Raw genomic sequence first — 59,847 nt, forward strand, 5'->3', positions numbered from 1 at the left:
TAACCTATATTTATATTAAACAAAGTAACTGTGCTTGGCGAATGATAGATTAAAATGTAGTTGTAATGCTGTTATGGTTTTTCATGCAAAGCCTCCTGTTCTTTTTATATCTTTTTACCAGGCCATTTGATCTTTTCTTCACGGGTTCAGAACAATATACTCTTTTCCCTATAGACCACAAGATCAGTATAAATCCTTTAGCAAGGCTGCCACACAGGTGGCCTAGGTGAACAGTGCCCCCTGGAGTGGCCGTGCACAACCATGTGTGACCTGCTCCTTAGCTTGGCGCATTGTTGTTTCGTGATCTGAAACCTGTTCACCTCTTCAATCCATCTCTTAGTAGTTCTCCTGCCAAACTGCTGAACTGTCAATTCCTTTAGGCCAGGTCCTTCATCATCTTGTTGTCTTTATAGATTATTCTGTAAAGAAATATCTAATTACACCAGATAGACCCTGCTTTAAATGACAGCTCTTTGGTAACATCTTATTGACTCTGTCAGCCAGTTACTTGATCCCTCCTCCATTCTCTGAGAACTTTATTCAAAATTTCAACTTCCTATTTCCATGTAATCTCCCCACTATACTGAGTTTTCAGAGGGATTATGCCTTCTTCAGTTAGGCTCAGTGCACAGCAGGTTTGGTGCATAGTAGATGCTTGGTAAACACTTATTGAACCTGTTGGGGCTGGGTAAGGAGGCAGAGGGCAGTCAAGTGAGGAAAGCAGAGCAGTCTGATTCATGCTACCGCTTGTTAAGATATCCTCTCCTGCTCTTCAGCCAGCCTTTTAGATTCAGCTTCACATTCTGCAGAATGTGGACTTCAAAGACTTCTTGCTTGTGTCCCGTCTACCTCCCAAAATCTGACTTGTGGCGAGAAAAACTTCTTTTTTTTATAATTTTTTTTATTTTCCCACTGTACAGCAAGGGGGTCAGGTTATCCTTACATGTATACATTACAATTACATTTTTTCCCCCACCCTTTCTTCTGTTGCAACATGAGTATCTAGACAAAGTTCTCAATGCTATTCAGCAGGATCTCCTTGTAAATCTATTCTAAGTTGTGTCTGATAAGCCCAAGCTCCCGATCCCTCCCACTCCCTCCCCCTCCCATCAGGCAGCCACAAGTCTCTTCTCCAAGTCCATGATTTTCTTTTCTGAGGAGATGTTCATTTGTGCTGGATATTAGATTCCAGTTATAAGTGATATCATATGGTATTTGTCTTTGTCTTTCTGGCTCATTTCACTCAGTATGAGATTCTCTAGTTCCATCCATGTTGCTGCAAATGGCATTATGTCATTCTTTTTTATGGCTGAGTAGTATTCCATTGTGTATATATACCACATCTTCCGAATCCAATCATCTGTCGATGGACATTTGGATTATTTCCATGTCTTGACTATTGTGAATAGTGCTGCAATGAACATGCGGGTGCAATGTGTCTCTTTTAAGTAGAGTTTTGTCCGGATAGATGCCCAAGAGTGGGATTGCGGGGTCATATGGAAGTTCTATGTATAGATTTCTAAGGTCTCTCCAAACTGTTCTCCATAGTGGCTGCACCAGTTTACGTTCCCACCAACAATGCAGGAGGGTTCCCTGAGAAAAACTTCTGAAATGGCAAAGCAAGGGCCTTCAGAAATCCACTGTTCAGAGTTCCCTCGTGACAAGGCTTCTTAAGGATCCAGCACTGTCACTGCTGTGGCTCAGGTCACTGCTGTGGTGTGGTTTGATCCCTGGCCTGGGAACTTCCACATGCCTCAGGTGCAGCCAAAAAGAAAGAAAAAAATCACTCCTCCGAAAAAGCACTGCGAAGACTAACAAAAGATGTAAAAATACATTTTCAGAAATTAGGACACTAACCACAAATCTTGCAACAATTGTACAAGTTGAAAAGTAAAGTAAATGTTGGAACAATCTGAGCTTTTGACTAAGGAAAAGAAAATGATCTGAATCTCAGTAAGAACAAGCTCTGAGGCATCTAACTTGCCCTGCTCCTATTGCCCTCTCCCCAGCTCTGCTGTCTCCTCAAAAAGCAAAAGCCTGGCAACTGTGGCAGCTCTGAAAACCAGGCACCAAAAGCACTGGAGGGAACTCCCCAAAGGCTTGGTACTCAGACAGATGTCATTCTTTGGCCTATCTAGCAACTCCCTGGAAAGCCCCACTCTCTGGGGTTGTCTTGAGTTGACTTACTCCAAGTTCAGTCTCTGGGAACCACACTGCAAGTCATGTGTTCAAAAAAAATCAGGACAATTGTACATATATTCAGTAACCTGAGATGGCAATACCATGTCTGCTACCAAGAGGATTAAGCGGAAAAAGTGGGGAAGAGGTGTCCACTAGGTCTTCAACAAGCTCTGCAATATTCCAGGGAATCTAGAAGTCTCTGCACCTGCAAGGGCTCTGTGCATGCTCACAAGGGACCCAAGAAACATTAATCTCACCTCTGAGAGATCTTGAGGCTCTGAACAAGCAGAAATTTATGCTAAGATAGGGTGTGAACTAACTGCTAGAGTGCTGAAGGTGTAATCCAACTCACGTGCAGAGCCCTGAGAGAACTTAAGGTCCAAGGCATTTGAGGAAACTGCATTAGCTGAACACAATGCTAACAGCGGAGTATTCAGGGGCAGCACATGATACAGAACAGATGTTTTTTACAGAAATAGTCCAAGAAAGCCACTCAACAAGAAGCAACAGAAATAACAACAGTAACAATAACAGACCCAGGGTGGTTTATGATGTCCTGTTTCTACATTGTATCATTTACAGAGTCAAATTTCAACAAAAAGTTATGAACCTTGTAAAGAAATAGGAAGCCTTGGCCAACATACAGGGTAAGAAGTGTCCCTGAAAAAGCCCAGATATTGGAGTTACTAAAAAACTTCAAATGAGCAATTATTAACAAAATTTTTAATAAAGTTTAATTAAGATTTCATTTATTTCAATGTAAGATGAAGTATTTTTGTATATGTTTAAAGTGTAAAACCTAATGTTTATATTAAGTACAAAATATGAGAGATCACCAAAATGAAGCTACATAGTTTCTCCATCATCTCTCTAGCTACCCTTGTGTGTGTGTATGCTTTATATTTTTTATTAATGTATAGTTGACCTACAATGTTCATCAGTTTCTACTGATACAGCAAAGTGACTCAGTCATAGTCATATATACATATACACATACTTTTTTTTCACACTATCTTCCATCATGTTCTAACCAGAGATTGTATACTTCCCTGTGCTATACAGTAGGACCCCATTGCTTATCCACTCTAAATATAATAGCTTGCATCTACCAATCCCAAACTCCCCATCCATCACACACCCTCCTCCGCCCCCCGGCAACCACAAGTCTGCTCTCCATGTCTGTGATCTGTTTCTGTTTTGTAGATAGGATCATCTGTGCCGTATTTTAGCTTCCACATCTAAGTGATGTCATATGGTATTTGTCTTTCTCTTTCTGACTTACTTCACTTAGTGTGATAATCTCCAGTTCCATCTATGTTGCTGAAAACTGCGGTTTTTTGTTCTTTTTATGGCTGAATAGTATTCCATTTTGTATATGTACCACTTTTTAATCCATTCATCTGTTGATGGGCATTTAGGTTGTTTCCATGTCTCAGCTATTGTGAATGGTGATATGATGAACATAGGGGTGCATGTATCTTTTTGAATGAATGTTTTATCCGGATATGTGTCCAGGAGTGGGATTATTCTATCATATATTTGTTCTATATTTAGTTTTCTGAAGAACCTCCATACTCTTTTCCTTAGTGGTTGTACCAATTTACATTCCCAACACTGCAGGAGGGTTCTCTTTTCTCCACACCTTATCCAACTTTTATTGTTTATTGCCTTGTTAATGATGGCAATTCTGACCAGAGTGAGGTGGTACCTTATTGCGTTTTGATTGGCATTTCTCTAAGAATTAGTGATCTTGAGTGTTTTTACGTGTACCTACCAGCTAACCCTATGGTTTTTTTGGAGAAATATCTATTTAGGTATATGCCCCTTTTTTGATTGGATTTTTTGTTGTTGCTGTTGAGTTGTATGAGCTGTTTGTATATTTTGGCAATTAGGCTCTTGTCTGTTGCATCATTTGCAAAGGTTTTCTCCCATTCTGTGGGTTGTCTTTTCATTTTTAATGGTTTCCTTTGCTCTGCAAAACTTTTGAGTTTAATTAGGTGCCTTTAGTTTATTTTTGCCTTTATTGTTATTACTCTAGGAGGTGGATCAAACAAGAAGTTGCTGTGATTTTTGTCAAAGAAAGTTCTGCCTATGTCTTCCTCTAGGTGTTTTGCAGTATCTGGCCTTATGTTTAGGTCTTTAATCCATTTTGAGTTTGTTTTTGTGTATGGTGTAAGAGAATGTTCTAATTTCATTCCTTTACATGTAGCTGTCCGATTTTCCCAGCACCACTTATTGAAGAGACGTTCTTGCTTCCACTGTATATTCTTGCCTCCTTTGTCATAGATTAGTTTACCTGAGGTGCTTGGGTTTATTTCTGGGTTTTCTATGCTGTTTCACTGATTTATGTGTTTGTTTTTGTGTTTTGATGATTGTAGCTTTGTAGTATTGTCTGAAGCCAGGAAGCCTGATTCCTCCTGTTCCATTTTTCTTTTTCAATATTGCTTTGGTTATTTGCAGTCTTTTGTGTTTCCATCCAATTTTTTTTTAGGACCACACCCACAGCATATGGAAGTTCCCAGGCTAGGGGTCTAATCAGAGCTACAGCTGCCAGCCTACACCACAGCCACAGCAACACCAGATCCAAGCTGTGTCTGCAACCTACACCACAGTCATGGCAACACCAGATCCTTAACCCACTGAGCAAGTCCAAAGATTGAACCCACAACCTCATAGTTCCTAGTCAGATTCATTTCCACTGCACCATGACAGGAACTTCCATACAAATTTTAAAATATTTTATTCTAGTTCTGTGAATAAAGTCATTGTTAATTTGATAGGAATTGCATTGAATCTGTAGATTATTTTGAGTGGTATAGTCATTTTGATAATATTGATTCTTCCAATCCAAGAGCATCATGTATCTTTCCATCTGTTTGTACTGTCTTTGATTTCTTTGATCAGCTACTTAAAGTTTTCAGAGTACAGGTCCTTTGTGTCTTTAGGTAAGTTTATTTCCTAGGTGTTTTATTATTTTTCATACGATGGTAGGTGGGATGGTTTCCCTAATTTCCATTTCTGATGTTTTGTTGTTAGCATATAGAAATGCAATTGATTTCTGTGTATTAATTTTATATCCTGCAACTTTACCAAATTCATTCATGAGTTCTAACAGTTTTCTGGTAGTATCTTTAGGATTTTCTAGGCATAGTATCATATAATCTGCAAACAGTGATAGTTTTACTTCTTTTCCAAAGTGGATTCCTTTCATTTCTCTTTCTTCTCTGGTTGCCATTGCTAGAACTTCCAAAACTATGTTTAAAAAAATAACATTGGCAAAAGCGGACATCCTTGTCTTATTCCTGGTCTTAGCAGAAATTCTTTTAGTTTTTCACCATTGAGAATGGTATTAGCTGTGGGTTTGTCATATATGGCTTTTATTATGTTGAGGTAGTTTCCCTATATGCACAATTTCTTGAGAGTTTTTATCCTTAGCAGTATCCTGAATTTTGTTGAAAGCTTTTTCTGGGAGTTCCCATTGTGGTTCAGTGGTAATGAACCCAACTAACATCCATGAGGATGTTCAACCCCTGGCCTCGTTCAGTGGGTTAAGGATCTGGCATTGCCGTGAGCTGTGGTGTAGCTTCCAGACACAGCTCAAATTCTGCACTGCTGTGGCTGTGGCATAGGCCAGCAGTTATAGTTCTGATTTGAGCCCTAACCTGGGAAATTCCATATGATTTTCTGCATCTACTGAGGTGATCATATGGTTTTTATTTTTCAGTTTGTTGAGGTAGTGTATCACATTGATTGATTTATGGATATTGGAGAATCTTTGCATCCCTGGGATAAATCAGACTTGATCACTGTGTATGACCCTTTCAATATATATTTGGATTCTGTTTGCTAATATTTTGTTGAGTATTTTTCCATCTATGTTCATCAGTGATATTGACCTGTAACTTTCCTTTTTGTGTGTGTGGTATCCTTTTCTGGATTTGTTATAAGGGTTGTGGTGACCTGATAGAATGAGCTTGGGAGTACTCCTTCCTCTGCTATTTTTTGGAAGTGTTTCAGAAGGAAACTCTTCTCTAAATGTTTGATAGAATTCACCTAGAAGACATACAGCCCTGGACTTTTCTTTTTTTGTTGTTGTTTTTTTTTTTTTGTCTTTTTGCCTTTTCTAGGGCTACTCCCATGGCACATGGAGGTTCCCAGGTTAGAGGTCGAATCAGAGCTGTAGCCACTGGCCTACACCACAGCCACAGCAACGTGGGATCTGAGCTGCGTCTGCAACCTACACCACAGCTCACAGCAAAGCCAGATCTTTAACCCACTGAGCAAGGCCAGGGACTGAACCCACAACCTCATGGTTCCTCGTCAGATTCGTTAACCACTGTGCCACGACGGGAGCTCCCTGGACTTTTTTTTTTTTTTTTGGAAGTTTTTAAATCACAGTTTCAATTTCAGTACTTGTGATTGGTCTATTCACATTTTCTGTTTCTTCCTGGTTCAGTCTTGGTAGGTTGTAACTTTGTAAGAATCTGTCCCTTTATTCTAGGTTGCCTGTTTCATTTATTTCTGCTCTGATCTTTATGATTTCTTTCCTTCTACTAATTTTGGGCTTTGTCTGTTATCTCTACTCTAGTAGTTTTAGAAGTAAATTTAGATTGTTGATTTGAGCTTTTTTTGATTCCCTGCATAAGACTGTATAAACTTCCCTCTCATAGCTGCTTTTGCTGTGTCCCATAGGTTTTGGACTGGCATATCTTCATTGTCATTTGTCTCTTAAGTATCTTTTGATTTCCCCTTTGATTTCTGCAATGATCCATTGGTTGTTCAGTAGCATATTTTTTAGCTTCCAGTATTTTTTGTCTATTGCTGTTTTTTACTTGTAATTAATTTCTATTCTTATAGCATTGTGGTCAGAGAAAAGCTTGAAATAATCTCAAATTTTTAAAATTTACCAAGGCTTGATCTGTGGCCCAAGATGTGATCAATCCTGGAGAATATTCCATGTGCATGAGAGAAGAATATATATTCGGCTCCTTTGGGATGGAATTATTTATGTCTACCTGGTCTAGGGGGTCATTTAAGGCATATGTTTCCCTGTTGATTTCCTGTCTGGATGATCTGTCCATTGAGTAAGTAGGGGGTTAAAATCTCCCACAATTATTGTGTTGCTGTTGATTTCTCCTTTTATGTCTGCTAGCAATCACCTTATATGCTTCTATGTTGGGGGCACATATATTTACAATTGTTGTATCTTCTTCTTAGCTTCATACTTTGATCATTATGTAGTGCCCTTCTTTGTCTCTTGTGACTTTATTTTAAAGTCTATTTTGTCTGATATAAGTATTACTACTCCTGCTTTCCTTTGATTTCCATTGGCATTAATACTTTCTTCCATCCCCTCACTTTCAGTCTGTATGTTTCCTTAGGACTGAAGTGGGACTCTTGTAGACAACCTATATATGGGTCTTGTTTTTGTATCCATTAAGCCAGTCTGTGTCTTTTGGTTGGAGCATTTAATACATTTACTTTCAGTGTAACTATGAATAAGTGTGTGCTTATTTCCATTTTAATCATTTTGGATTGTAACTTTGGATCTTTTTTTCTTCTCTTCCACCTTTGTCTTCTTTTCTTATGATTTGCTGACTATCCTTAGTGTGGTGCTTGGATTGCTTTTTCTTTCTTATATGTGTGTCTGTTATAGTTTTTGATTTGTTTTTCCCATTACATTTTGATATAACCTATGTGGACAGAATTGTTTGGGAGTGATGTTTTCTTATTTTCTTATTTATTTTCTTTTTTTTCTTTTTTTCTTTCTAGGGCCACACCTGTGGCTTATGGAAGTTCATAGGCTGGTGTTTGAATTGGAGTTGCAGCTGCCTGTCTACACCACAGGAACAGCAACGCAGGACCTGAGCCATGTCTGCAAACTATACCACAGCTCACTGCTATGCTGGATCCTTAACTCACTGAGTGAGGCCAGGGATCAAACCTGCATCCTCATGGATATTAGTTGGGTTAGTAACCAACTAATGGGAACTCCCTGTTCTTTTATTTTCAAATGCATTTTCAATGTCCTCTCCACTTCTCATGTCTGCTGGTTTTGATATCATATTTGTCAATGGGCAATTTTCTACCTTATATTATTTTTGTCTTTATCAGTGAGTATTCTCATTTGTAATTTTCTTATTTATAACTGTGAATTTTTATTTTCTGCCTAGAGAAATTCCCTTAGTAGCTGTTGTAGAGCTGGTTTGGAGGTCCTTAATTCTCTTAGCTTTTGTTTGTCTGAAAAGCTTTTGATCTCTCCATCAAATCTAAATGAGAGCCATGCTGGGTAGAAATATTCTTCATTCTAGATTCTTCCCCTTCATCACTTTGAATCTATCTTGCCACTCCCTTCTAGCTTACAGAGTCTCTACTGAAAAATGCGGGTAGACTCTTACAGGGCTTCTTTATATGTTATTATGTTATTGTTGCTTTTCTCTTGTAGCTTCTAATATTTTTTCTTTGTATTTAATTTTTATCAGTTTGACTAGTATGTGTTTCTTCTTGGGTTTATCCTATATGGGATTCTCCGTGCTTCCTCATTTTTTGGGGGGATGGATGGTGCACAGGTGAGGCATATGGAAGTTCCCAGGCTAGGGGTCGAATTGGAGCTGTAGCTGCCAGCCTACACCACAGCCACAGCAATGCCAGATCTGAGACATATCTGCAACCTACTCCACAGTTCTTGGCAAAGCCAGATCCTTAACCCACTGAGCAAGACCAGAGATTGAACCTGTATCCCCATGGATGTTATTCAGGTTTGTTATTACTGAGCCACAATGGGAACTCTCATGCTTCTTCAATTTGAGTGTTTCCTTTCCCATATTAGGGAAGTTTTCTGCTATAATCTCTTCATATATTTTTTTCTGGCCCCTTCTCTCTCTCTTCTACTTCTGGAACCCCTATGTTGAAAATGTAGGTATATTTAATGTCCCAAAGATCTCTTAGACTCTCCTCAATTGTTTTCATTATTTTTTCTTTATTCTTTTCTGTGGTAGTGATTTCTACCACTCTGTCTCCCATATCATGTATTTGTTCTTCTGCCTCCATTATCTTGCTATTGATTCCTTTTTGTGTATTTTTCATTTCAGATATTGTGCTATTCATCTTAGTTTGTTTGTTCTTTAAGTCTTCTAGCTCTGTATTAAATGTTTCTTGTAACTTCTGTATCTGTGCCTCCATTCTTTTTCCAAGATCTTGGGTCATTTTTACTGTTATCACTTTGAACACTTTTTCAGGTAGATTGCCTACCTCCTTTCCATTTAGTTGTTTTTGTGTGTTTTGTTTTGTTCCTTTGTCTGAAAGCCATTTCCTTTTCATCTCACAATGTCTAACTTTCTATGTTTATCGTCACAGCAAGAATGTAGATGCAGTAGTTGGTGCCCAGTCCTACCACCCCTTCTCAGGGGTGGTAGTGGCTCAGATGTACCCAGAGCAAATGATGGGTGTAGTGATATAATGCTACCTCCCCTGGAGCTGTGTGGCTGTTAGAAACAAGATCTGTGAGAGAGGTGGCAGTTGTTCATATTCCATGGGATTTCTTTTGTGGCAGAGGGGTCAGCACTGGCTCCCTGAAACCCGTCCTGCTACCAGGTAGATCTCAGGACCATTTTCTATAGCTGGCAATGTCAGCAGCTGTTCTTGCAGCACCCCCATTTGCCAGGGAGGCTCTCAGAAGCTGCATGGACATGCACCTTTCCTTCCATAGACATTCCATTTGTTTGGCTGCTCTAAGGAATGTTCTCTATAGCCCCAAGGTCAGAGGAGAAGGCTGCTCCATAACTGTTGCCTAAAGGCTCTCTCTGTAGCTGTAGGGCCTGAGCCATTCTTGCGGTCAGTCCCTCCCTCTGCTGTGCTGATGGCAGAATTCTCCCTGTAACCACCAGGGAGCAAAACATGAACCAACGGGCCCCTCTTGGCTCCTTTGCCTAGCTGCATAACTTATGCTGGCAGGCTGTACAGGCTGCTGCTTGGGATCATTGAGCGACTACTCTGCCAGCCCACCAGGCCATTGTGACTCCTAGAGCTGTTTGTGCTCTTTCCAAACTATTTTCTTCATGCATTTCCCCATTGACAGACAATTAGGATGTTACCATATATTGGCTTTTGTGTCTAAGATATTACTTTTACATATAAGTATTACATATAAGTCTTTAATGCATTTATAGTCTATTTTTATATATGGTATGAGATAAGGGCTCTTTTTCAAGCTTCTGAATGTGGATATTCAGTTTTCCCAACAGGATTTATTAAAAAGAATATCCTTTCCCCATGTTTTTTTGACTCTCTGGTTGAAGGTCAGTTGACCATAAATGTGTAGATTTATTTCTGCCCTCTCTATTCTGTTCAGTTGGTTTACATGTCTGTTTTGATTACTACTGTAATTAGTAACATAGATTAAAAACTGCTAAATCTTTTCTGAAATTCTGGATCTTGTGTGAGGTCAGGAAGTATTCAGTTTGATTCCAAAGCATCTATTAGGCAATCCAGGGTTTTATAAAGCAGAGTAGAGTTTTATCCCTGATGGGGGATAATGTTTGGAAAGGGGCAAAAGGCAGATTTCTGGTAATATTCTATGTTCTGCTCTGTGTGCAAGTTATACAGGATATGATGTATTCATTGTGCTGTGAACTTAAAATATATGGACTTTTCTGTGTGTATGGTATAATTCAATACACAGTTTAAAATCTTTTTAGGAGTTCCCGTCGTGGCGCAGTGGTTAATGGATCCGACTAGGAACCATGAGGTTGCGGGTTCGATCCCTGCCCTTGCTCAGTGGGTCAAGGTTCCGGTGTTGCCGTGAGCTGTGGTGTGGGTCGCAGATGCGGCTCGGATCCTGTGTTGCTGTGGCTCTGGCGTAGGCTGGAGGCTACGGCTCCGATTCCACCCCTAGCCCGGGAACCTCCATGTGCCACGGGAGCAGCCCAAGAAATGGCAAAAAAAAAGACAAAAAAAAAAGCTTTTTACATCATAATCCCAGGACCACAGGGTCTACTTGTCATATGTTTGCACAGATAAGGGGTGTATTTCTACTGTGTCTTTGCTATAGAAAAAAAGATCAGTTTTTTTCTGGAATTTAAAAAAATTGAACTTTAATCAATTAGAAAGCTTTGGGTAAATTAGAGGCATCATCATGTGACTTTTGATCACTTGAACTTTAATGAATTTGAAGCTACACATTATATGCAAAAACAAGTAAAGAAAAGAAAACAAGAACAATTTACTAAGTGGTATGTAATATGGGTCCATCTCTTCACCTAACTCTGCTTTTTCTGGAGGATCTAAGGAATCATAGACTCTCAAGTTTGGAGAATTTTAAAGCACTTCTCATCCCCCATTCCTCATCATGTGCAAATTTCCTTTGTAGCAATCCTATTCTGATTTCTCTTTGCCTCCAGTGACAAACAACTCATTAGTACCCTGTTCCATAGCTGCTGTAGTCTGTTTTTGTTTAAGTTATAGTTGAAAATAATAAGCACAGGCATTTGAATAAAAAAAAAAAAAAAACCTAAGCTTCTTATTTTGACTGTGTCACTTACTCTGCCTTTGTGAGCTTTAGCAAAAACTTCATTCTGAACTTGTGGAGCATCTGTAAAGTGAGAAGGGTAATTTCACTTCATAGCAAGGGTTGTAAAAATTAAATCGGATTAAGATAAAAATTCTGAAATATTTGAGACCTACCAGGTTTTCAGTAAAAGCAGGGAATCATATCCATTCTAGTCAGCCTCCTCTGGATTTATTCCAGTGGATGTTCTTAACCACAGTTATCAGAACAGCTACTCTCTGAACGAAATATGGCATGTATTTCCCTTAATTCTCAAAAGAGTCCTTTCAGTTAAGCGTGAAGTTTTTAATTTTAACGAAGTCCAATATATTATTTTCTTTCATAGAAACTCATTTTTGTTGTATCAAAAAAAGCTATTGCCAAGCCCATGGTCATCTAGATATTTTTCTGTGTTATCTTCTAGGAATTTCATAGTTCTGAGTTTTACATTAGATATATGATCCATTTTGAAATAACTTTTGTAAAAAGTGTAAAATCTGTCTTCAGGCTCTTGTTTTACATAGGGATATCCAGTTGTTCCAGCACTACTTTGTTAAAAGACTGCCCTTTCCCCACTGAATTACTTTTGCCCTTTGTCAAAGTTCAGTTGACCATACTTGTATGTCTCTACTTCTGAGGCCTCTTTTCCTTTCTGTGGATCTGTGTCTATTCTTTCGTCAATATCACACATCTTGATTATGTAGCTTTATGATAAGTTTTGAAATCAAGTAGTGTCACTTCTGCAGCTTTGTTCTTTTCTTTCAATATTGTGTTTGCTATTCTGGGTATTTTACATTTCAATATAAATTTTAGAATCAGATAGTCAATTTTGTTTTACAAATTTACAGAAAAAAAATTAGTGGAATATAAAGAGAGTTCCCAAATACTCATTCATGACTCCCAACACATTTTCTCCTATTTTTAATATCCTTCACTTGCTACAACTGATGCAACAATATTGATACATTATTATAAAACAAAATACATATTTAACATTAGAGTTGATTCTTTGTTTTGCATAATTTAAGGATCTTTTGTCTTTTCATAATCTTTATAAGCAATTTGTCAATATATACATAAACTGCTGGGCTTTTGTTTGGAATTTCATTGTCTGTCGATCTATCTATCTCTCTATCTAACTACATCCATCTATCTACATATTTGGGAAGAATAGGTATTTTAATAATAGTGTCATCCTATCCATGACCACGGAGTATCTCTTCATTTATTTATATTTTATTCAGTTTCATTTATCACAGTTTCTTTGTTTTCTCATATTCATATTTTGTTAGAAACATAACTATTTCATTTACTTTTTCTGTTTTGCTACTAATGTAAGCGATACTGAACTTTTAATTTCAAACTCCAATTGTTCATCGCTGGTACTTAAAAAAGAAATTAACTTTTACATATTAATCCCTTTTTACTTAATACTTTTGTGGTACAATCCAAGATTGAATCATGCAACCATGTTATAATTGCTACCTAGTTTGAGGAGATTTTCAAAAAATTCTTTCAGATTGTCCATAGACAAATAGGGAATCTGTAATCTCAGTTAATTATGATGTTAGCCATAAGTTTTCTATAGATATTCTTCATGAAGTTGAGAAAGCCTCCCATCCCTCATTTGCTAAGAGATTTTTTTTTTTATCATGAATCCATGTTGGAATTTGTTTACTGCACTTTCTGTACCTATTGATATAATCATATGATTTTTACTTTTTAGACTATTGATATGATATGGTTACATTAATTGATTTTCAAATATGGAATCAACATTGCATACTTAGAAAACAATTCCATTTCATCATGGGTGTATAATGCTTTTTATATGTCTCTGGATTGGATTTTGCAATACTATTTTTTAAATTTTTATATCTGTGTTCATGAGAGATGTTGGTTTTCTTTCCCTCAAATGTTTTTAAGGTAATGCTGGCCTATTGGAAGGAATTAGGAATTATTTTCCATACTTCTATTTTGTGGAAATGATTGTAGAGAATTTTAATCATTTCTCCCTTAAAACTTTGGTGTGGAGTTCCCTGGGATCTCAGCAGATTAGGGATTCACTGTTGTTGGTGCCATGGATCTGGTTACTGTTGTGGCACAGGTTCAATGCCTGGCCTGGGAACTTCCCAGGGAACTACCCATGGCCAAATGCCATGGGTACTGTGAAAAAAAAAATATTGGGAGTAGGCTACATCTGTGAAAAGTTCTGGAATTAGTACTTTCTTATTTATTTATTTATTGCCTTTTTTTTTTTTAAGGGCCACGCATATGGAATATGGAAGTTCCCAGGCTAGGGGTCGCATCAGAGCTGTAGATGCCAGTGTATACCACAGCAACACCAGATCCTAGCCATATCTGCGACCTAAACCACAGCTCATGGCAATGCAGGATCCTTAACCCACTGAGTGAGGCCAGGGATCGATCCCGTGTCCTCATGGATACTAGTCAGTTTCATTACCACTGAGCCACAATGGGAATGCTGTTTTCTCTTTTAAAATATTATCAATTATTGATTCAGTTTCTTTAATAAGCATAGGCCCACTGAGATATCTGTTCCTCCTTGTATGAGTTTTTGTAGATTTTGTCTTTCAAATAATTGGTCCATTTCATCTAGGTTATCAAATAGAGTTTGTCATAATATTCTTTTATTAATATTTTATTATGCTTGATCAAGTTATGTTCCTTATTCACTTATGATAGTAATTTATGTCTTCACTCTTTTTTTCTCAGTCATCTTGGCTAGAGGTTTACCAATTTTATCAATCTTTTCAAAAAACAAAGTTTTTAGATTTGTTCATTTTCTCTATTTTCCTATTTACAAATTCATTGATTTCTGCTCATATTTTTATTTCTTTTTTCTTTTTTTATTTTTTTCTTTTTTTCCTTTTTTCTTTTTAGGGCTGCACCTGCTACATATGGAAGTTCCTGGGCTAGGGGTCGAATCTGAGGTGCAGCCACCATAACACTGAATTGTTAACCCACTGAGCAAGGCTAGGGATTGAACCCGCAACCTCAGGGACACTATGTCATGTTCTTAACCCAGTAAACCACAACAGGAACTCCTATACTGTTTTCCATAGTGGTTGTAGCAATTTATATTCCCACCAACAGTGAAGGAAGATTTCCTTTCCTCCACACCCTCTCCAGCATTTATTATTTGTAGAGTTATTAAATGATGGCCATTATGACTGTTGTGAGGTGGTACCTCATTGTAGCTTTGATTTACAGCTTTCTTTTGATGACTGTTTGCATGGTATATTTCCCTTCATGCTTTTAATTTCAATCTATCTGTGTCTTTTATATTTAAAGTGGGTCCCTTGCAGACAACACTACTATAGTTGGGTCTTTTGTGTGTGTGATAAAAAGCAAATAACCTGAGATCTACCTTCTTTACAAAACTTTTAAGTGTACAGTACAGGATTGTTAACTCTAAGCACAATCTTATATACAAGATCTTTTTAGAGCTTTTCCATATCACATGGCTGAACCTCTATGCATTGGACAGAAATATTCCCATTTTTTCCTTTCCAAGTCCCTGGCATCCAACAGTGTGGAGATAGCAGAAGACTTGTCACCATAAATGGGAACGTAAAATGTTGCTACTGCTACAGAAAACAGAATGGATGTTCTTCCAAAAAATTGAAAATAGAACTACCATAAGATCTAGCCATCCAACTTCCTGGACATTTACCACAAATAAATGAAATCAGAACCTTGAAGAGAGATTTTCATTTTCATGATCACTGCAGGATTATTCATAACAGCCAAGAGGTGGAAACAAACTAAGTATCCATTAATGGATGACTGGATAATGAAAATATGGACTATACATACAATGAAACATGCTTCAGCCACAAAGAAAAAGGAAATCCTAGAATATGCTACAACACAGATGAACATTAAGGACATTATGCTAAGCAAAATAAGCCAGCCATGTAGAAAAAAAAATTACATGATTCTGCTTCTCTAAAGTATCTAAAATACAAAATTCATAGAAGAAAGTGTGAGCTTCATTGTTCTTTCTCAAGATTGTTTTGGCTATTCAGGGTCTTTGTCATTCCATATGAATTTTAGGGTTATATTTTCTATTTCTGTAAAAAAAAAATCCTTTGAGATTTGAATAGGAATTCCACTGACTAACATGCACATTTTATTTATTTATTTTGGCCATGCCTGTGGCATATGGAAGTTTTCAGGCCAGGAACTAAACCCATGCCACAGCAGTGACCCAAGCTGCTGCACTGACAATGCTGGATCCTTAACTCACTGTGCCACAAGAGAACTCCTAACATGGAAATTTTAAGTCTCCCAGCTCATGAACATGGGATATCTTTCCATTTATTTGTGTCTTCTTTAATTTTGTTCAACAATATTTTATAGTTTTCTTTCTCATCTTTTTTTTTTTTTTTTTTTTTTTTTGCTTTTTAGGGCCCCACCTGTGGCAACAAGGGATCTGAGCCGCAAGGGCAAACTACACCACAGCACACGCAATGCCAGATCCTTAACCCACTGAGAGAGGCCAGGGATTGAATCCCTATCCTCATGAACACTTGTCAGGTTCATAACCCGCTGAGCCACAACTACTACATCTACATTTTTGACCTGTATATTTTTCCTTCTTTACAAAGAATTTAAACATCTCTTGTAACGCAGGTCTACTAGCAACAAACTCCCTCAATGTTTTGTTCGAGAAAATTTTTTCTTTTCTCCAACAGCTAGATGGAATGAAGGACATCTGCATGAATTTTGTAAGAGTGAAGGTCTTTATGTAAAGAGGCGAATTTAGTGCCTGACTTATAGAAAGCATCCAAGAAATGTTAAGTGCTGCTGTTTTTCTGATTGTTTACCAAATTAAGTTCCAATCCTTTGGTGAGAAAGTGATAGAAAAACACAAAGCTCAAATATCCCTGGTGCTCTTTGAGAGGCAATGAAACCATAAAGTCTAGAGCCCCAGTGGTCTCAGGAATGATGGGATCTCTAGCAAATAAAAAGGCTCCTAGCCGGGCCTTCTCTGAGACCCAAGCATATGCTCCAGGAAACCAGGCACCTGTCCTCTGACAAGCCTGTTGGGTGGGTACGGGGCGGGGGGGGGCGGTGGGGGCGGGAGGAGGACCAGATGTAGCCCTGCCGTGTTAGGCTAACAAGGGTGTCCCAGTGGGTGAGGCACTGATGAGGAGGGGCTCTGGAGGAGTGGGGTGGGGAAGGAGGTAGGTAAGCGCAGGGCGGGAACGTACTGCAAGAAGGTACGCCACAGAGTGAGAGGCCAGAAAGGGCAGGGCGGGTCTAGGAGAGGGGTAGGGCCTGGGAAGGGAGGAGAGGGGAGACCCTGCTGAGAGCGCACTGGGAGAGACCAACGGGAACCTTTGTCCTCTCGCACCGGAAAAGCAAGCAGGTGTCGCAGCTCGGGGTGGGCCTGGGGCGGGGAGGAAGAGGCACCAGAGGCAGCCGGGGAGAGGGGCGGGTGCTGGAAGGTGGGCGGGGCTGGGAACTCAGAGGCGGAGGGCCGGCGGTATCACTTTTGCCTCAGAACACGGAAGAGCAGGACACTCGCAACCATGACCCCGGCCTTGGGCTCCCTGGCAGAGGCTCTCTGGACAGCTCTCCATCCCAGCACTCTCCTGCTGGGTGCCGTCGCCTTTCTCTTCTTTGCCGATTTCCTCAAAAAGCGGCGCCCAAAGAACTACCCGCCTGGGCCTCTGCGCCTGCCTTTCGTGGGCAACCTCTTCCATCTGGACTTTGAGAAGGGACACCTGTCACTTCAGCGGGTAGGAGCGGGCGAAGGTGCCTGGCCGAGTCCTGACCCTGACCTGCAGGGTACTGAGGGCGGAAGGAGGGGGGCTCTGACACTAAAGCGGGAACGCAGGTACACTAGGCTTTAAGCCCATTTCTCCTCACCATCAACTGACATGATTCCACCTGCCCTTTCTAGGAGTGAAATATTGTTACTGCTTAAGTGTGTCAGACACCTACATTCTTCACGTCATTTAATCGTGTGTCTTGTTTCCTGCTATTCGAACATCCTATTTATAATATGATCCATAGGTCTTTGTAATGTAATATTATTATCCTTGGGAGGGAAAAAATCCTATACTTTCCCTCTTGGAGTTTCCATTTCCCAAGTGTAAAATGATGACACGGTTTCCTAAATTCTTGCCTTTTCAGCTGAATTCTCCCATCACCACAAGGACTGAGCCCCTGAGCCCGTGACCTTCAGCCTCCTTGCCCTGCAGTCCACTTTCACTAAAGTAATCATTTAAAAGTGTCATTCCAGAGTTCCTGTCTTGGCTTAGTGGAAACAAATCTGTCTAGTATCCATGAGGAGTCAGGTTCGATCCCTGGCCTCACTCAGTGGGTTAAGGATCCCGCATTGCGGTGAGCTGTGGTTTAAGTCACAGATGCGGTTGGGATCCAGGGTTTCTGTGGCTGTGGTGTAGGCTGGCAGCTACAGCTCAATTAGACCCCTAGCCTGGGAACCTCCATATGCCTGCAGGTGTGGCACTAAAAAAAAAAAAAAGAAGACAGAAAGTGTCATTCCTCTACTTAGACTTTTCAGTGCTTCCTGCTGCTTCCCAGAATTCAGACTCCTTAAGGAGCCACTTGGAACCCTTCTTGTAGCCTCTTTCCACTTATTTATAATCATCTCACATCAGGGCTCCCTAACTGGCCTTGCTGAGTTCCTTAAAATTCCCTTCTGCATTCAACATTTCTTCAATGATCTCAGCTGCTTCCCTGCCTCTCAGCATAGGTATCTTGCTGATAAACAAGGTACCTACCTGTAGTAGGTGATTGTGAAAATTAAATGAAACAGTGAATAGTCATTGTTAATATAGTAGGTTCCCAGCAAATAATAGTTCCCTTTACTCTAGAAACGCCTGGAGTACTTTAAATGCAAGTCTAGTATTAACTCAATTATAGATGTAGAAAGTTTTATCACTTTCTGGGAGAAATACTCAAATTGGTACCACTAAGTGACAGGATTAATCTATATAATTTTTAGTTTTCAGAAATTAAATTATGGTAGGTCGTGGTGTTGAATTCTTTGAATTTACTGGGTTCACTCTCAACTTCTTAGATCTATGGTTTTTCTGTTACCAAATTTGACAATTTTTCAGCCATTATTTCTTCAAATATTTTTCCAAGTTCACTTTTTTTTTTTTTTCCTTCTAGGACTGTTGGGCATTGTGGCCCAAGTGTTAGATCTTTTATTATTATAACATAGGTCCCTGAGACCCAGTTCTTGCCCTTTTTTCTGTCTATTTTCTCTGGGTTGTTCAGATTGGATACTTTCCATTGATGTTTTCAGTTTTACTGATTGTTCTGTCATTATCAGTCTATCATTGACGATACGTTGAAGTTTTTTTTGTTTAGGTTATTGTAGTTTTAAGTTCCAAAATTTCTCTTTTTTCTTATATATATTTTCTGTTACTTTAAGACTGTCTAAATTTTAATTTTTTTGAGAGTGTAATTGTTTATTGAAACTTTGAAACATATTTATAAGAGCTGCTTTATAATCTTTATCCTATTATTTCAACATTTCTATCATCTTTGTATTTGTTTCAACTTATTCCAGTTCGTGTTTTCTGGCTCTTGGAAATATGGGTAATTTTGGATTATATTTGGACATTTGGGGTATTTAGTTATATGATTCTGAATTTGTGTAAATCTTCATTTTAGTAGATGGTCAATCTTTTTGTGTTCAGAATGCTCATTTGTGTGGATTGTGGTTCACATGTCAATTTAGGTTACAATGCTTCTGCAATGCTATTCTGGTCTAACCCACTTAAGTGTTGTCCACCCTGACAGGACTCAACCCATATTCTCATCAATGCAGGCTGGAGAGGATGGGGACAAAAGAGTGAGTGGCATAGTGTTTTTCATTTTACAGGGGAGGAAGGAAGTCAGAGACCTACTCATAACTGCTCCATGGGGAAGAGGAACCCCCTTATTTCTGCAGAGTGGTAGAAATAAGAATTTTGCCCCCAAATGCTCCAAGGAATCTTGTCCTGCCATTCGGGTGACAGTCACAACTTAGCTCACAGACACAGCAGGGGAAGGACATCAACTAGCTGCAGAGGTCAGCTAGTGAAGACGGGTTTCCACCCATATTCTCCATTGCAGTACCCTCCCTCCCCTGCCCCCCCATAAGGGTGGGTGAGGGTCACATGTTTTTCATGTTATTTGCCTCCAGAACAGGATGGTAGAAAGGTTGAAAGGTTCTGTCCAGGTGGGCCACTCTTTTTCTCACGCTTTGGCTAGAAAAAGCAGGATTGTATCGGATGAAGATCTTTTTAATCTGTGCCAATTAGTATCATGATGAGTGGGAGGAATAAAATGGGACGCTTTCCCTCACTGTTGTCTGGAATCAAATATTTGATATTGACCCTTGTTTTACCACTGAGGGAGATATGATTAGAGAGGATAACTCATTTGCCTAATGTCATGAAATTGGCCAGGGATGAAACTGGGGCTAGGGTCTTATCCCTGGCTCAAAGATTTTTTCATCAGAACTGTTAAATTGTATTTTATATAGGCTTGCATTTTTAATATTTTTGATTTTAAAACAAAATGGAGTGAAATGGTGTGAATGAATGGTGTGAATATAATCAAATTTATATTCTAGCAATTTAGAGACATTAAGTACCAACTATATTCTAGGTCTTGTATCTGGATTTATATGTTCATTTTCATTTAATCTTGGCAATAGACGTGCAAGTTAGGCATCATCTGAGATTTCTTCCATTTTACCACTGAATACTGTCAAGTGATTTGCTAAGTTATTCAAAATTAATAATGGCCAAACAAGAGCTCGAACCCAGGACTGTTTGACTCCTAGACGCAGTCTCTACATATGCTGCCTGACTTTTCTTGACATAATTAGAGGATAAATGATTTTTTCAGGGTTCATTTATTCAGCAGACATTTATGAAGCGCTTATCATGTGGCAGGCACAGTACAAGACAGTGTGTGATGAAATGTGCAGTATAGCCTTTGGTAACCAAATGAGATGACATTAGGTGGGATCATTGTGGATGGGAAACCCTGGGGATAGCCTCTGTAGAATGTTCAAATTGATTCAGCTGAACATGAAAGTCATATTAGGCAAGAGGCACTGAGTAAAGGAGACAGGAGATTTTTAAATGGGGGGAAGTGAGGAGTTCCCATTGTGGTGCAGCAGAAATGAATCCAACTAGGAACCATGAGTTTGTGGGTTCAATCCCTGGCCTTGCTCAGTGGGTTAAGGATCTGGCATTGCTTGAGCTGTGGTGTAGGTTACAGACATGGTTCAGACTCTGTGTTGCCATGCCTGTGGTATAGGCCGGCAACTATGGCTCCGATTAGACCCCTAGCCTGGGAACTTCCATATGCTGCAGCTGCAGCCCTAAAAAGCAAAATAAATAAATAAAATAAATGGGGGGTGGGAGTGGAATGAGCTAAAACACAGGAGAGGGCAGTGAAGAATTTGGCCTATTTATGTGGCATGAGGGGCGCCTTTCTTATTTTTCCTCCCATTTTTTAAACTTTCTCCACCATAGCTACATGGCTTATTATAGGAGAATTTATGTAAATAAGAGAAAATCTAATTGGATTAAGGTGGGGAAATGTAGATAAAGTGAATGACTATATTAGTGAGGGTATACATTAAACCCTTGTAACAAAAAGACCCCCAAATTCAATGGTGTAAAAAAGATTGAAACTTATTTCTGTCCCACAAATGAGTTTAGATGTTGGCAGGATGTCCAAGATAGGAAGGCTGCTTTGTACCATAAGGTCATCCAAAAACTGCAGTGCTTCTATCTTCCTGCTCTGGTCCTGCAGTATCATCATGTGTGAGTTCCCGTCCATGGAAAGAGGCAAGTAGGAGATGGTGAGAAGCAACTTTCATACAAGGACAGGACCCAGAGGATGCATATGTCACCACTTTTGACGTCCCATGGGTACACCTGAAGAAGTTGGGAAATGTGGTTTCCAACTGGGAAGTCATGTGGCCAGCTAATGCTTAGGGAGCTCCATCACTCAGAAGAGAGAATATCTTCATGCCTTCATTTAAGCATAAGACAGAGAGACTTAGAGAAAGCCCAGCTCTCTGCCCACTAGCTACACCAAATCTCTGTGCCTCTTTCTTTGAAAACTGGGAATTCTTTATAGGGTTATGATAAGAATCAAATGGATCCATCAATATCGGTTTACTGCCAGGGTGCCTAGAACATGGTTGATGCTTATTTTACATCTACCACTCTCACCCTTTCTTCAAAAGTTTATAGTAACAAACTCAAGGGAAGCCAGTGGTTGGTTGCACACCAAGCATCGCTTGTCTGGCTTGACAGCTGCATGGGCTCCATCAGTCTACTCTCTGCCCACTTTCCCTCCCTCCCTTTGTCCATACCTTACCAGAGTCCTTTTGCTAAAATACACCCTCAAATATATCAATAACAATAAATAATTCTATTATTAACTTTGGTATTATGGATACTTATCACCATCTAAAGTTGGGAACTAGTAATATCCCTGAGATTTCTTTTTATAGATTTGGGAACCCATTTTATAGATTTGGGAACCAAGACACATGAAGTTAAGTATCTTGACCAAAAATCACATAGAAAGTAATTAGCAGAAGCTGGACACAAATACTTTTGTATGACTTCAGAATCCAAGTTATTAAGCACTCACATTACCTCTTCTATTCAAATTTCTAATTGCAAACAAAACAAGATTCAAAATATTGCACTTGAAATTAAAGCATCCTTGGTCTATCTTACCTTGTCAGTCTTATCTTCCATAACCCTACTCAACAGAGGTATTCTTTCCAGGAACATATCCTAGCCCAGAACCCCTTTCTGCTTCCTGAATTTCTCCCATCAAATAATTTATAGTACAGAATGGTAATGATAAGAATTGTTTGCCAGCTAGACACAGCCCTGCAGACTAGAGGCAGGGACAGGGTCTTAGATTCATCTCTTGGATTAAACAGGTCAGGAAAGATTTTGATTAATGATCATTAATTGGCATCCAAGTGATCCTTGTACATACTGCACACAACACACACACAAAAAAACACACTCTTCTATTCTCTTTCTCTCTTTCTCTTCCTCTCTCTACCCCTTCACTCTCATTCTCACTTTCACTCTCACTCCCACTAAACCTAAGGTACTATCACCATCTCAGGTTCATGGATTTGTCCTTAAATCTTACATAATGCCTGCCAAATTTCCCCCAACATCCAGTAGCTTTGTCACCTTGGTTAAGTTATTTCTGTTCTGACTCATTTACCTTATAATAGTGGAGGCAAGTCATTACTACCATAAAGAGATTGTGGGGTTAAATGAGATATAATATGAAAGGTGCTTAGCATAGCACCCAGTGCATGTGGTTGTCTATGAACACGTGAGCCTCTCTTACACATCATCCTGTCCTCCATGTCACCATGAGCAAGTGCATCCATATCTCCTTGCACTCAGGGCCCATTCATTCCCCAGAGTCTTGAGTGGCTGTCGTCCAGGTACCAGGAAACAAAATGCCTTTCACATTGCTGCTCTCAATTTCTTCCTCGCAGAGCTGTTTGAGGGAGGAAAAGTTTTCTGAATTTATAGCTGGGGAGCTGAGGCTGAAAACAAGTGAAACAACTGTTCTAAGAGCTCAGAGCTTCAACCATGAGTTAAGATGTGCACATGGCTATGGAGCTTGTGTGCTCATCTCCATGCCTGGACCAGCCCAAGGGTGATTTTTCTGTCACCTAGAACGTGTTGAGGAAGGGGACATTCTCTCCTGGTCAAACAGATGTGATTTACTAACAAGTCCATGCTCCCTCCACCAGACATTCACTCAACACATCCCAGCCTTCCCTGGTGAGTCACAAATGCTGAATTCTCTGCCTTCACTTGACTCTAAGATGCTTGAGGTTAGAGACCTTGTTGATTGTGTTATAGTGATAGCTTTACACCTGGTTCTTAGGACACACAGGAGATGCTCCCTCAATTTGAGGAGGTTGAGCATATGAATGAATGTTTATGAGGAATATCCAAGTCCTGTAGTAGATTCAATCCAAATCTAGTTGAGAGGAGGAGATATGGAAACAGGTAGAAACACTCCCATCAGACCAAACTGCACACACACACATACAACCAGACTCCCCTCAGTTCAAACTTCACCCACACACACACAAGCTACACACACCCTCCATTCTTAGACACATAGACATGTGCATATTCATCTGTGGCAATTTTAACTATTTTTCAGTTTGTGAAGACATATGGAAACGTCTTTAGCCTGGATTTACGTGCCTTATCCGCAGTTGTTGTAACTGGATTGCCTTTAATCAAAGAAGTTCTTGTCCATCAAAACCAAAAGTTTGCAAACCGCCCCATACTCCCTATCCAAAATCGTGTCTTTAAGAACAAAGGTGAGTTTCTGGACTAATGTAACATGTGTGTTTGATAGCCTGTGGTCGGTGAAAGCTGCCTGTGAGACTGTAATCCTCCAAACTCCCGGGGAACAGGCCCTTCATAAAACTCTTGGCCCTAAAGGAAACCGAGTGCCTATATTTCCCTGTTGAAGGGACTCCCTCAGGGACCTGGCAGGGTCAGCACTGGTGTCAGGGATTTGTCACTTGTATGACCTCACTCTGGATATTTGATAAATAAGTAGCACATCACTGATATGTTTTTTAAGCAGAGGAATAGGCCATGCATTCTCCTCTTTCTGCTTCCCTTTCAAATCTCATCCCCTAGAAAAATGGATGTGTATCTGCTTCCTCCTGCTGATTGTGTGACCCTTCTGCCTCTGGTTCCTTAATCCATCTCTCTTGTTAAGGCTGTGCCCCACTAGGTGTCTCAAACCTTCCATCTATGTTAGAAGGGTTTGGCATAAATACTTAAAATGATCATTAATTAAACTCACACATTTAAAAATCTAGTGAAAAGGTCAAGTCTATTCCTCCACCAAAGCGCCATATTTTCCAGCTGCTTCTCAATTACTCTTTGAAATGTTTTATCCATTAGCCCTTCATCCATTCACTTTATTTATTATCTGCCATGTGAAGCTTGGTGCTAGACACCAGTGATATTACCATAAGGTAAAAGGATAAAATCCTTGTTTTTTTTGGTAACTTACATTCTATTCAGGAAATCAGGATCAATTACTCTAATAATTTAAGGCATTAATATGATGAAGATAAGAACAGGGTACACTTGTTAGTGGCATCTAATCTAGTCTTGAGACTCAGGATAAGCTAGTGGAAATAGGTGACAATTTAATAAAGTGAGGAAGCAAACAGACAGAGGGAATAGAATATGAAAAGTGTCCGAGGTGGGAGAAGGGCAGTGAACTGAGGAATTGAAAAGTGGCCAGTATGGAAAACACAGGGATTAAATGGAGTAATTAAAAAGAGATGAAGTAGCCGAGTTTGGCCAGGAATAGTTCATGCAAGTTTTTGTTAAAGATGTTGTTTTTTTCCTAATAGCAATGGAAGCTCTTTAATGGTCTAAGTGTAGAAAGGAATCATCATACTTACATTGTATATTTCAAAGACTTATCTAGGCTGCAATGTCAAGAATGGAATAAAGAGAACAAGAGACCATTGAAGCACTTTAGGTTAGAGAAGCTGGTGGCTTGGATAAGGGAAGTGGCAGAAAATGACAGTGCAGTGGGTTAGACCAGGATAGTGACTATGAAGATACATGGATTTAAGATATTCAGGAAGTAAATCCACTAAACCATGGTGACCTATGTAGGGGGAGAATGAGGTTTTGAGGTGGACACCCAAATGGGAAGAAGAAACATTTGGAGGAGGACAAGGTGTTGGCTGGGATGGGTGGGAAGTTGTATGGAGGAAACCCTGAATTCAGTCACAGATATGCTGAGTTTGAAATGCCTTCAAGTTAATAGAGTCAGTAGATACTTGTATATATGTCTGGAGCTGAGAGACTGAAATAGAGGTTCAGCATTAATAGATGTTATTTCAAATTTTAGGAGTTAATAATGAGATTTTCCCAGAATTGGAGAATGGGATAGGAAGAGAAGAGGTTTCAGATCTAGGCTTTTTTTTTTTTAATGGTCACATCTGCAGCATATGGAAGTTCTCAGGCCAGGGATTGAATACTAGTGATAGCTGTAGCAATGATGGATCCTTTAACCCACTGTGTTGGGCTAAGGATCGAACCTGTGCCTCTGCACGGATCTGAGCCCCTGCAGTCAGATTCTTAACCCATTGTGCCACACCAGGAACTCCAAGGTCTAGTCTTGAAGAACTTGTTCATTTCAGAATTTGATAGAAGATGAGTTAACAAAAAAAAATTATCCGCAGTCAAAGAATCAGGAGGAAAATCTGGAGACTCTGGTTCCTGAGCACCATGGAAGAGAGGGTTTGAAAAAGGAAGCATCTATGCTGTCGAGATAGCAAGATGAGGTTGAAAGGACCCTGGATCGAACAGCAGGGAGGGCCCTTTCTTTGAGATGGTGGAGACCAAGGCCAGATGTTAGAAGGAGTTGAAAAGTGTTCAGAAAGTGACGACTTGGAGTTCCCGTCATGGCGCAGCAGAAACAAATCCGACTAGGAACCATGAGGTTATGGGTTTGATCCCTGGCCTTGCTCAGTGGGTTGAGGATCCGGCGTTGCCGTGAGCTGTGGCATAGGTCGCAGACCTGGCTCGGATCTGGTGTTGCTGTGGCTCTGGCGTAGGCCAGCCGCTACAGTTCCGATTAGACCCCTAGCCTGGGAACCTCCATATGCTGCAGGTGTGGCCCTAAAAATACAGAAAAAAAAGAAAAAAGAAAAGAGAGAGAGAGAAAGTGAAGACTTGAAAGGAATGTGGCCTCACCTATGTTATGCAACAAATGATGCTCTATTGAACATACTAAGATGGGTTTTTTTTCCTCCCTTGGCTGTTTTGTTCTGACTTCTTGTTTCCTTGGTTTTTGTGGGGTTTTTTGTTTTGTTTTGTTTTGTTTTTTGGAGTCATTCATGTATCTTTTAAGTTCCAGCTGGGGGTTGAAGCCTTGACTCCTTGTGTATATTCCTGGGTGCATTCTTACTATGTAGCATAAGAAATACTTAAATATACTTATGTGGCAAGTAATCAAAGCTTGGGTTTTTGATTCAGGCAGAAATGAATTTCAATATCAGGTCAGCTACTTACAAACTCTGTGACTTTGCAGAATTTACTTTTATCCCATGTGCCTCAGTTTTCTCATGAACAAAATTGTGGGAGGGAGGAGTTGACAGTAATGACAGGGCCTAGCTCAGAGAGTTTCTGTGAGTACTAACTTAAATAATGCATTAAAAATACCAAAGTGCCTGGCATTGCAAACAATCAGTAAATTATCACCATTATACCCACTGCTTTGGGACTATTTCTCTGAACAGTTTGCAAGTACCTTGATGCTCTTCTCCTTCCTCCCATCTGGTACTGTATTACACGGCATTTGTTGACTTCATTTTCATAATGTTGGTTTTCTTTTCCCAGGAGTGGTCACTTCCAGTGGCCAGGTATGGAAGGAGCAAAGAAGGTTCACCCTTACAACACTAAGGAACTTTGGTTTAGGAAAAAAGAACTTAGAGGAACGCATTCAGGAAGAGGCTCAATACCTCACCCAAGCAATAGGAGAGGAGAATGGTGAGTGTGTCATGGGACAGGTGCTGGGGACTTGGGCTCCTTCAAGTTCCTACATGCCTGTCCTACATCTAGCACTGTGTAGGGCACAGAGGGGATAAGAGCGCACAGTTAACCATGACCTGCCGCCATGGAGCTTGAGAATTAAGCACAAGAAGATGAGTATTGTATGCATTACTGATTTTAAATGCTGGCCGTCACTTTGACTTCCCAGGCATTGACTGAGGACTTGCTGTTTGTCAGGATGTAGGGGCCACAATGTGTAGGATTGTGGGGCCACAATCTCAGAGGTGGTTCTGTAGTCAGTATGTCATGTGTTACGTGGAGGGGTCTCTCAGCAGAAATAGAAACTATCTGAAGAGTCCATCTCCTCCTTTGCCTCCAGGACAGCCTTTCAACCCTCAATTCAAAATCAGCAACGCCGTTTCCAATATCATTTGCTCCATCACATTTGGGAAGCGCTTTGACTACCAGGATGATCAGTTCCAGGAGCTGCTGAGGCTGCTGCGTGAAGTCACGCATCTGCAGACGTTGTTGTGGTGCCAGGTGAGGTAATTCTCTGTTAAATATTTACTGTGGACTAAGAGCATTTCTAACATCAATAATGATCTTCATCCTCACCTCTGATCATGGCAGTCCCCAGTTCAGCAATTCCGTTTTATCCCCTCCTATTAGGATAGAACCTAAGAAGCCATGGGAATTTCAGTGAGTTCCCAGCTCTTCCCAGGGAAAGAAACTCATTTGAGGGTAAAATGGGGCAGTGGGGCAGGGGTAAGAAGCATTTCTTAGAGACCCAAAATAGACCTGGCACTTTGATGGGCAACTGCACATACCTTATCTCGGGTAATGATTACAACAATCCTTTAAAGATGAAATGAAGCTTTTTTTGTTTTTTTTTTTTTCTCTTTTCTAGGGCCACTCCTGTGGCACATGGAGGTTCCCAGGCTAGGAGTCTAATCGGAGCTGTAGCCGCCAGCCTACACCAGAGCCACAGCAACTCAGGATCCAAGCCGTATCTGCAACCCACACCACAGCTCATGGCAACACCGAATCCTCAACCCACTGAGCAAGGCCAGGGATCGAACCCACAACCTCATGGTTCCTGGTCGGATTTGTTAACCACTGAGCCATGACGGGAACTCCAAAATGAAGCATCTTGATGTGTGTAAACAATTTCGGGAATGTGTAAGCAAACCCACATGGTGGTCACTGGCTCTGTGTTAAGTTCTGCATAGATCTCAGGTCTTTTGGTCATGAAATAACCCCGGAGCCAGCAAGTTAAACAGACAACATCATCATCTTTACCATCATCATCATTAAAACCAAAATCTTAATAGCTAAAAAGCAACAGAGCTGAGAGTCAAATGCATGTCTGCTTCACTTTAATTCTGGACAATTTTGCATTACGTTATCCTATTTGTTTTATTCCAGATATCATGATGGAAAATATATTCAAAAACTACTATATTTCATTAAAAACATTTTCCCACATAGAGAATACATCATATTGGGATGACAAACAAATACATATATATGCTTAACATAAATAGGTAGGTACATAGATAGATAGTTAATAGATATGCATATTTTATACACACACATATATATACACATTACACATACTAGTGTTAATTGCCATGAAGGGAAATAAAAGATGAGCAAATGGAAAGAGAGTGACAGGAGTACTAGGAATTATAGGTTCATCAGGTAAGACAGGTCTAAACAGGTGACATCTGAGTAGCACCTCAACCAAGGAAGGGGCTGGAGTCACACAGATTCCAGAGGAAGAGCATTTCACTGGAAAGAATAGCAGAAGCAAAGGCCTAGCCAAGAACATCTTTTATGTGACCACGGAGGCCTATGGGGCTGGGCTGGAAAGAGTAAGAGAGGATGAGATGACCCGGGAGTGATGGAAGAGGAGGCCACTGGAGTGGAAGGGGCTGGCTCACGTAGAGCTCCAGGATAGGAATGGTGTGGAATTTGTCTAAATCCATGGAAAATCATTGGAGGATTGAGAGCCAGAAATGGAAATGATCTGATTAAACTCTTAAATGATCCCTCTGGTAGCTCCGTGGAAAATAGACTGGGAAGGGGGTCAGGGATAGAATCAGGAAAACTGTGGGAGGCTTTACAGCATCCGGGTGGGAAATGACCGTGGACGGTACAAGGGATGACGAAGCAGGTGCAGGGGTGAGAAGAGGTCTGAGACTGGTTGTATTTTGGACAGAGTGTGGAACTTCTTTGCCAGAGGGGTAAGAATAGGCATGAGAGAAAGAAGAATCAAGGGTGACTCCAAGGCTTAAATGTAAGCAAAGGAAGGAAATGGAAAGAGAAAATCATCATTGTCTTCAATAGTGGAAAACTGTCGCCACCTCGTCTCCATGATCGTTTTGTTTTTCTTAATCAGCTCTACAATATCATTCCATGGATAATGAAATTCCTTCCTGGACCCCACCAAACCCTCTTCAGTGATTGGGAGAAGCTGGAAATGTTTGTTGCCCGTGTGATTGAAAACCACAGGAGAGACTGGAATCCTGCTGAAGCAAGAGACTTCATTGATGCTTACCTCCAGGAAATAGAAAAGGTGAGGAAGCCAGAGTTGTTTCCAGTGTTTAATTCTTACATAGGAAATGAAGGTATTCTACTTTCTTATTGCTGCTGTAACAAATTATTACAAATTCAGGGGCTTGAAACCACACAAATTCATCCTCTTGTGATTCTGGAAGTCAGAAGTCTGAAAGTGGTTTCACTAAGCTAAAGCCAAGGTAGTGTCAGGGCTGCTTCTCCTGGAGGCTCTAGTCGAGAACCCATTTGATTGACATTTCAGCTTCTAGAGGCTGCCTGCACTCCTTGACTGATGGTTCCTTCCTCCTTCTTCAAAGGCATTGATGTAGCATCCTCTCTGCCACCATCCTAATATATTCTCTTTTTGACCTTAATGCCTCTCTCTTATAAAGACTCTTGTGATTGTATCATTGGGCCCATAGGGATTATCCAGAGCAATCTTCCCATATCAAGATGCTTAACTTAATTATATCTACTAAGTGTCTTCAGTCATGTAAGATATCATGAACTGATTCTAGAGATTAGGATGTGTACATCTTTCGGGTCATCATTCAGCCTATCACAGGGGAGTAAAAATCAGGTGTAGGAATAACATTAACTCCAAATTCATGAGACAATTAGAAATAAAGATAGAGCTTTAATATTTAATAAAGATAGAGCCTGGCAAAGCCCAAGTTCTGCCTTTTCATAGTTTATGCCTCTTCCCATGTCTGAAAGAGATTTACACAAAAGGAAATCCAAGTAATATGTCATTATTACTTGGACCGGTGCCCAGTTTCCTACCCCTTCCCCCAGCTCCCTGGTGCAGAACAGAAGTAAAACTGAATCAGATGCTGGATTTTACATTCAGGTGGGAGAGACTGCCTTCCTTTCTCATCCCCATATCATCCACTTTCCTGCATGATAGGAAAGAAGCAGGAATAAAGCCAAATTGGATGTATAGCCTTTACCATAGTAAGCCCTCTGGTTCACACCAATTACTGCATCAGAGTCATCATGTTTGACCTTCGGATTATTTATTTCTTTTCCTGGAGTAGACAGAAAAGTGGATTTCTTTCCATCTGCTCTCTTATTTCACCTTATTAGCAAAACATTAATAGGAACCTTGACTTCTCCTCTGAGGAGGAGACATCACTAACTGTAAGGCATGCAGGTGAGGGACCACACACAGAGGAATGTGGATGCATTGAAGCTTCTAGAGGAAGGTGCTGGAGATGCTGCAGTGCCGTGAGGAATGACTGTTGGGATCAGAGAAGCTTAACCTAGAAAGGAAATGATCAACAGGGATATAGGGATATGTGTGAATTTCTGTACTTTAGAGAAATTCCATTTATTCTTTCCAGTATCAGTAAAACATTTGTTGAGGACTGGCTACATGACCTTTCCATCTCACATAACCATAATCCTATCTTAAGGGGTCTGTGTTAGTATTTTTATTTTATGAAACAGGAAACTGAAACACAGGGAAGTTTAGTAATTTGCTCAGGTCACACAGATAGTGAATGAGGTGGGTAATATTGGAACCCAGGCTGTTTTTCCTGTGTTCTAATAGCATCTCCCAGACTACGGGTGTGAAAAAAAATTGTCTTGATTTTCATCCGCCAATGGTAACAGAAGCTCCCAGCTCTTTGGCAGAAGGATGCTAATGATATGGCAGTAATGAGCCTCTGCCTCTGAGATGGCCAAGGGCAAGTCTTTTCTCCTGGGGTCTCTCCTTCCACATTCTCTCTAGGATGACCCCCCCCCATGTGTGTTCTAACACCAGGAACATCAGAATAAACCAATAATCATTGTGATTTCTAGAATAAGGGCAATGCTACTTCAAGTTTCCATGAAGAAAACCTCATCTGTAGCACCCTGGACCTTTTGTTTGCTGGAACTGACACGACTTTGATAACACTACGCTGGGGTCTGCTCTACATGGCCCTGCACCCCGAAATCCAAGGTGAGCACATTGATAGGTGGGCTTGGCCCAGGTCAGGATAGGGCCTTCTGGAACACACTGACCCAGAGGTGGGGCCAGAGGCTAGCCTGGTAGGATGGGGAGACAGGTAGGAGAGTCCACGGGGCCAAGTGGACTTGACATCAGGCAACTTCTTCAGTTTTTCTGTCAGGATTATGGTGGGTCCACATAACACACACATAGCAGATCCCTACCCTCGGGAAAGTAAAGTCCATGGGGGCAAGAGTGAAGTCCACTGACATTGTCATGAGCTCCAGGAAAGAGCTCCATTCCACTCGCATATGAAATCTGGGCACACCCTCCCCTCCTTTTAATTCATGTCTTCCATCGCCCTGTGGACAGTGTTCAAAGGCCCTCATCTGGTATATCACATCCTCTGGTGTGCCTCTTTCTGCCTGTCCTTCCTCAACTCTGCCCACACTGCATGGTGGCCTCACTAAAGCACATGTCCTTTTCTTTGCATTGTCCTTGTTTGTGCCTCTCAGCCATCACATCTCTTCTGTAGAAGGATAAAATGCATATCATTAATTTCTCTACACAGTAAACCACTTAGCTGTGCTTGAAGAATCTACTCAAAAGAGTTCCCGTTATGGCTCAGCAGGTTAAGAACCCAACATAGTGTCTGTGAGGAGGCAGCTTTGATCCCTGGCCTCACTCAGTGGGTTAGGAATCCAGTGTTGCTGCAAGCTACAGTGTAGGCCACAGATGTGGCTTGGATCTCGTGTGGCTGTGGCTGTGGCGTAGGCCTCAGCTGCAGCTCCCATTTAACCCCTAGCCCAGGAACTTCCATATGCTGCAGGTACAAAATGTAAAAAGAAAAAAATAAAATCTGCTCAAACTTTCTCTTCTAGGAAATTACTGTCATTTCCTTCCTCTAGACATGACCTAATGCACCTCCCTTACTTTACTCATCATGTATTGTTTAAATATCTTCCCCACAAGTTGTAGTACTTTCCAGGACAGTGACTGTTAACAATCATTATTCTTTCTTCCCACCCCAGAACAGTTTAAGCATATGAAGGATAAAATCCATTGGGGTGTAGTTTTTCAAACTCTGAGTAACAGTTTATTATTATGACATAAAATCTATTTAGTAGATCAAGACCAAATTTTTTTCCTAAATTAAAAAAAAAATAGATTAGAAAAGATCAGATCGACTCCTGTGTACTAAGGATAAGTTTTTTCCATGAAATTTTATTTCTTTTCCTGTATATGTGCATAAATGTATGTTTTACAGTATATATATTCATGTTTATATGTCTTGAGTCATGATTTAAAATGTGTTTGTCACTGTGAATCACTGTTTGTTTGTTTGTGTGTTTGAAGTTGAAAAGTCACCAAGTTGGGATATAGATTTGGCTTCTCTGTTAGACATTCCAAATATAACAATGGCTTAAAATGGCATAAGAGGTGGAAACAATGGATGAATGTGTCTATCAATGGATGTCAATCAATGGATGAATGGATAAACAAAATGAGGAATGCCTTGGAATATTATTCAGTGTTTAAAAAGAAACCTTCTGACACATGCTACCCATGGTTAAACCTTGAAAACATTATGCTAAACTAAATAATCCAGTCAAAAAAAAGACATATAATGAACAATCTATTCATATGATGTATCTGGAGGGGTTGAATTCAAGAAACAAAAAGTAAAATGGTGGTTGTCAGAGACTGGGGGTAGGAATTCATGGGATATTATGGTTCAGTGGATGCAGAATTTCCATTGTTCAAGGTAAAAATATTCTGGAGATTGGTTGCACAAAAATGAATATACTTGACATCATTAAAGTATACATATAAAAATAGTTAAGATGTTAAATTGTATTTTATGTGTATTTTAACAAAATTGTAAATAAATTTTAATGGTCAATAAGAAAAAATGGAAGTTTATTTCTCTGTCAAGTGAAAAAAAAATCTAGTCTGGAATCTGCAGAACCCTTTGGGGTCCAAGCTCCTTCCAGCATATTGCTCTGTGTATCTAGAATAACGCCCTTGTAGGCACTCTCAGAGATGGCTCACCACTGAGGATGACTTCCTACCAATAAGAAGGGAAGAAGGAGAAGGAGGCACACAGCCTCCTTTTAAGGGCATGTTCCTGGCATTAAATGCCCTTCTACTTACAACCTATGGACAGAACTCAGTCACAAGGGAATCTGGGAAATGTAGTCTTTAGCTGAGCAACCAGAAATCCAGCTAGAATCTATATTAAGTTGGAAAAAGAAAAAAGGAAAGGGATACTGGGCACGATTTAGCAGTTTTTTGTTTTGTTTTGTTTCTCATTTGTTGGGTACCCCCTTAAGTCCGTATATGTAAATCTCAAAACATCCTAAAGAAAAGTAGATTTAGCCTCACTAATAAAAAAAGGAAACTGAGGCTCAGAGAGTTTGAGTAATTTGTAGCAAGACTGTTGAGAAGCAAGAATTTGCAACCAGATTTGTCTGAAACCAGGGCCCACCCTCTACTTATATACATCCCAGAGAAACAAGAGTTTATAGAGCCTACTATAAATTTAGCCATCATGATCCTGGTTTTTCCATTTCTTAGCTTAACTAGGCTCAAAGAAAGTTATGGACTAATGGAATAATGGAACCTCCTTTGCTTTTCCAGAAAAAGTCCAAGCTGAGATTGACAGGGTGCTCGGCCAGTCACAGCAGCCAAGCACAGCAGCTCGAGAGTCCATGCCCTACACCAATGCTGTCATCCACGAGGTGCAGAGAATAGGCAACATCCTCCCCGTGAACGTGCCCAGGGAGGTGGTAGAGGATACCACCCTGGCTGGATACCACCTGCCCAAGGTAATTAGGGACCTACTGATAGCCTCAATTCTCTCTTAGTACTTAGCGGTACAAAGTATCAGAGCAGGAAAGAAGGGGACCAATGCTGATGAAGCAGTGATTATGTACCATGGACCATACAGGCTCTTTCAAAATGTCTTTATCAGTCCTCAGAATAATTCTGCTTTTCTCATTTTATAAATTTGAAGCCAAGGCTCAGAGAATGATTAATCTTGCATAAGATCTCTCAGCTATAAAGTAACAAGTATTGGGTTCCAGAAGTAGACCTGTTCTGATTCCTAGACTCCTCTATTTTGTACTACACCATGTTCCCTCCACAGGAGTTGCTTTACTTTGACTTTAAAAATAGTTTCCCTACAATAGTTCTCATTGTGTTCCTGTTAAATTAATTCCCTGTCTTCGCAAAGGAAATCCTACTCTCACTCTGCTCACCACTCTTAAGATCTAGGCAGGCAGCTCTCCTTTGCCCCCTAGTGTCCTCTCTGCGCACTGCACATTTACCCTTCCTGTGCTTTTTTTTACCACCTTGGTGAACCTCTGTGGATCCATTCCAGTTTGTCTAAGTCCTTCTGGGTGTATCGTACTGGGGATGATCTCAAGGCAGATGCAGAGCAGCTTCCTCTTTGGACACCTCTTGGTCATTGTCCCTGCAAATCCAGGACAAGCACCTATTCCTGTGGCTATCATACTCATTATTTTCTAGCTGGCTGACATCATGTCGTTGAAGGCTGAGGTCTAAATTATTTCAGAGGTGTTCTTTGCATTTTGATAATGGTTCATTTAGCTTCAGGGAACTATCCCAGCTCAAGACTGGTTGTACCACTGTTTTTTTTTTAATATCTTCTAGAATAATCATCCTTGAGACTGAGTTATCTCACCTCATTGACTATATGCTTTAGAGGCCATAGCTTTGATGTCAAACCATGGTTCTAGTTTCTTCATCTGTGTGACTCTGGATACCTTATGTAGCCTCCTGAACTTTCTTTATTTGTAAAAATGCATTTAAACTTATATCACAGGTGGACGTAAAATGAGATCAAGCATGTAAATACTTACCCTAGTACTTAGTAGAGAAAATGCTTAAAATAGCAGTTATTATTCATTATTAATTCAACAGATATTCATTAAACACCTGAAATATTCATGTCTGGGGAAACAACTCTGAGTAAAATAATTATGCAAGTTTATAAGTACAAATCATGATAACTGCCTGGGGGAAAAATGTTACTGGCTTCTCTAAAGTTGCAGGCCACCTGGAATGGGGAGTGGGAGTAAGAGTGGGCAGAAAAGTCTCCCAAAATGGAGTTATATTTGAAATGATGATTGAAGGATGATAAAGATTTAACTTGGTAGCAAAGTAGAGATGAAGTATATTCCAAGCAAGGTGAACAGCCTGTAAATGAGTGGGAATACATGGCATGTTTGAACAACTTAAGGAAGGTCCCTATAGTCAGAGTGAAGGCAGAATGAGGGACTCAGACAGAGCTCAGGTGATGCACCTTTTGTCTAAGAGAGATGGGATTTACTGAAGGGTATCTATCAAGTTCAGGGTATGGTGAATGGACGCCTGTGACACGATTAAATCTTGTTTAAAGCTCACTCTGCTTTCAGCATGTGCAGCACAATGGAAGAGGAAAGAGAGGATACAGGACATAGTTAGGCAGCCATGATGGGAGTAGAGACAATCAAGGGGACGCCTAGACCAAAGTGGCAGTGGTGGACCTAAATGGAGGTGACAGAATCAAGAGAAGTTTAAAGTGAAATAAACCAGCCTTGCTGAAGGGTTGGATAAGACTGAGGGAAAAGGAAGCAGTAAGAAGGACTCCTGGGTTCCTGGCTATGTCGCTGGGAGGATCCTGGCTCCTTTTCTTGGGCAAGGGAATCTATTATTGAACCTTCTCTGGACTGCGGAGGGAAGAGAATGGAGGAAACAAGACACAGGAGGCATTTTTTTACCTTGGAAGAACTGCCATTTTTGTCACTTCTCTGAGCAGCAGGGTTGATTGTGATACAGAAATGACTGGCCACTGTCACATTATTTTCTCATTGATGCACACACATTCACTCCATGCCCTGCACTGATAGGTCCCTGTAGAGATCCACCTGCAGTCAAGAGTAGTCACACCTCCCTGGTAACATACTCTGCAGACAATTCCAGTCCATCATTGTAGACTGTGCATGGCATAGGGGAGGGTCCAAGGGGTTGGGTTCTGAAGATGGTAGGTTGAGGGGATTGAGGGAGTTCAGGGTACTGTAGCCTTGGTGGGAGACCTAGGAATGGTTCCCCCTTTACACAGGTGTGTTGTGTGGGTCAAACCTTGCCTGAGTCTTTGCTGTCTTTTCCAGGGGACCATGATCATGACTAATCTGACTGCACTGCACAGGGACCCCGCAGAGTGGGCCACCCCAGACACATTCAATCCAGAGCATTTTCTGGAGAATGGAAAGTTTAAGAAACGGGAAGCCTTTCTGCCTTTCTCAGTAGGTGAGTGGCAATAAATAGGAATGTGGGAACCTGGAGTCCCTCTCTCAGCCCTTCCCCACTCTTCTCCCTGTGGGGCTTTGCTTCAGCAGGAAGGTCTCAGGTTAGCCCTACCTAGCCTGGCTCCCTCTTGCTGTTGCTTGCCCCCAGGATTCCCTGTGCAGAGCATCACCAGGACTGATGCCCTTACTTCCTAAGTCCTTGCTTCATTCTGATGGAGAGTCAGCTTCACCTTATTCTGGCCCCCAGAACACTGAGGACAGAAGCTCAGACAATAAGTTTGGACATTTTCCAGCTTTATAGAGTTTTTACATGTCTCAAGTTCTTAAAGGGCCACCTACTCACACAGAACTAGAGTCAATTTCTAAGAAGGAGGTGGGGGAGGGGCAAGGAAAGGGGCTGCTTGCTTCTTATTATGGGCATCAGGAGTGACTCTAAGTGCCACAGGCTTAACTCAGTGGGCTTCAACTCTACAAGTGCTCTTTGAATATGTCCTTTTGCTTTTTAAATTCTAATGACCCATTAAAAATCTAGTTAATGTTTTTTCTTGGTGTACAACTTCAAAGATATGAAAGAAGATGCCATGAAAACTCTCCTTTATGTTTCCAAGCCAGCCAGGTCTGAACAAGTGTTTTAACTCATTGTAAAATGAGTGAGGAAAACTCTTAGTACATTCCAGGTATTGAGTTAGGTATATTGCAGCAATAGTTCCAAGTAATTTCCCAATTCCTTATTTCTATAAATAATTCCTGAGTCCCTGTTATGTGTTGAACATTCTTCCCTGAATATATGACATTGAATTCAGTAGAAGAAAAAAATCTCATGAGCATGTGTTGGAGTGTAACCTTACAAAGTTCAAATTCCTATCACCACAATGGAGATAAGGAAACTGAGGCGTAGCAGGTCAACTATGGCATCTAAAGTCATAAAGCTGAGGTGGCAGAACTAAATCTCAATGTCAACCAGGTTTATCAACAACTAAAGCCTGTGCTCTTCCAAGCAGTGTCTCCAGAAAGGTAATTAACCTCTACACTGAGTTGACACTCTGAACTTCATGATAGTTTTCTTATGATCAATTTAATAGATTGATTTTCTGAGATAGTACCATTTTTCTGATCATACCACTAGTACAAAAAGGTGGGGCCTGGAACTTGAACCCATGTAGATGTGATCAGGAGTCCAGGCTTTCCTGCTGTAAGACTCTCTCCAAAGTGTAACTGGACCGATTCTGATTAGATCATCTTTGTCTTTTTTTCTTCTGGTTTTGTGTCAACTTTGCTCTCATTAGACAAGTCACTTTCTGACATGAAAGCAGATTTGAGATATAGGAATACCTTCCAAACTTCCTATCTACAAGAGGTTCAGATTTCATATTGTAGTACAGAGTTTCAACTGTGTCTTCCAAGCATTGTGATTATTCTTGCCTCACTGTTTTTTTGTTTGTTTTGTTTGGTTTGGATTTTCATTTGCTAATGATAGGGGGAATACACCGTTATAATGACAAATTTCATTTGCAAGCAAATTATCTCATTTAAGCCTTAAAACAACCCAGTTAACAATTAGACAGGAAATGGACAACTGTTTGCTTTCTTAAGTTAAAGAAACTAGGAATACTAGTTGTTTCTTATCCAAGATCGTGTACCTAAGAATTTGGTAGCCTAGGGCCTTAGACTCAAGTTTTTCTAGTTTTCATCTAGTGCTCTTTCTTGCACAATTAGAACTCATTTCCCACATAAAGGCCCTTGGATTTTATGATTCACCTAGTTCATATCATATGTATCAGATATTATATTGCTAAATAACAAAGTTTGAAATCTCTGTGTTTTAAGAGTAAGAATGTTTTACTATGTACAAGTCTACAGTTGACGTAGGTCTCAACTGATCTAAGCTGGGCTCTACTGCCTGAATAGGAGGTCAGGTAGCTGAAAACTGATTCAGGATGACCTCAGCTGGGACAATGGGGCTCTTTGCCAAGTTATTGCCCATCCTCCAGCAAGCTAGCCCAGCTGGTGTACAGGTTGAAGATAAGACCCCCAAAAGGGAGAATAGAAGGGAACTGAAGGGCCTTCTGAAGGGCCGTGCTGGGAACTGACAACAATTATTCCCACTGCATTCTTAGCCCAGGCAGGTCATAAGGTCTGCCCCAAGTCCAGGGGAAAGGAGAATACTAAAATTTTTATAAAGGCTATGAAATCACACTGCAAATGATGTAATACAGAGAGGGGTGGGTAGGGAATTGGAGCCATTGTTGCAATCAGGTGGTCTCATTCTCTGTCTTTCTGCCTGAATAGAAAGAAATACAGAGATGGCAAGAAGTGTGGGGATTCCCTCAGCTGTGAAGAATGAGGGCTCACTAAACAGTGTAGGAACTAAAAACTCAAAAAATGCACTGACTTAAAGTGTCAAGGTGTTTTTTTTGACCACACTCCCATCTTGGGCACAGAGTGGCTTTGCCTCATTCTTGATCCAGCACATTGTAAAGACAGCTTCCTTGAAGAGAGGGGGTGTGGTACTCTCCTTCCCTTCGCTTGGAAAAGACGATCAGGTGTGTAATTAGGACATGGGCACAATGAGTTTTAATAGATGTCTATTTTCTTTCCTCATTTAAGTTTTTCCCACTTGATCCAACAAAGCAGCAGATAGTTTCCTGAAAGGCAAAAAGCTGATTCCTCATTAAAAAAAAAAAAATCACCAAATCATCAGAGATGAGGTTAGAAATAAATTTTCCTGAAAACCCTAGGTCAATGCTCCCATTTTACTAATGAGTTAATTGACCTGGTTAGTTAGTGATGCCCCATTAAGTGGAAGCAACAAGAAGAAAGTTCAAGTTTTCTATAATCCAGGATGAAGATTTGAAACTATGTCCTCATTTCCATGATTTTAAAAGCAAAGTCATAGCTGCTGTCTTACTGATAACCACATAACACAGGAGACAGATTATTTCACATATTTGACAAGTCAGAATTGTTTAGTTCTGTGAGAATAAAGGGTTCACTTGTGACCCAGGTATGGTTACTGATGGGACCAGTACTTTGACCCTAGTTCCATATTCTATGAGTCCAATTTTGTCACAAAACCTGTATCCTTCTCAGAGAATCTTAGGTGTTTAAGTACAGCTGCTTTGGTTCCATTTTAACAGATTTCCTCATTGTACTATTTGTGATGGGTAGAGGTAAGGATGGGGAAGCAGAGGTGGTTAGGCATGTGCTGGTGGGAAACAGGAACAAAAATATACAATATTGGCATAATTCTGAAGTGCATTCCCATTCATTAAACACTTTTGCTGATATTCTCTAATTTTATTTCCTCAACAACTCATTACAGGATGAGGACGAAACTGAGGCATGCAGGTATTAATGATTTTCCAAGAATACTTCATTACAGGGGAAATGCAAAGTAGCCAAAGCAGCGCACAGTGTTAACCACAGAGATAATCCCAGTGACTGCGGGAGAATCCTTACAAGGACAGTGAGGAAATGTGTTAACACATTAGCAAGGGTTTGGTCGGGATTGTGGGAATAAAGACTTCTTTCATTGTGTTTATACTTTTCAGAATTCTTTTTCCTTCCTGCAGTGAATATGCATCACTAGGGAGAAAGGAAGTTATTCAGACCCACAGAAGAGAGATGGAGGTAGAGACCAGTGTGGGGTGTTGTAGCCCAAGTGGGGCAAGGAGGGCATTCAGGAAGGGGAGGGGGCAGCGGAGACCTGGAGTGGGGGTCAGAGCGCAGTCTGATGAGAAGGGGCCTGCCCTGCAGGAGGGGCCATGGCAGGGAGAGTCCCAGCCATTAAGGAGGAAAACCTGACACAAGGAAAAGATGCCTTGTACTTGAGGAACCTTGTTCTGACATTGGCTTGCTTATACTTTGCAACAGCTTTAAGAATTGAAAACCTTATCACAGAGTTTTGGGTTTTGTCTGCACTTGTGTTGTTTGTTTGCTAATGGGTTTTGGAAAGACTTTAGGCTGAATGCCACTTTCTAGTCACAGTCAACCCAGGCCCCTCCCTTCCTTCATCTACACCCTGAACCTTCACACCTGTGCCTTACCTGCCCACCCCTGAAGGCTCTGGAGTGTGTGATTGGGGATTGATGCTTTCTGGGCTTGGGTGAACCCAGGTGGTTGGGATCTAACAAGCCGAGTCCATAAAGCCCCAGGCCCAGCAGGCCCGCCCCAGGCTCGGGCTTTGCCAGACATGGTAGAAGATCTCAGTCCTTGCTGGGCACAGACACCACCAGGAAGGTAACTCCTTTTACGCTTTTGTCTTGCAGGGAAGCGGGCGTGCCTTGGAGAGCAGCTGGCCAGGACTGAGCTGTTCGTTTTCTTTACTTCCCTTTTACAAAAATTCTCCTTCAGGCCTCCAGACAATGAGAAGCTGAGCCTCAAGTTCACTGTGGTCCCAATGGTCTCCCCAGTCACCTACCGCATCTGTGCTGTTCCCAGGGCATGAGGTTGTGGGGGGGGGGAGGGGAAGGAAAGAAGGGAGAATGGGCACCTCCCCCAAGGCAGGGGCTCCTGCTCAGAAGTGAGAGGACAGCATGAAGTGCCTCTGAGCACAGGTCCTAGGAACTGCACTCAGAGGAACCTGGGTCCAAACCCCAGCTTTGCCATCTCCAGTGTGGCCCTGGGCAAATCAGTTATGATGTATGTGAGTCATTTGCCTTTTCATCCAGGAGATTTGAAGAGGATCATGATTGCTTCTGTAAAGGAAGAATTGCTGTAAAAATCAGAGGAAATAATGGACTTGAAGTGGTTTGGAAACCATAAAGCTCATCATAAAGTCATAGCTGTGATCTGCCTCCTTCCTGCTTCCTTCCTTAGGTGGGGATTTGCTTCTGGCCTGTTGAGATGGTCTGGGTCAAAGTGGTGCCAAATGGTGGATAAGAGTTAGAAGTTAGACCCGTTGTAGCCTCAGAGGTTGGCCAGAAAGAATGTCATGCTTGGTATCACTGTGTAGGCTTCTCCTGCTTCTGCTTCAGATTAGCCCCCATTAAGCAGGGTAGGTGGTGTCCTGACTTATAGGCAAGTTTCTATGGAGAAACAGTTTCACTTGTTCACCTAAGGAAACAAGACCTTGACCTTGGTCCAGGACGAAGGAGAGTGTGACCACAACTAACCAAATCTTGAAAAGCAGATTTGGGGAATTAATGTAAATATTTTCTGTCTTTAAGCTGCCCCCTTACCTTACATCCTCTCAGGTGTTTATTCCTAAGGTCCATATTGGAGTTAAAATATGGTGGTTGTGATTTTTTTCTCAAAAACTTATTGCCAGCTTTTGAAAGACAAGCATTCCAAGCCTAAAGTTAACTGAGCCATGGTAGAAAATTTTATAACAAAAACTAGAAATGATAGAATCCTGCTCAATCCTCTTGCATGTGGTCCCAGTTGGAAAAAAATGGTCATAAATTGGAGAGCCGGGTACCAGTGACAGTTTATGGAGGGTTTTTTTTTTTCATTATTTTATTTTTAAATTTTTCACCATAGTTGCTTTACAATGTTCTGTCAATTTCTACTGTAAGCAAAGTGACCCAGTTATATACACATGCATATATATTTTTTCTTTCTCATAATATCTTCCATCATATTCCATCATGTATTTTCTCTTTCTCATAATATCTTCCATCATATTCCTGCCGTGCTGTACAGCAGGATCTCATTGGTTATTCACTTCAAATCCAAATGCATCTACTAATCACAACTCCCAGTCCATCCCACTCCTTTTCCCCCTCCCTCTTGGCAAACACAAGTCTGTTTTCTATGCCATGAATTGGTTTTTGTTTGTGTTCTATAGATAGGTTCATTTGTGCAGTATATTAGATTCCAGGTATGTGGTATCATATGGCATTTGTCTTTCTCTTCCTGACTTACTTTACTTAGTATGAGAATCTCTAGTTCCAATGTTGCTGCAAATGGCATTATTTTGTTTGTTTTTTATGGCTGACTAGTATTCCTTTGTGTATAGGCACCACACTTCTTAATCCATTAATCTGTCAGTGGACATTTATGTTGTTTCCATGTCGTGGCTATAGTGAATAGTGTTGCAGTGAATTTAGGAATGCATGTATCATTTTGAATGAAAGTTTTGTGAGGCCATATGCCTAAGAGTGGGACTGATGAATCCTATGGTAGTTCTATATTTAGTTTTCTGAAGTACCTCCCTACTGTTTTCCATAGTGGTTATACCAATTTACATTCCCACCAACAGTGTAGAAGATTCCCATTTCTCCGCACCCTCTCCAGCATTTGTTATTTACAGACTTATTAATGATAGCTATTGTAACTGGTGTCAGGTGGCACCTCATTGTAGTTTTGATTTGCCTTTCTCTGATAATTTGTGATGTTGATCATTTTTTCATGTGCCTCTTGGCCATCTTGTATGTCTGCTTTGGAGAAATGTCTATTTAGGTTTTCTGCCTGTTTTTTATTTTTATTTATTTTTTTTTATTTTATTTATTTTTTGCTGTTGAGTCATATGAGTTGTTTGTATATTTGGAGAGATTAAGCCCTTTTCTGTTGCATCATTTGCAACTATTTTCTCCCATTCTGTAGATTGTCTTTTTTTTTTTTTTTAAGTTCTCCTTTGCTGTGCAAAAGATTGTAAATTTGATTAGGTCCATTTGCTTATTTTGATTTTTATTTCTATTGCCTTGGGAGACCTATGAAAACGTTTGTACATTTAATGTCAGAGAATGTTTTGCCTCTGTTCTCTTCTAGCAGTTTTATGGTATCTTGTCTTTTGTTTAAATCCTTAAGCTATTTTGAGTTTATTTTTGTGCATGGTCTGAGGTGTGTTCTAGTTTTATTGATTTACATGCAGCTCTCCAGTTTTCCAAACACCATTTGCTGAAGAAATTCCTCCCTCCTTTGTTGAAGATTAATTGACCAAAGTGTCTCAGTTTATTTCTGTGTTCTCCACTCTGTGCCATTGGTCTGTATATCTGTTTTTGTACCAGTGTCTTGATTACTGTAGCTTTGTAACATTTTCTGAAGTCTTGGAGAAATATACCTCCTGCTTCATTTTTTTTTTCCATCAGGATTGCTTTGGCCATTCTGGGTCTTTTATTGTTCCATATGAATTTTTGGATTATTTGTTCTAGTTCTGTGAAAAATGACATGGGTAATTTGATAGGGATTGTGTTAATTCTGTAGATTGCTTTGAGTAGTATGGCCATTTTAATGTTATAATTTCTTCTAATCCAGAAGCATAGAATATTTTCCCATTTCTTTGAATCCTCTTTAATTTCCTTGATTAATGTTTTATAGTCCTCAGCACGCAAGTCTTTCACTTCCTTGGTCAGGTTTATTCCTAGATATTTAATTTTACAGAGTGTAATTTTAAACATATTATATTTTTATATTCTTTTCCTGATATTTCATTATTAGCATACAGAAATGCCACTGATTTCTGAATGTTAATCTTGTATCCTGCTTCTTTGCTGAATTCATTGATCAGTTTGAGTAGTTTTTACATGGAGTCCTTAGGGATTTCTGTATATAGTATGTCATCTGCATAGAGTGACAATTTTACCTTTTCTCTTCCAATTTGGATATTTTTTATTTCTTTGTTTGTCTGATTGCTGTGGCTAGTACTTTCAATACTATGCTGAATAAAAGTGGTGAGAGTGAACATCCTTGTCTTATTCCAGATTTTAGTGGGAAAGCTTTCAGTTTTTCTCCATTGAGTATTATATTGGCAGTGGGTTTGTCATGAATGGCTTTGATTATGTTAAGGTATGTTCCCTATATACCCACTTTAATAAGAGTTTTTATCATGATGGATGTTGGTTTTGTCAGATGCTTTTTGTGCATCTGTTGAAATTTTTACATTCCCTTTTTTGTTTGTTTGTTTTAGGGCTGCACCCACAGCATATGGAAGTTCCCAGATTAGGGATTGAATAGGAACTGTAGTGCCAGTCTGTGACCTACACCATGGTTTATGGCAAGACTGGATTCTTAACCTACTGAGTGAGGCCAGGGATCAAACCTGCATCCTCATGGATACTAGTCTGGTTCATTACTTCTGAGCCACTACAGAAACTCCAGTTTTTTACTTTTTCTTTTGCTAATGTGTTATATGGCATTGATTGATATCAAACCATCCCTGTGAACTTGAGATGAATCCCACTTGGTATATGAACTTTTGTGCATGTTATTGTGTATCATTGGCTAAAATTTTGTTGAGAATTTTTGTGTCTATATTCATCAAAGATATTTACATAATTTTCTTTCTTGGTACTATCTTTGTCTGGTTTTGGTATTAGGGTAATAGTTCTTAGAATGTCTTTGGGAGTGTTTCTTCTTCTTCAGCCTTTTGGAAAAATTTAAGAAGGATGGGTATGAATTCTTCTTTTTATGTTTGTAGAATTCGCCTGTGAATCCATCTGGTCGTGGACTTCTGTTTGTAGGGAGTGTTTTTTATTACATATTCAATTTCATTTCTAGTGATTGGTCTGTTCAATTAATCTGTTTCTTCCTAATTCAGTTTTGGTGGGCTGTATGTCTCTAGAATGTTGTCTCTTCTAGGTTGTCAAATATGTTGGCATATAATTGTTCATAGTGTTCTCTTATGGTTTTTTGTATATCTGAAGTATGCATTGAGATTTCCCCTTTTTCATTTCTTGTTTTGTTTGTTAAGGTTCTTTCTCTCTTCTTGGCGAGTCTGGCCAGAGGTTTGTCAATTTTGTTTCAAAAAATCATCTCGGTTTTATTGTTTTTTTTCTATTTTTTTTAAATTTCTATTTTGTTGATTACCTCTCTGGTTTTGTTTGTCTTTTTCTAATTCTTTTAGGTAGTAGGTTAAGCTGTTGATTTGAGATTTTTCTTCTTTTTTGCAGAAGGCCTATATTGCTATGAACTTCCCTCTAAGTGCTGCTTTTGCAGCATCCAATAGATTTTGATGGTTGTGTTTTCATTGCCATTTGTCTTGAGGTATTTTTGAATTTCCCTTTTGATTTCCTCATTGACCCATTGGTTTTTTAGTAGCATGTTGTTTAGTCTCCATGTACTCAGTTTTTTCTCATTTCTTTTCCTGAGACTGATTTCTAGTGTCATGCCATCGTGGTCAGAGAAGATGCTTGAAATAATTTCTGTACTCTTAAATTTGTTGAGGTTAGTTTTGGATTGCCCCAGTAGGTGAGCAATCCTTGAGAACATATCATATGCATTGAAAAGACTGTATATTCTGATTTTTGTGGATGAAATGTCCTGAAAATATCAATTAAGTCTTACTGTTTTTTTCTACCATTTAAGATCTCAGTTGCCTTTGATTGATTTTCCATCTAGAGGATCTGTCCACTGATGTGAGTGTGGTGTTAAAATCTCCTACTATTAATGTATTCCCATCTATTTCTCCTTTAATGGCTCTGTTAGTATTTGTCGTATGTATTTAGGTGCCTCTGTTTCAGGGGCATATATATTGATGAGTGCAATATCCTCTTCTTGAATTGATCTCTTTATGGCCTTGTTTTCAAGCCTATTTTGTCTGATATGAGTATTGTGACTCCCACTTTCCTGTTTTTTTCCATTAGCATGAAATATCTTTTTCCATACTCTCACTTTCAATTTATATATGTCCTTTGCCCGAAGGTGCTGTCTTAGGCAGCATATTGTAGGCTCTTGTTTTTAATGCAGTCTGCCACTTCTATGCCTTTTGATTGGAACATTTGGTAATTATTGGTAAATATGTATTTATTGCCATTTTAAACCTTGTTTTCCAGTTCTATGTTTCTCCTTTGTTTCTTTCTCTCTTTTTTTGGCTGGATGATTTCCTTTTATTTTGTGCTTGTGTTCTCTTTTTGGTAGCAATTTTGAATGTATTGTTTATTTTTGATTTGTGTTTGCCCTGTTTTTCAAGTATGTTAACCCCTTCCTATATCTGTTCACTTTAGCCTGATAGACTCAAATGCATCCGGAAGAAAAAACAAAGTCTAGATTTTCTTACTTTCCTTCCCCACGTTTTATGATTTTGTTGTTGTGGGTGGTCTTTTAAGGGTCACCCCTGTGGTATATGGAATTTCCCAGGCTAGAATCAGAGCTGTAGCTACCAGTCTACACCAAAGACACAGCAACACCAGATCTGAGCTGGTTCTGTGACCTACACTGCAGCTCAGAGCAATGCCGGATCCTTAACCCATTGAACATCCTCATGGATACTAGTCTGGTTTGTTACCACTGAGCCACAATGGGAAAGCACCACATTTTATGATTTTGATACCTTTTTTTACATCTTCATGTTTATCCTTTTGCTGTTCCTTGAGTTTATTGTTGCTTTTACAAATAGGTTTTTTTTTCTTTTAGATCTTTATACTGGCTTAAATGATTACTTTCCAATTGTCATTTCCCCTATCCTCTGTCTTTTTACTTCTTTCCTATTTACAGGAGATCTTTCAGCATTTCTTTTAGAATGGGTTTAGTATTGCTATATTCTTTAAGGTTTTTTTTTTTGGAGAAATTCTTTATTTCTACTTCTATTTTAAATGATATTTTTGCTGAGTAGACTATACTAGGCTGCAGGGTTTTTTTCCTTTTTAGAACTCTGACTATATCTTGACACTCTTTTCTACCCTATATTGTTTATGTAGAGAAATCAGCTGGTAGCCTTATGAAGGTTCCCTTATAATTAACCCTTTGTTTTTCTTTTGCTGCCTTTAGAATCCTCTCTTTATGTCTATCTTTTTCCATTTCCATAATATGTCTTGGTCTGGGTCTATTTGGGTTCAGTTTGTTTTGGGTTCTCTGTGCTTTTTGTATCTTGATATCTGTTTCCTTTAGATTTGGAAAGTTTTCAACCATAATTTCTTCAAGTATATTTTCAATCCCCTTTTCTTTTTCTTCTCCTTCTGGAACCCCTATTATGTGTAGATTTGTCTTCTTTGTATTATCCCATAGATCTCTTATATTGCTTTCATGTTTTTCATTTGATTTTCTGTCTGCTGTCGTGATTGAATGTTTTCCTTTGTTCTATCTTCCAAGTCACTTATTCATTTCTCTCCCTTATTCGTTTTGCTCTTCAGTGTCTTTAACTCAGCTTGCCTCTCCACAAATGGATCTTCTAATTTTTCTTGGCTCCTCCATATATTTTCTAGTTCCATTCCAAAGTAATCTGCATTACCATTCATATACGCTCTTAATTCCTTCATATTTGCTCATGATTCCTTCAGAATTTTGACTATCACCTTTTTGAACTCAGTGTATTTTAAATTGCAGAGGTCTGACTCATTATTTTCTTCTTCAGGGGAATTCTCCTGTTCTTTTAACTGGGAATCATTTCTGAGCTTCTTCATTTTGCTTATATTTTTCTTATTCTGAGTTTAGGAAAAACAACTACTGTAGTCTTGGAGGGCTATTTATATGTGAGAGTGCCCCTGGGTAGTTTGTGAGGGAGATCTTACTTGTTTTTGTTTAGTTTGTTGTTTGTTTTTGGAATGAATGCTGCTTTTGGTTTGGATGCTTGCATTCTCTTTCTTCTGCGTGCAGGCTGTTATCCCCTTGATAGGGTTGTGCTGGTGTATGCCCTGTGCATATTTCCTGGGAGATAAAGGCAGTGGGCAGGGCCTATAGCCAGTGCCTGTTTGATGGGCCCTTAAAAGTGATGAGGACCCTCATGGAGGTCACACAGGCTACCCCTGGTTGCAGAGTCCTGGGAAGTGGCAGTGACCCTCAGGCAGGTGTAGGTGGCACCAAGAGCCTTTGGCAGTGGCAACAGCAGGACATGTGTGTTTCCAAGGGAGTGAGAGCAATAGCAGGAGGCACTCAGTTGCATTGCCCTCTGCTGCAGTGTCCCATGAGGTGACTGGGGCCACAAGTGGTGACTGTTCACAGAACCCTAGTGGTGACAGTCCATGCCCACCTCTGGAGTCTGAGATGGCTGTGGTGCTTTGCTCCCACTACCCTTAGCCCACCCAAGAGAGGCAACCCTACCACCTGAGAGCCCTCATGTGTGCAGAAAAAGATATGGTGATCCCACCCCTCCTCCTCTCACCCTTCCCAATAATAATGCCTTGCTTCTCCTGTGGGTCCTGGCCTCCTCCCCTGCTGCCTTGGCTCTGATGCTCCACTCTTCAGCCTGTGGAGCAAAGCTCCTTAGCCTCTCAGGCTGTCTCCACACAGCCAAGCCTACTCCTTTCCCCAGAACTGACCTCTGGAGCCTGAGTCTCAGGGCCCAGACCCTGCCAAGCATCTCAGGCTGTGATGTCCATTGTTGGTGGTACTGATGATCTGTGCAACTATCTCCTCTTTGTCATCCTCATTCCAGCTCCTATGGTTTTTTGGGGGGGGGCTTTGGGGTTCCCTCTCCATCTTGGCTTATTTCCCCATCAGTTATGTGACCTCCCAGGGTATGGATTCCTTTTCTCTTTCATAGCTCCTTCTCAGGAATGCTGGTCCCATCTTGATTCCTTTTTCTCCTCTTTCTCTCCCTCTCTTCTTCCTTTTTTTCTACCCAGTTATGTGGAGGATTTCTTGCCCTTTGGAAGGTTAAAAGCCTTCTTCCAATGTTCAATAGATGTTCTGTGTGAATCATTCTTCATGTAGATGGGTTTTTATGATGTGTTTGTGAGAGAAAGTGAATGTGACGTCTTAGTCCTCCATCATCTTGATCCTGCTCTAGTCCATGGAGTTTTGATGCCAACTCCCATGTGAACAAATCTGGTGAACTGGACTAAACTATATAGAAAATATATAGTATATTTCTAAATTGATTAGACTTAAGTAATTTAAATAGCTCAGAACAAAATAGGCCATGGGTTTTGTTTTGTTTTGTTTTGCTTTGCTTTGTTTTTCCTATTGCTTGGGATTCAGAGAAAAGCAAATTCACTGGGTACCATTAGAAAAGGAAAGTAATAGGGAGGAAGGGAGAGAAGAAAAAGAATTAGAAAGAGGGGCTAGGATGAGGAGGAAGGGATGAAGCAAAAGAGAAAGTTGGTGGTAGAGGGAGGTGGGAGAGAGAGCAAGCCTGTCTGGAGCTAGCCTGAGCCTGTCAGGGAGAGACAGCACAGGTGTGGAGGAAATGGTTTCCTCTCACAATGTGGAAGAGTAAGAGCTGGTCCTTCCTGGCGGTAGAAGGACAGAAAATGAGAACCCTAGCCACCCACCAGAGTGCATTTTTTTTTAACCTCCTGGAAACTTGCAACTCTAGAATGTACCCCAAATCGTATTTCTAGAATAAAATCAATCAAATCAAGGCCTTGAATTTCTGAAACATCCGAGATCTTGTCTTCCAGTTCTTCTGTTCTCCCAGTCAGATCACCCACATAGGAGACTATGAAATTAGTAAAAATACTTTCCTTTATGTGCTCAGTCTCCTCATCTATGAAATGAAGGACTCTGTTAAGTCATCTCTGAGTTCCATTCCTGCTCTGCTGTGCACTGTCCACAATTCTATAAGGGCAGGCATTTACCAGTGGAATCAATATAAAACCCCAAGTCATTCATCCTGACCTAACAGTAGCAATGGAACCCAGAGCCGAGTAGATGGTGACCACAACAAACCAGAAAGCTTGAGAGCACATGACTGGGAATAGGGGAATTTTCTGGCTATGTAAAATGTCTCTTTTTGTTTCCTCAAAGTTCATTGAAAAAACTCTAAAACACAAATTATATTTCTGTCCAAGTTTTACACAAAAATGTTCTTATCTGCATTTTGTTACTCTTATTCTTCATCTATTTTAGAAGCTCCAGGGCCCCTTTTCCTCCTTTATATAAGGGTCTGACATATACTGTGTCAGCACATGACATGTTCTGTGGCATCATCGACGAGGCACAGATTTTACTACAAAGCAGCCCACACTGTGCATGTCCCCTCTACCTGTGTCCTTCAAGGCACAGACACAGCCATGCTGCAGTATCAATGTCATAACAGGTTTGAGGTGGAGGACCTAAAAAGCAGAGGAGGAGCAAGGCACTCAGGCGATCCTAGTTGTATGGAGCGTGTCCAGGCTGGGCGTGGCTGGACCACAGGCCCCAGGGAGAGGCTCCAGCAGAGGGGCCACCTCCCAGAGCCCTCTGTGTTTACAGACAGGGGGCAGGGGCTGGCAGGTAACTAGTGACAAGGACATAGCTTCTTGGGTAAGTTTATATGTTAGAACAGGAAACCCCAGAGCTGTACATGGGTGTCAGGCAGTTCTCCCCCGGAGCCAGCTCAGGACTGCTTGTTGCTAAGCTACCAAGAGGGAAGAGGAGGATCTGGGAAGGAGTGTCCAAGGAAATGGGGTTCGTCTATCCTCAACCCCTTACTGTGACTATAAGCTATGCATTTAGCCCTCAAGCCTTTGTTTTCTCCCTCAGATACATGTGTCTGCAGACAGAAACCACACTCTGGTGATGAGGGTATAAATCCAAACATGTGATCCTATCTCTGTAAGCAGATTGATGGCTGGGGACTCAGTAGACTGCAAGGGACAGAGTAATTTTATTGCTACCCCCACCCTCCCTTCCACTCTGAACTATTCCTTTTGCCTCTGAATGAATTTTCAGTAGGGCAGGCCCATCCCTTTTCTGGTCACTCTTGGGGAACAAACTTCCCTCTTGTCACATGCATTCCACAGAAGACTCATTTTAGTCATGACAAAGCATCAGCCAGTAAGTACACAATTTACATAACTTCTTGAACTAGCTGATCTATCTTTATTTCTCAACCTAATTATAGAACTGGAAGCTCTCCAGGCGAGGTCAGTGGGGTGCAGCCACGTCTTCCCTAGACGCCATGTGCCGCTTCTTCAACACCACTGCCAGCTGCCCCACTGCACCCACCCTGATTTACCAGAGCCCTCCCTTGTGCAGTGCCCTTGAGGGGAACATGCTTTTCCTTTATCTAATGTCCCAATCTTGGGCATCTGAGAATTCAGCTCCTTTTAGGCCACATTACCCCTGCAGGCACCCCTCTTTCTAGGATCCAAGGTGACCCCACTGTGGCTGTGTCAGAGGGTCCACATTAAGTTCCATGCCTTTGTCTCACTACAACAAAGTGACCTAATGTGGAGGTACCTCCCAAAGAGCACTGTTATCTGAACCACTGACATGGCCCTAACCCACCCTCTTGCCTATAGGGAGTTTCAAGCTTCCATGTGGCACTGGTAAATCCTTTTCACTTAAAGCCTCCTCCTCCCTGGTGAAGGGAAACTATATCCCTCCCACCCCTTCATGGGAGATGGGTGGGAAGTAAATAGGACCTTCCTGTCTAAGAAAACCAGAACTGAAAAAAAAAGTGGCAAAAACAGCTTTCATTCAAGACTATTGCTATAGAAGGAGAGAGACTTGAGTGTAGAACTGGACCCCATTCTTAATAGACTATGGACAAGTGGGGTGTTACAGCCAAGGAGCAGAATGGGTCAGTGGATGGGAAATGACACAGCTAAGCTGATTCAATAGGAGTCTTGCCATAGGCAGGTCAGTGTGATCATATATTGCAAGTGGGGTTCCCTCTAATCAACTTAGCAAGATTCTTGCTGCAACTTGCAAGCCTGACAAGGACAGTCACCAATTCAAGGCCTGGAAGGTTTAGAGCAGCTTGACTGAAATTTTCTCCTGGGGAGAGTATATACCCTCTTTGCAGGCAGGGGGCTACAGGGGTTACAAAAACTCTTTCCAGATGCTCAATGGCAAGGCCCACACAGGATCAAATGACTTAGTTTTGACTTGGGGCCTCACCAGCACTTGGCAGGGACAACTTGATTGGCAGCAACTGAGACTCCAGCTGAAACTGAGAAAAGAAGCAGCCCTTTTCCACATTCCTTTATAAATGTACTACCCAGGCCACAATAAGACCCTGAGAAACTCAATTTCTCTTTCTGTATTGAATGAAAGTGTAGATGAATGACTCACAGGATTTCTCAGGACCTTGCCCTGTCCCAAGGTTGGCACTGTGAACAGAGGGAATAGGACAGGATTTTGTAGCAGAAATCAGACTGAAGATTTATAGCAGTGATATGTTTGATGAGGAATTCTTTGCCTCATTTTAACTTTCACTCCATCAAACATATACACTGGCATTTCTGCCAATAAATCTCTGAAATTAAATTTCCAAATATATTTGTAATGGGAGATGCCACATTTTATTCTGATTAGCTTTGGGTGAAATATATAATCCTGCAATGTGGCTAATAAGTTTATGTTTTCTTCCTCCATAAAATTGCATTGCTTCCCCCCATATCCACGTAACTCATAACTCTTGTGTGGTCTCCTATGTGTGGAAAATCCAAATATTAGGAATTATTTTTTCCACTTAGAGTAGATGGAGATGTGCTTGGGAACTAAGTCTCACATAGATAGTGTTGTCATGTCAATTAAATGGTTATTCATTGAGCATATACCACAAGCCAAATATATAGTGATTAACTGCCAAGGGAAGGTACAGGGCTTTCCCTTCTTCAAATCTACACCTAGTGCTAGTGGTAGTGGGGAATGAGGGATTAGAAACACACAAATAAATTTACAAAGGTGGTCTCCATTGGGCAATGGGTACCAAAGGAAAATTGCCCAAACTTATGCATCCCATGACATCTTTCATCACTTTGGTCATTGCATAGCAGTCTTTGGGAGCAGGGACATATGTTGATAAATCACCCGGGTTGACATCTCACTTGAAAACCAGTACTACGCATCATGCCCTGGATTCCTTTCAAGTTTTCTCCCTTTTTTATGCCACAGAATGTCTTTATTTTGCCTTCATTTTTAGCAAATAATTTCACCAGATATAGAAGTCTAAATTACTAGGAATTTTCTTTTAGTGTGTTATATCATTTCAATGTTTTTAGACCTTCACTATTTCATTTTTCTTCTTTTTAATGACTTTTTTCCCATTATAGCTGATTTGCAGAGTTCTGTCAATTTTCTACTACACAGCAATGTATACATGTATACATTCTTTTTTCTCACATTATCATGCTCCATCATAAGTGACTAGACATACTTCCCAGAGCTATACAGCAGGATCCCATTGCTTATCCATTCCAAAGGCAATAGTTTGCATCTATTAACCCCAAATTCCCAATCCCGCCCACTCCCTCCCCCTCCCCCTTGGCAACAACAAGTCTGTTCTCCATGTCCATGTTTTTCTTTTCTGTGGAAAGTTTCATTTGTGCCATATATTAGATCTAGGTATAAGAGATATTATACAGTATTTGTCATTCTCTTTCTGACTTACTTCACTTAGTATGAGAGTCTCTAGTTCCATCCATGTTGCTGCAAATGGCATTATTTTGTTCTCTTTTATGGCTGAGTAGTATTCCACGATGTATATATACCACATCTTCTTAATCCATTCATCTGTTGATGGACATTTAGGTTGTTTCATGTCTCAGGCCTACACTATTTCTGATGAAAAGTCCACAATAATTCATATATTAGTTTTCCCATTCATTATGATTCTGTGGTCCTCTGTATATTTTTAAGATTTTTTTGTTATTACTCCTCAGCTATTCAGTTATAACTTGTCTCCATTGAATTTTTGTTTTTCTTAATCAGAGTTCATTGATGTTATTGGAGCAGTGATCTTCATATTTTTAGAAAACTTGGATTTTTTTTTCAAATAATTTTTATGAACTCACCCTCGCTGGCCCCATATATCTTGGATTCAGTAGCATATATATTAGATACATTGATATTGACCTACTGGGTTATGAAGTTACATTAATTTTTTTCATCCTCTTTTCTCTCTATATTTTAGTTTGAATAAATTCTAATGCCCTGTCTTTAAGTTCACTTTTTTTTCTTGAGTGTCTTATCTGCCATTAAGTCTATCCATTAATTTCTAAATTTTTTTTCTACTCTGGAGGTAACAATTGATTCTCTTTTTTTTCTATTTTAACTTTTTTATTTATAAGACATAGGATTTGGAAAAAATGAACTTGAGTTTCTTCCAGTTTGTGAATGTTATGATAAGAATTTTATAGCTCAGTGCAGAGGTATAGGTGAATCTCAAATTTACACATTAAGAACATCTGTGGTCAAAACCAAACCAGTTTTATGGACCTATTGCCTGATAAACCCTTATCTTTTGCAACAAAAATAAAGGTGGGTTTTTAAGTTATAATTGGCATTTTTTGTTCTTAACTGTTTGGCAGCCATTTTATTTTCTTTCTTTTTTTTTATTTTATTTCCCACTGTACAGCAAGGGGATTAAGTTATATACATTACATTTTTTCCGCACCCTTTGTTCTGTTGCAACATGAGTATCTAGACATAGTTCTCAATGCTACTCAGCAGGATCTCCTTGTAAATCTATTCTAAGTTGTGTCTGATAAGCCCAAGCTCCCAATCCCTCCCATTCCCTCCCTCTCCCATCAGGCAGCCACAAGTCTATTTTCCAGATCCATGATTTTCTGATATTAAATGGAAAAATGCATTTGTTATTATCTCAGTCTATGTGGTCCTAGTGAAGTGACCTCATCCATTGGCTCTAGAATGGTCAGATAACCCAGGCCTGACCAATGATATAAGCTGTCCCTTAGGGCATAATGATTGATTCAGTGATGAACATGTGACCCAAGCTGATCCAAAAAAAGCTAATTCTAGGACTTTCCCTAGAACTCTTAACACATTCAGGAAATGTGTAAAAGTTGCATGTTGTTAGTACTTTGCATTTTCTGTTAGAGTACATTCCTAAAAAAGCACTAATGCATTGAAATATTACTCTGATTAATTAATATTTAAATCAGCATAGTCAATAATTAAAACATATTTCTTTCATTCTCTAGATATCTAGTAACACAAATTGGTCATAAATCATCCTTATGAGTTCCAAAAATTTTTATTTATTTATTTTTATAGTTTACATTTCTCTCAACTATTTTCATCTGTTCCTTTAAATCTTTGAATGTATTTACAATATTGATTTTAAATTTTTTTCTGATAATTCCATAGTTCTGTCAATTTGTGTCTTCTTTTAACTGATTATTTTACTGGTTATGGGTCACATATTTCCAATTCTTCCTATGTCTGGTAATTATGAATTGACTATGTAGAATTTTCATTGTTGAGTATTTGGATTATGTTTTCTTCCTTTAAAAAGTGTTGAGTTTGGGGAGTTCCCATTGTGGCTCAATGGTAACAAAACCAACTAGTATCCATGAGGACATGGGTTCAATCCTTGGCCTTGCTCAGTGGGTTAAGGATCTGGCATTGCCATGAGCTGTGGTATAGGTCAGATCCTATGCTGCTGTGGCTATTGCGTAGGTTGGCAGCTGCAACTCCAACTCAAACCCTAGCATAGGAAATTCCATATGCTGCAGGTGCAACCCTAAAAAAAAAGTATTGAATTTTGTTTTGACATGTAGTTAATTTACCTGTAGAACATGTTGATTTTTTTGAGGCTTGTTTTAAAGATTTGCAAGAGTGAGTCCAGGCAGGCTTCATTCCAGGCCTCCTAAAGTGTGACTTATGGGGACTCTACTGGTCAAAGTGGTCTCTACACTCTGTTCAGAATTCAAATAATTCCAACAGTGTAAATGGTATGACAATCATTATGCTGATAGCTCTCTAGAGGTTGTTTAATCCCTAGTAGATGTTATTTCCCCAGCCTCATGGATTCTCACTCAACATGTGCACAGCATAGTATTTAGCTGGTATCTCTACATATTTATGAAGTTCTTCCTTGGCATAGCTTCCTCCTTTATGGTTTCCCTGTAATTCCAGCCATGCCAGTCACACCAAATTCCAATCTGTATTTTCTTACCTTAGCAGAATGAAACCACTGTGTTCGAAACTACTCCCTTATTATAAGGGGATCAAGTAAACACTTCCAGGGAGAAAACCCGGGAGATTGTAGAGCTTATCTCATTAGTTCCTTTCTCTTAGGTATCACAGGCCTGAGCTGTCAATTTTCCAATATCTGAAAACTTATTTATTGAAGTATAGGTAGTTTACAACGTTGTGTTAGTTTCAGGTTTCCAGAAAAGTGATTTAGTTTTATGTATTTTTTATCAGATTCTTTTCCATTATAGGTTTTTATAAGATATTGAATTTAGTACCCTGTGTTATATAGTAAATTCTTTTTGCTTATCTATTTTACGTACAGTAGTTTTTATGTGTTTATCTTATATTCCTAAATAATCCCTCACCCCCTCCATTTCCATTCTGGTAACCATAAGTTTGTTTTCTATGTCTTTGAGTCTGTTGCTGTTTTGTACATAAGTTCTTTTTTATCCCTTTTTTTTAGATTTCACACATAGGTGATATCATAATGATATGTCTTTCTCCACCTGACTTACTTCATTTAGTATGATATTCTCTAGTCCCATTCATGTTGTTGCAAATGGCAATATTTCCTTCTTTTTATGGCTGAGTAATATTCTATTGTGTGTATGTGTTTTATATATATATATATGTGTATATATATATATAAGCCATCTTATCTTATTAAACCAATAATCTGTTGATGGGTACTTGGGTATTTTCCATCTTGGCTGTTGTAAATAGTACTGTTATGAACATTAGGGTGCATGTTTCTTCTGAAAATGTATTTTTATTTACTTGGTCTACTGGTCTGTTTTTTTTATGATAGGAGCACTAATCCAGTATTAGTTACTCTCCTAACATGAAACAGAATTTTTATCAGCCTACTGTAGTTTTTATGTAAAGTAAAATTGAGAACAATATTTATTTGCAAAAATGGCCATAATATGTGACCTCATGATATTTACACCCCTTGCAATGTGACTTTACAACATCTCCTTTCAAGAGATGAAATCTATTTACATTTCCCTTTACTTTGATCTGGACTGCTGAGCAGTGTTGACCAAAAGAAGGTAATGAAATGACTTTTCTGAGATAGAGCTCAAAAGATCCTATGTGCTTCTGCCTGCTCTTTGACAACTTTGCCACCACTATTTAAATACGCCCATCTTACCATGACGAATGCTTAGAAACAAGGCTCAGTTGTTTCTGTCACACTTCCCGAGCTGACAGCTGCTCTACCACCAGAGCCATGCATAAGACCATCGGAGACAAGATGGACCCAGGCAAAATCCAGCAGTTGAATGTAGATGCCTGAATGAACCCAGCTGAACTCAGCCAAATATTGCCAACTTTTGATTTGTGAATTAAATAGTTATAGTTTGAAGCTGCTACTTTTTGCTGATACACAGCAATTGTTAGCTAATATATTCCTTGAGGATTCCCTGAGGAACAGTATCTGTCTTGTTTAGTATCAAAAAGGGTGCCCAGGACATGGTAGCGCTCAATTAAAAGTGGCTTAGTAGCTAAAATAAGGTAGAATAACTGTGGGCTGGTGCTAGATTGGCCCTATCATACAAAATCAGATCTCGGCCACCACCCTCTGTTCTGTCACCTCACTTGAACAGCCTGTGTCTGTCTTGCAGCCAACTTGTTATGATCCCTCAGGAACAGAGGGGAGGCTGGTAGGCTTGTTCTTACCTCACTGTTTCCCTTCCATTTCCCAGCTGGCTCCCCGGAATAGACCACCTGTTCCATTTCCCCAGCTTATTTCTCCAGAACAGACCGATGTCCCTGGATGAGTATTTGTACTATCTGGGTTACACCGTGTGCTTGTACAGTCACCACAAACTATTTTACAGCTCTGAAGGCCTAGGAATCTTTTCCTCAGTTTTTGAAACAGATGAATTAGTCTAAGTAAGAATAAAGGGTCACTTTTAGGGGCTGATTTTAAATCATTGATGATACCTGTTACAACAGCCAGGGTCAAAACGAAGAATCCTCTCTGTCAAATACATCCAGAATCCAAAGATGTAACAGGGCTCTGATGCACATAAAACACATTAAAAATTTTGACAAATATATATATTATACCCCAATTAATAATGTATTCCCATTGCCTAGAAATTTCCCATGAATCCTTTTCCATTCTATCACATCTTCTCTTGCTGCCTCACCACCACCACCACCCCCAGCCGGATAACCATATTTCTGATTTCTGTCCCCATTGATTAATTTTGCTATTTTTACACTTTGTAAATATGAAAGAATTCAAAATGTACTTTTTTGTGTGTTGGACTTCTCTCATCATGCAAAATGTTTTTGAAATTAATCCATGTTGATGGGTTTATCGATAGTTCCTTCTTTTTTATTGCAGAGGATGATTTCATTCTATGAATATAATACAGTATGTCAAGTCTCCTGCTGATTGACAATGGGCTGTTTCTGATTTTTGCTGCTAAGAAGAAACATGGCTGTCTCATAAGATAGGTACATATTTAACTTTACAAGAAATTGTTAGACATTTCCCCAAAATGGTTGTACGAATTCACACATCTTCCAGAAGTAAGTGAGAGCTCTAGTTGTTCTGCATCCTTACAGACATTTAGTGTTGTTAGACTCCAAAGTTTAGCCCTTCTAGTTGATGTGTAGTATCTCACTGGGGATACAATTTGCATTTCAGTAATGACCAAGGTTGTATATCTTCGCACATTTATGTTGACCATTCATATATCTTCTTTTATGAAGTGTGCAAATCTTTTACTCATTTTAAATTGGAATGCCTTTTTGTTATTAATTAGTGGAGAGTTCATTGTATAATTTGGTTATAAGCCATTTGTTAGACATTTGCATTACAAATATTTTTCCGAGTCTATGATTCCCCTTTTAATTTTCTTAATGGTGTCTTGATGAACCAAAGTTCTTAATTTTGATGAAGTCTATTATATCAGTTTTTTCTTACTCCACAAATTCTTTTAAACTGATGTATAGTTAATTTATAATATTGTGTAAGAGGTGCATAGCAAAGTGATTCAG

The 59,847-nt window shown here is 39.9% G+C and overlaps 1 protein-coding gene across 1 annotated transcript; it reads left to right on the top strand.

Annotated features, from left to right (window-relative positions):
• Nucleotides 1–17,225: 17,225 nt before the first annotated feature.
• LOC125132065 (cytochrome P450 2J2-like) lies at nt 17,226–41,927 on the top strand. The gene is made up of 9 exons (XM_047788867.1): nt 17,226–17,496; nt 23,966–24,128; nt 27,190–27,339; nt 27,722–27,882; nt 29,744–29,920; nt 31,705–31,846; nt 34,475–34,662; nt 37,009–37,147; nt 41,415–41,927. Exons 1-9 carry the CDS (start codon nt 17,287–17,289, stop codon nt 41,591–41,593), a joined length of 1,509 nt encoding a protein of 502 aa, XP_047644823.1. The 5' UTR covers nt 17,226–17,286; the 3' UTR covers nt 41,594–41,927.
• Nucleotides 41,928–59,847: the final 17,920 nt, after the last annotated feature.

This window comes from Phacochoerus africanus, chromosome 8 (assembly GCF_016906955.1).
Source record: "Phacochoerus africanus isolate WHEZ1 chromosome 8, ROS_Pafr_v1, whole genome shotgun sequence".
NCBI classification, from domain to species: domain Eukaryota; kingdom Metazoa; phylum Chordata; class Mammalia; order Artiodactyla; family Suidae; genus Phacochoerus; species Phacochoerus africanus.

What these genes read in the sequence shown, in the direction of transcription:
- LOC125132065 (XM_047788867.1), top strand. Translation starts at nt 17,287, where the DNA reads ATGACCCCGGCCTTGGGCTCCCTGGCAGAGGCTCTCTGGACAGCTCTC. An exon ending in AGACGTTGTTGTGGTGCCAG is followed by an intron (nt 27,883 to 29,743) that starts GTGAGGTAATTC and finishes TTTCTTAATCAG; the next exon opens with CTCTACAATATCATTCCATG. An exon ending in CCTGCACCCCGAAATCCAAG is followed by an intron (nt 31,847 to 34,474) that starts GTGAGCACATTG and finishes TTGCTTTTCCAG; the next exon opens with AAAAAGTCCAAGCTGAGATT.